The 72089-nt window shown below is 36.4% G+C and overlaps 3 non-coding genes across 3 annotated transcripts; 2 read left to right on the forward strand and 1 right to left on the reverse strand.

Moving 5' to 3' along the window:
• Window positions 1-35724: 35724 nt before the first annotated feature.
• Window positions 35725-35831, reverse strand: LOC141722956 (small nucleolar RNA R71). The gene has a single exon (XR_012575954.1). It is a non-coding gene; the product is annotated as a small nucleolar RNA R71 (small nucleolar RNA).
• Window positions 35832-50576: 14745 nt separating this feature from the next.
• Window positions 50577-50683, forward strand: LOC141722000 (small nucleolar RNA R71). The gene has a single exon (XR_012575038.1). It is a non-coding gene; the product is annotated as a small nucleolar RNA R71 (small nucleolar RNA).
• A 16798-nt stretch (window positions 50684-67481) lies between these two features.
• Window positions 67482-67589, forward strand: LOC141722652 (small nucleolar RNA R71). The gene has a single exon (XR_012575659.1). It is a non-coding gene; the product is annotated as a small nucleolar RNA R71 (small nucleolar RNA).
• Window positions 67590-72089: the final 4500 nt, after the last annotated feature.

Consider the following 72089-nt stretch of genomic DNA (forward strand, 5'->3'; position numbering starts at 1 on the left):
ATTTAGTACAACTTTAAAAGCTGAATACCAATATATGCAACTATTGTATGCTTGTGTGAATGAGAACTCTGCGTCTTAAATTTTCGTTATGTGGTATATGAATTTTCAAAGCAAAAGTTTATTTATTTCTTTCATTTTTGACTTATAAGGAATATTTTAAACCTTGAATAAATTTCTCTTTAAAAGTTATTTTGTTCACAAATTTCAAAAGTAGTTTTATAAAATTTCTAAAAATCCAAATTATTTTATGGTATAAATTTTATAATTTTTGAACTTGTGTTTTATTTTACAAAAATAAATCTTTATAAATGTTAATTGTTATAATTAGCAAATTACATAGTTGTCCTTGCATGCAAATCCTTTCTATTCAATCCAAAAGGGCTAAAGAGACAATTACCACCCCACTAACTCTTATTTTTCTAGCCAAATTCCTCATTTACCCTTGCATGCAAAATGATCCAAGTATAAGTGGAAGGGTAGTCATGTCAATTCCTATTCCCACTCATATTTGTCAAAACAAAAACCATTAAATAAGTAAAAGACATGATCATTTCACACATCACCCATACCACACTCTTTCTTCTCTCCCTCCTCTCTCTCACTCTCGGCTCCTACCCCTCACTCTCGGCTTTTCAGCCGAAACCACCCCCCTCCCCATTTTATTTCTATCTCAATCAAGTTCCCACCTCCTACACAAGTAAATGTTACTTCCCATACCATGATCACATATATTTCAAAGAGTTTTGAGTAGAAAGTTAAAGTTTTAAGGTTGCATGTTAAGATTTTAGTTGAAACTCAAAGTACAACCTTGATTCTTGTGAGTTTAAGGTTGTTTTTGAGAGGACTACAAGGAATGGTCAAGTGCCAAGTCTTGAGAAGGAAACTCTTGATGTTAAATGGCCATTCCCTTCCATTTCATTCGGCCATGACGATAGGGGAGCCGAATGAATGGTTCTTGAGACCATTCTTGTTGCTTTGTTCAATTTTTGCATGTTTATGTGATAATGGCTTGAATTTTGTAGTAAAAATTTGATGAAACTCCTTGCATGCTAAGTGATCATCTAGATATAGCTCATGCTAGGCTTGCATGTAAATTTCTTGGTAAAACATATTTAGAAAACTTGTTGTTTGGCTTGCAAAACTCGAAGACATGCATGCATGTGGATTTCACTTAAAATGTTATAAGATTTTGATCATTTGGAAAGATTTTATTAGTAAGCTTTAATTTCAGTAGGAATAATGTATGAATATTGATTAATTCTTCTTGATTCATGGTAATAAGTCGTGTATATCTTTTATAAAATGCATAACTTGTTGTTTCAAAAACTTGATGATTTGTGAGTTGAGAAATGTGGTTTCTTTTGTTTTGCCATGATTGCACCTTAGGTAAGGATGATCTCCACCAAGATTATTTTGAGTATAAGGGAGTTAGTTTAGTAGATCACCATGTTTAAGTCTTGTTTTGGGTAATGGGTTGTTGGTGGTTGAGTTTGTCAAGTCAAAACCTTGGAGAAAGGAGAGTTATAATTTCTGCAGAAAATCAGTTTAGTACCCTGAGGTTTAGAGTGAGTTTTGACCATGTCATTGATGTGCACTTTGAGGCCCAAGCCACCCGAAGTTAGTATTGGGAGTATATAAAAGGTTTTAGGTGTTGGTTGGAGGTTTGCATGTCATTTGGTTAGGTGCACAAGTAGAATAACAAAATATCTCCAGCAGGGGACAGTTTTGTTGCAACTTAGAAATAGGGAGATTTGACCATGTCATGGGTAGGCCCTCATTAGTCCCTGTTGGGCCTTAGTTAGAGGGAGTTTCAGAGAAGTTTTTCCAACCATAGTTCATAGGATATGAGTTATAAGCATGTGTCACAAGTTAATTCAAGTTAGGGTGTTTTCTGCCCAGGAAAACAGGGGAACCATGGACTTTGAGCTTAGGCCCAAGAAGGCCCAAGCCAGGCCCTTGAGCCAAATCAAGTTTGGGAGATGTCCTTATGTCAGGAGAGTCTTGTGTAAGAGTTTTGAAGGAAAACCTATAGTTTAAGGGTGTCAAATGCACTCAAGAAACCATAGATGTCATTCTGAAATTTGCACCCGTGAACACTTTCACTTAGCACATAGTTTTAGAACACTTAGGAGTGAGATTTAGGTTGACCACCATAGTTGTAAGATAGTATAAGGTCAGTAGAATAAAAGGCACAAGTGAGGGTCAATAGGTCTTGGATAGTTTAGTAAAAGCACATCGAGTTAGGAAGCCAAAAAGAAGACTTTGTCAAGTTTAGCGACCAAGTGACTTAAGTTGGGGGATCGAGATCATCCAAGCCTAGTGTTGCATTATGGTGTATATGGTGTTATTTGGTATTAATATATGATATTTGATTATGTGGCTATGTGTGTGCAACTATAAATTAAAGGTGAATATAAATTAAGTGCATATAGGCCTAAGTGCCACCCGTGTTTAAATTCGGGTTGTAAATAGGTTAAGTTGGTGAGAATATATTATAATGAGGATTATTATTATTATTTATGTAGGATCTCGAGACGAGGGAAAACTTGCCATAAAGGTCGAGTGAAGCTCCAGTTGCTCCTACCAGTCAGACCAGACCAGCCTTTCTCAAGGCAAGTGATTCAACTTGTCCTTCATATTTACTGCTAATAGTTCATACATTGCTGCAACTATCCTGTGTCATTTGATATATTAAATCAAGCGTATCTTATGTTTATCTTTGAATTATATAAAAATGTCATGAACCCTCGAGTACGTATTGCAAAGTGGTCTTATCATGATAGTATATTAAAGTAATTCGAATGCCGGGATAAAAGAAAGGGTAGTTATAACTCTTAATTGATTCTCTTGATTTACATGCTGATGATTCCTAAGTATTGATATCTCATCCTGATACTTGAACCCCTATAGAACATTACCTTGAACCCTAAAAGCCAGATACTTATCAAAGTGATTCCTCATTGATTGATACCCCTCTTTCTTATCATGAAGCTTGACAATTCTGATATATCCTGTGTTAAAGATCATTTCTGCATACCTTAACACCCTTAGTATTCATGAAGCTTATCTTCTTGATGATCCAACACTTGAACCTTGATGAGAAACCATTGTTTTAACCCCAATTTGGCATTACCCTTTATAATATCCAATAGCCTCACTAAATCCCCTTGTCCAATCTTTGATATATGAAAACCATTCAGTTATTTTAATAGAGTATAGTTTTGTGAATCATGGCCCTGAGATTTAGTACCATATTTCCCGTGTTTCGAGTTAATCTATAATCCCTTGATAAAAAAAATGTTTACTGTAAAAGAGATTTTGTTATAAATCGGCATCAGTTTTTGAAATAATTAAAATGTGGATTTTCAGTCCCAAAGGGGGATAAATGTTTTCTTTGAATAGTGGATCTAGACTGAGACGCGAGTCCTTTCCACACTTATATTAGGCTTAAAAGTTGCCTAGGGATTCCCATTAATGTTTTAGAACCCAGCGAGGTTCGGGATTACTTCGCGGCTGATCACCGGCTGTAATCCGTAGCGTCATAAAATAATTTTGATTAAGATATGATTTTTTTTTGATGCCAACAAAATGATGCCATCACCCAAAGTTTTATCTCTCATTATCATTGGTCATGTCCTTCCATTGACATTCTTTAACATATATCTCGATTTATGTTTTGTATCGTATTGTTTAGCACTTGTTGAGCATTTGGCTTACTCCTTGCTTTACCCTGATATTACAGCTAGCAGCTATGGTTAGATTCAAGCAGACTGCCCGTAAGACCTGTGATGCTGATGCCTATGTTCGAGATTAGGTAGAATAAGTGATAGTAGTTTGTGTGAGGACTCGATATTTAAAATCAGTTGTAATAGATGGTAGTGTTGGGTTGTTCCAAACCCTAAACTGTAAGATCTTGGATTTGGGTATGTTTATTTATTATTAAATATTGTAATACTTATATTTAATTTGCTGTTTAAGTTGGTGTGTGACAGGTTTTGGTATCAGAGCTACGGTTTAGAGTCCCTGGACAGCCCAAATAGGTTAAAGGGTATATGTGTAGGTTATAGATAATATGCGAGAGAGTAGGTTAAGTAAGTTTATTATTAATACTCCTCTTATTGGTTTGTCAGCAAAGGGCGCATTCCTCGTCATCCTCTGGTTTGGACGACACTATTGTTTTCACCGTGTATGCTGAGTTGAGGCGCGAGTTTGACATGCTTCAGAGAAAGTACGACCGACTGATAGAACGACTGAAGAACGTGTACCCGGACAGCCGAAACTATGAAGGGAAGCCCAAGGAGCAGATGACTGCGAGACTTGAGACCTTGGTTCAGTACGTCAATACTAAGCTTGAGGAGATGTCAGCGCACCGGGACCGCACCAGCCAGTATGTCATTCAGATGGTGGCGGATGAGCTCCAAAGCATTGTAAAGACGCTTCGAGAGGAAAAGACTACCAAGCCCCGTTCAGATGGAGTGGAGCCTTAGTTCTTTCCATTTACCTTTCATGTTGTTGTACTATCAGACTCCGTAGAATTCCCCAGTTGTTTCCGTTATTTCCTTTAAATAAGCCTGTTGATCCTAGAATCAGACTTTGTTCTAATCCCATGTATTGTGACCTTTAAATTTGAATAATCATGCTCTATTGTTCCAATTGCTCTCAACTGTTATTATACGCTTTTATATGCATCATCATATCTGCTTAATTTGAAACCCGACCTCACATGTAAATAAGAATGCCTTGTGATACCCTCGAATTGTTTTATTATTCATATCTGTTTTGACATAACTCTTATTTCAGGATCATGCCTCCCAAAAAGAAGAACCCAACAACCACATCCTCCACAGACCCAAATATTCTTCGACTACTGGAAACTTTGCAACAGCAAACCAATGTTATAGCCCAACAACAACTAACTTTTCAACAGCGAATTGAAAACCAAGATAATCGTGAACCACACCAACCACCTGAACCACCAGTATCACCTAGACAAATTGTCACTTTCAAGGCTTTTCAGAATGTGAATCCACCTGCATTTCATGATACCACTGATCCAGTAATAGCTAACACATGGATCAAGGAGATGGAAAGGGCTTTTGAGTTGGTACAGTTAGGAGACGATCAGAAGACGCCGTATGCTACTTACTTCTTGAAGGGCGAAGTCATCTATTGGTGGGAATCAGTAAAAGCTATGGAACCAACTCAACAGGTTTCTTGGGAGAGATTTAAAAAGTTATTTCTGGACAAGTATTACCCTATGTACATGCAGAATCAGATGGAGCTTAAATTTTTGGAGCTGAAGCAAGGGAACATGACTGTACAGGAGTATGAGAAGAAGTTCACTGAGTTGTCAAGGTTTGTGACAAAGTATACCAGCACCGAGGAGGAAAAAGCGAAGAAATTTCAGCAAGGATTGGAGCCTTGGATCAGAGATAGAGTGGCTATGTTTGAGCTTGAAACTTATGCGGGAGTAGTTCAGAAAGCTGCCCTGATTGAGAATAATGGGATGTAGTAAAGGAATGAGAGGGATAACAAGAAGAGGAAGGTTCCATTTTATGGAGAAAAGTCTAAAGCGGGAAGTTCACAAGATCGGAATATAAAGAGGATCGGATTCCAGAAGGGCGGAAATTTTCAAAAGAAGGGAAATTTGGGTAAAAGGCAAGAATCAAAGGGGAACAACCAGGCAAGCCAAGGACAAGTTAGAGAAAACAGATTCCAGAGACCCGAATGCAAGCACTGTGGAAGAAGGCACCCCGGAGTGTATAATAAGTTGAGCATGACATGTAATAGGTGTAATCAGAAGGGACATTTGGCGAATGAGTGCAAGATGCCGAAGCCAGGAGTTACGTGCTACAAGTGTGGGAAAACTGGACATATAGCTAGGGAGTGCAAGGCAACCGGACCAGTCAAAGCTCTGATAAATGTGGCAAACACCAGTGCGAGCATGCCAGTTGAGGTATTGGCATTACCTCCACCACCTACACCAACCCCGCAAGCAACAGCAAGGACATTTGATCTGAAGATGAAGGATGCTGTTCAGAATTCTGAGGTGATAGCAGGTACACTTTTACTCAATAATGTCAAAACTAAAGTATTGATTGATTCGGGAGCAACAAGATCTTTCATATCAGAAACTTTTGTTGATAAGCTTCAATGTGATAAAATGATTATGAGCGAGGTAGTAAATGTGGTAATTGCGAACCAAGAGAAGATTCATGTGAATCAATTCTGTCCGAAGTGTGAGATTGATATTTCGGGGTATAAGTTTTTAGCCGACTTGATACTCTTAAAGTTGGGAGAGTTTGATATAATTTTAGGCATGGATTGGTTAGAAGAAAATAACGCTCAGATTAATTGTAAGACCAAGAAAGTGTATTTAAAGGCGAAGAGTGGAGAGAAGGTAGTATTTAAGGGGCAGAGGCAAGAACAACTATTTCTCACAATCGTTTAGGCTAAGAAGCTACTTAGAAAAGGTTGTGAGTCGTTCCTAGCGTATGTAGTGGATTCCGAAAAGGGCAACCCCAACATAGAAGATATCCCTGTAGTTAACGAGTTTCCCGATGTATTTCCAGATGAACTACCAGGCTTACCACCAGATCGACAAATCGAGTTCGAGATCAACCTTGCTCCAGGCACGGAACCAGTTTCAAAGGCCCCATATAGGATTGCACCAGCAGAAATGAAAGAGTTGGCGAGCCAGCTACAAGAATTATTAGATAAAGGAGTGATACGGCCAAGTACGTCGCCATGGGGAGCACCTGTTCTGTTTGTCAAGAAGAAAGATGGGAGTATGCGACTATGCATAGATTATCGAGAGTTGAATAAGGTAACGATCAAGAACCACTACCCGCTACCATGAATAGATGACCTTTTTGATCAGCTGAAAGGAGCAAAGTGCTTTTCAAAGATTGACTTGAGATCGGGATACCATCAATTAAAGATCAAAGAAGAAGATATTCCCAAGATAGCATTTAGGACCAGATATGGGCATTATGAATTCCTATTAATGCCATTTGCATTGACCGATGCCCCGGCCGTATTTATGGATCTGATGAATCGAGTATTTAAGAAATATTTGGACAAGTTTGTCGTGGTATTCATTGATGACATCCTTATTTATTCTAAGTCGGAAGAAGAACATAAACAGCACCTATGGATAGCATTGGAAATACTTCGTCAAGAGAAGTTGTATGCCAAGTTTACCAAATGTGAGTTTTGGTTAAAGGAAGTTCAATTTTTGGGGCATGTCATTGGAAATGAAGGAGTTAAAGTGGATCCGACAAAGATTGAGGTAGTTATGAGTTGGGAGAGGCCAAAGACTCCTACGGAAGTGCGAAGTTTTCTAGGGTTGGCAGGATACTATAGAAGGTTCGTCAAGGATTTTTCAAAAATCGCCACGCCATTGACCAAGTTTGTAACACCCCCAGATTCGGGGTCGGGGATCCGGGTTGTCACGGTATTTCTTTCCACAATATCACTTCACTTAATTAATAATAATAACCTTATGCTGTGACCCCACACTAACACACACCACAACCCGTTATAGTCTCAGAGATGAAATTTAAATAAGTACAAGTCTTTGAATCCACAATTTAAAAGTTATTACAACCCAAAATGATTACTTGATAAATTTACAGTTAATTGCCATTATCTGCCACCAGTTATAATTATACATAATTGATTCTCAAAAGTAGATGGTCTGATCTACAATAGATCTACCTCTGCAGCTATAGCAGCTATAACATCCACGGGAAGACGCGGGACGCTTCCCACGCGCTTGCGCTGGGTCTGCTGGAGTCTGGCCATCTTTCCTAACTGTTGTTGTGTGATGAAGAAATAAAGCAAGGGTGAGCAGCAAGCCCACCAAAATAATATGTATAATGATTAATAGTATATGAGCCTACTCATAATACTCATGAAAGTCTTGGTCAAAAGAAATGAACCAAGTTTGATATCTTAATGCGATGAAGTCGCAAAATATTCAGTATATATACATATATACTTTTCAAAATATTGGAAGTCCTCTTCCATGCATAATATACACAAAGTCCCAGTGTATAACTGTATAAAAAAAATATCATTGCAAGGTGATCTCATATATCTAACCTTGTCTCAACGTTTTTCTGAAAATCTTTGTCATTCATAAGACAATTATTAATTAGATATAAGTTTAAAAGATGAAGTTACAAGATACCCCAATATACTTATATCTTTCCCAAATACTACTTGAACTACCACCGTTCAAGTTATAATTAGTTTCAAAAGTTCATCCCACTGATGAGACCACAAGATAAGACTTGAATAGATTCAATCTTTGAAATATTATTGAATGAAAAAGTTATGAGATACTTTATTTAGTCCCGATATATATATATCCACATATATATATTTCTAAAACATTTCCTGGAACCTCTGTTATGTAAAGTATGAACAGAGTTTGAAACATCCAATGAATTTTGGAAAGGAAAAGAATTTTGGCATAAACCAGATATCTTGCTGATCAGGCAAAGATACCCATTAGTAACCTTTTCTACTAGTAGATGGACGAATTCCCCACTGGTCATCACCCTGGCCGCATTAGGACCTATGCTGGACTGCCACTCAGCCACTTATGCATTTGATGGACTCCCACTGAGCCACTTACACTATCATGGACGCCCACTGAGCCCATGTTGCTTATGCCGACTCAATAGATGGACTTACTTCCCGAACGTTGGGTAAGTAATCAATTCATTTACCAAAACTGCAACCTTGTTGCGAATATAAAATACACCACAGAGCCGGATCCCTCAGGTTTTAAGCGAGTATTTAAATCCCCTTAAAAAGGAAGATCTTAAATATAAAAATGAGTTTTGGGATCCGCTCTAACTTTTAAAAATCATTTTGAAGACTCGAAAACACTTTATAGAGTGTTTGGAGTAAAGCTGATTTAATGAAGTAAATCAGTCCCCAGAATATTTAGAAAATGACTGAATATTATTAATTAAATAATATTCCCATAAAGAATAATCTTTATAAAAATAATTGAAGTAGAAGTATTAAAATTTACACTTGAAACGAGTATTAAATAACCAAAGATATACTTATATGAAAGTATTATCTTCATTTGAATAATCGAAAATAAGTTTGATTATCGAAACATTATTCTTTAATAAAATACAGAATATATCTCAGCAAATAATCGGAGTCATATATCCTCAAATGAATATTCAAATAATATTCATTAAATAATATAAACTGAGTCATAAGCCCTCGAATGAATATTCAAGTAATATTCAATAAATAATATAAAAGGAGTCATAAGTCCTCGAATAATATTCGAAATAATATTCATTAAATAAAATAAAGTTTAAAGTTATCGAATAAACCTTATTCAATTAATAGTTTTAAAAACTATATCCATATATATATATATAAATAAATATATATATATATAATATACTCGGGAACATCGACTCCCGGTTTAGAAATATGTTCACCTTTTATCCCCTATACTAAGGGTATACGCAACTACTTGCTTATTTCTAGCATAGGTATTATGCAACTATAAGCATTGAAATCCACAGATAGATAACCAGATTACGAAACAGACATGCATATATACCATATCACCATGCTCCAATATATCGCAAAATTTGCTAATAACAATCATGCACTATCACAAGATAATGCATATACATATATTTACATCACAACAACAGTATAACGGGTAGAAAACTTGCCTGAGCGACTGGGGTTACGAATGGCTCGGGACGAGTCTGGTAACCTATAAACAACAAGTAAGTTGGAATTAAACCAAAGTCACTTGTAAATCTATACTTTAACTAACTTAGACTCTAACGCTTGTTTTGCGCTCACTGATTTGCTTAAGTCACTCGGGTACCCTCGGCTCCACCATTTTTAATAATTTAACCTTTACGAGTTTTAAAGCGATTCCTTCGCGAGTGTCTTACCAACTGCCTAACACACTTACCATAAATGTTTCATACATTAATTAACCCTTTTCGGTCTTTAACCTATGTTTCAAAGTAAGGCGAGGGGAAAAGTTTCGTTCGCGAAACGCCGTTACTTGAAACGGTCGTTTCTCCTAAACCGTGCATCGGAATCGAACGAACTACATATCAAAACGAAGCTCGTAACATGAGCTATCTAAACATGGCAGTGGTCATATTCTAGCAGGGGGTTCTCGGGTCCTAATGCTATGCACAAAAACAGTCCAAAGAAAATCGGACGTTACGACGGCTATGTTTACGCGATTTCCCAATTTTATACCATTCAATTCCATCACCAAACAACCCCAATCCCTTCATACAATCAAAGTCCATCCATATCACATCCTAAAAGCCCCAAAACTCAATATTATGAACTTTATACTACCCTCAAACATGAACTAAAAGCTATACTTAAGTTCATTAACCAATAATCAAGATTTCCAACTTCAAACTCATTACAAATCCAACCACACTCTAAGTATACAAGGATCATGCTCCTCATGAATTATAACAATCAAAACCATTCCTAATACTCAAAAGTAAAGCTAGGGTTTGAAGTTTTATACCTTCTTGAAGCTTTTAATCAATGAAAGATCCTTGGAAAGCCCATGGAAGCCTTGATCTATGCTTAAGCTACCTTGTCCTTACAAATAAAATCAAGAATCAAAAATTTGTTCTTGAAAGTTACTATTCACCCTAAACTTTTAGGAATTGATTAACTAGGTAAACCTTGGATTCTTGGATCCAAACTTATAGCATAACTAAGTTATGAATTATGGAAGCTAAAGAAATAAACCTTATAATTTTTGAAGGTGTGTAGCTTGAGTTTTTGAAAAACTCCTCCTTGTTTTTCTTCAAAAGGCCGAGAGCAAGATGAAGAAGAAAGAGAGATTTTTGTGGTTTTGCTTTGATTTGATTTTTGGTTGGTTGTTTTTGTTGTTTGCTTTAGTGAATTACCTAGTTGCCCTTGGTTTTGTGTGGTTAAAAAGTCACCACATCTCCTTCCTTCCCATGTCATGCTTGTGTCATCCTCATGATGTCATCCTCCCTTCCTTGTCCTCTTTCTATTGGTTGGATGACATCATTCCCACTAATCCCTTTGATTAACTTCCTAATCGTTTGCCTAATGACCGCTGATCTGTTATACGGTTCGCTTAACTTTCATTTTCGTTTATCGTTTGAGGGATCATACTCGGGATCTTATTACTTAGGTTCCCTTAACCTTTCTCAATATATTATATTCCTTTTATGATCCTCTCTTATAATCCTTTAATTTAAATCCTTTTTATCCTGTTACCTTTTTCTCAAATCTTTCCGTATCTAGTGTATTTCCGGGAAAAATCAAAGTGTTCGGATTTGAATTCTGACGATCTTTACATACACTTATATCCCATATAAAGTACTAATAAAATCTCAGAATATCCATATCAGAACCCCTACATAGTGTGGCATGAAAAGTTTTCTCATTCAGCAAAAACACTATTCATAAGGGTTTCAAAAATTTCCCAAAAATTGGGGTTATTACAGTCTCCCCTCCTTAAAAGGATTCCGTCCCGGAATCAGATAGAAAACAAATGGGGATACTTTCTTAGCATTACACTTTCTAACTCTCGAGTCAATTTTCCCACATTGTGGTTCTACCACCAAACTCTGCCTAGTTTGATAATCCTTCTCCTAAGCACTTGTTCCTTTTCACTCTATAACCCTTCCTGGTTGCTCCATATAGGTTACGTCGGGTTGCATATCTATGCGCTCATATGCCTCTATTTATCTGGCATCTGAATTACACTTCCTTAACATTGATACGTGAAACACGTTACGACCTGCTACATGTTCGGGGTTAGGGCTAGCTCATATGCTAACTTCCCAAACATCTTAATATCTCCAAGGGTCCAACAAATTGTAGACTTAGCTTTCCTTTCTTTCCGAACCTCATCAATCCTTTCCAAGGGATACCTATATCATTACTAGGTCCCCTATTTCATACTCTTTATCCTTTCGTGTCAAATCAACATACTTATCATGTCCATCTTGGGCTACTACCAGCCGTCCTCTGATTAGATCTATCATATCCTTGGTCCTTTGGACTACTGCGGGTCCGAGCATCTTGCGCTCTACAACTTCATCCTAACATAAGGGAGATCGACATTGTCTTCCCTCAAGGATCTCATAAGGCGACATCTCGATAATGATATATGATCTATTGTCGTAAGATAACTCAATCCGAATTAAGTGATCATTCCAAATTCTTTCAAGTCTATTGCACAGACTCTCATTATTGCTTTTAGCATTAGAGCTTCTGCTTCTCAATACCCATTCTTTTCCAGTTCGTAATCGCTACTACCTCCCGTTCCTAATATTATACTGGTTATACTTTTGCTCGTTAGCGTTCTATAACCTTTTAATAACCACGTCAACCTTAGTATCACGAATGTGTTTCCATTCCGCATACTACCACCACTTTATTACTCCTTTTTCAGTTATTTCTATTCTCCAAAGTTTGATTAATCATATAGAAGTAAAGGAATTTGTTGAGAGATCACTATGATCATGAACACTTGTTATATCGCATAGTTAGTACAGAAGGTGGCCAGCCTTTAGTACTTGACAAGCAATTAAACAACATGTGGTATCCTACTAGGCTTCTATCACAAAGATAGATAGTCATTCGGCAATACCTCCCCTTCTGGAAGGGTTGTTCTTCTCAGCTTACATGAAATGAAAAGAAGAGAAAAGAACGAACTGAAGAGAATTGTATATATGAAAAAAATATACTGCCACAAAATATCTGGCTTGGAACCTACCTCTGAACTATAGAGGTTTGTCATAGGAGAACAAAACATATACGTATTTATATCAACATCAAGTATTATAGCATCGCATTTCACGTGCCTAAATATTTTCGCTATCCCGTCCATCATTCTATGGACCCATGCTCTTCCTCGAGCTTATACACAATTACCTTTGAAACTCCCTCGACATCGAAAATCGAATCTGGGATCTCATTCTAGACATCATCGTTACTTGAATTCTATGCTTGCACCGCAACCTTCCTCGTATAATAATACGACTCTCACGGTTATAATCAGCTCAATACTCGCAGAATCATTGCTGCCTTACTATGGTCCACCACTGACCTACTGTCGTCATTCATTTTCCATGAAGTCTTAATAGCTAACCATACGGAGTCCATACATGTCGTATCAAATCCTTCTAAGGAGGTAACATAATCACCATTCATGATTCATGGAGTACACTCCTGATCCTGACATACATACATGACATGAAGCAGATAAAATTTGCAGAAGAGTTTCGCTCAAAGCAACGATAGCAAGTTAATACCATTCTTAATCATATGCCTTCAATAGAAGACTTAACTCAAAGGTTTGTTTAGTCCTTTTTGAACTATGGTCCTGGCTTATCTCAAGATAGTATCTTCTGAGATAGATAGCCCGCTCATGGCGATTACACGAATTAAACCTTTACTAACTACTATTACGGTTGGGTATTGCACAGTCATCAGAAGGAATGTCAATCTTCCAAACCATAATACAACCTTCACAGTTTTAACCATCATCACTGTATTCCTTTGGCACAAGTGCCTATAATTATCCTCTTACCTTTAAAGTGTCGGCCACCTCTTTGGCCTTTCCTGATAGTACAATTTCCTTACAGTCAATGTCATTTTAACCACCTCCAAATAATTTTCTACCTCATTTCAATCACAGCTTATGTGAAGATGTTTTCCTTAAAATCTGATGAGAAAAAAAAAATCACCATTTTTCCATAAGTTATTGCCTCAGTCTTTAGAGGTTAATCACTGTCAAGACTGACTCTCGATCATACTTAGAACATCTTCTATCTTAAGTCCTAATTGCCCTGAACAATTTCGACCATTACTGGTTCGATCCATACCTTCTCGTGGTTTAACACGTGCCTCACTTGGCATCAATATAATTACGTCATATTTCCTTTATCAACATTTTTATTCTTGAGAATTTCGAATATTTCCTTTCTCCTTGTAAAACCTCTAAGGTTATCCTTCAATCGTTCCTCCTATATTCCCTATATACAGGGCATATCAAAATACCATTTACTGATACTAGAACCATTGTCTATTTACTTCTGAAAAATTTCTCCACTGATCCTTAAAGGTTATTATTACCTTAATCCTTTCCAATTCATACTGTCAAAACTCATACTATCCCTATTAAGGGTGAAATGCCAATCTTTATGCAGTTCCCTAGGATTCATTTTAAGTTACCAATGTTCTATCCTTAATTCCACCTTTAAAAGGTACCTGCATCCTTCCACGAATAAATCAAGTCATATTTCCTTGATAGATTATCATATTCATCATTCCCACCTCGGTAGTCTATACCTAACTTCATAATAGCATCCTTATTCAAATTGAGGTCAATTCATATGGCCTCCAAAAGATAACAACGGTTATCCGCTTGTCTTGCCTAATTTGGTAACGATAACAAAGATGTTCTGGAAGATATTGGTCGTGTTCAACGTGAACTTCTTCTTAATAATTTCTTATTTACTTTTGTTGTTTATCTCAACAGTTACCTCAATGTTGGGATATCTTTCATACCTGGCGTCTCCCTTTCTGGGTATCAAGCCACCGGTCTTACATTTCACCTTCTTGAAGGTCACTTCCTTCATCCAATTTTTTCATTATATATCCTTCGAATTACCTCAAGGTTTCCTCGAATCCTCCCAACTTAAAGGGGGTACAATATATGTATCTCTTATGCCTTCAACCATAAATTTTAACTCATGGTGGATCATCATCATCTTGACGATTACATACTTTCCTATTTCTATTTCTACGAGTCTTTAGGGTTTCCTCATACCCAACTCCCTTATCATTCCTCAAACTCTATTGCCGTTATATTCCTTTCCTCTTCAATTTCTTTTTTTTTCCTTTCTCTTATCATTATTTCATGAACCAACACCACATAAGCATTGATTTCAAACATCCCGTCATTCTGGATTCGTGTCCTCAGAACGAATCTTGATAACTTTTACAACTTAGATTCATAATTCATCATACTCGTCCGCCTTTGTTCTGGCTCTAAAGCTTTTACACTATCTCCATAACCTTGGGAATTACTTTCCCGATAACAATTGACTAAACTTTAATCAGTTTATTATAATCTCTGGCTCCATGCCTTTCTTGGTCTTTCACCAGCGGGTGGTCTCTCCCTTAGGAGGGTAAGTGACAAAAACAGTCTTTTGTGATTCGTCAATCATTTAGAATCTCCAATAATTCCTATATTTCCTTTAGCCAGGCTCTTGCCTCGGCTGGGTCAGCTTGTTCCATGGAACTCTGAGAGCTTAGCGACTTAAAGGTCCTGAAAGAATTTCTCACCGCACTGTCTCCTCAGGGTGGTGGTTGGGGATAATAGTCTAAGTTCTTTTTAGACAGGTCCATGAATTTCCGTATAGGAGTACCGTCTCGGGTCTCCTTTCCTTACTCGACTTTCTGTTTCCTTAGTATGAAATATTTCATCCTACTCCCCATAATTGGGGTCATCTTTTAATTTAAAATCCTTATTTTCCACTCCATTATATCATGGGTTCCTTCTATCTTGATGGTGACCTCCCTGACTATCACGTTCAGGGTTTACTCTAAATCTTATTCCTCAAACTATGGCTCTCATCTAAGTTCTCATCCTTACGCTCTTGAACTTTCGGAACCCAAATTCTATAGGAATACCTCATTATTCCCTTATCATCTTTCTCGATATTAATCTTTTATCTAATTGTTGGCTCCCTGCCTTCATTCATAACTTTTTCTGGCACAATATGATCTTTTCCAATAATTCGGGCTGTATTGCAATCTCAAACAGCTTTTCGGTACCGGCTCCGGTTACCTTCACTACTATTTCCATTTTCTCAAAATCTCTTATAAACTCTCCAAAAGACATCATCATCTTGAGTCTCTCCTTTTTACTAAGGGCATCAGCCACCATATTGGCTTTCCCCGCATGATAAAGAATCTCCCAATCATTATTCTTGATTAGCTCTAACTGCCTCCTCTGGCATATGTTGAGCTCTTTCTACGTGAAAATGTACTAGAGCACTTATGGCTTAGGTAATTCTCGCACTTCTCTCCATGCAAGTAGTGCCTCCAATCTTTAGGGTAAAACTATTGCCACGAGCCTAAGCTCATGGGCGGGGATATTGAATTTCATATTACCTTAATTGTAATGACGCAGACGCGATTATCTTGCTGTGCTAAGAAGCACCCTAATTCCTTATGCGAAGCGTCACTTACAAATCACAAAATCTCCTTTTTCCATCCGGCAATGCCAGCATAGGGGCCATCACCAACCTCTGCTTCAGTTCTTGAAAGCTGTTCTCGCATTTCTCTGTCCATTCGAACTTCTCAGTCTTACGAGTAAGCCGCGTTAAAGGGGCTACTATCTTTACAACTTGAACGAACCTCCGGTAGTGACCGGCCAATCCTACCTCTGGTAGTCGACCAAACCATGGTCATCAATTCATCAGTGGTCCTTTATCCAATCCTGTCAGGATCCTCCATGGGATCCTCCTCAATAACTATCCCTTCTAGGACAACATCCTCAACCGCTAAATCCTCAATATCAACATCATCCGGTCCTGCATTAGGACACTCTATCGGATCCAAAATCCGATCTCCAATTAGTAATAAAATATCCTCGCGATGTTGCTCCTCAACCTCAGGGTTCGGAGTCCCGCTACCATATACGATAACGAACTACGCTCCTATCACGATATTTATAAGGGTTCCCATAAGGGTTTTAACTGTCAGTGCTACGTTAGGTAGCCCGACTATGAACTTGGCAAGAGTTCTTATTATCTTAGTTAACTTATTATCTTAACGTCCCATCATCTCTGAGGTTTATAACGCTTAGCTCTGATACCATTTCTGTAACACCCCCAGATCCGGGGTCGGGGATCCGGGTTGTCACGGTATTTCTTTCCACAATATCACTTCACTTAATTAATAATAATAACCTTATGTTGTGACCCCACACTAACACACACCACAACCCGTTATAGTCTCAGAGATGAAATTTAAATAAGTACAAGTCTTTGAATCCACAATTTAAAAGTTATTACAACCCAAAATGATTACTTGATAAATTTACAGTTAATTGCCATTATCTGCCACCAGTTATAATTATACATAATTGATTCTCAAAAGTAGATGGTCTGATCTACAATAGATCTACCTCTGCAGCTATAGCAGCTATAACATCCACGGGAAGACGCGGGACGCTTCCCACGCGCTTGCGCTGGGTCTGCTGGAGTCTGGCCATCTTTCCTAACTGTTGTTGTGTGATGAAGAAATAAAGCAAGGGTGAGCAGCAAGCCCACCAAAATAATATGTATAATGATTAATAGTATATGAGCCTACTCATAATACTCATGAAAGTCTTGGTCAAAAGAAATGAACCAAGTTTGATATCTTAATGCGATGAAGTCGCAAAATATTCAGTATATATACATATATACTTTTCAAAATATTGGAAGTCCTCTTCCATGCATAATATACACAAAGTCCCAGTGTATAACTGTATAAAAAAAATATCATTGTAAGGTGATCTCATATATCTAACCTTGTCTCAACGTTTTTCTGAAAATCTTTGTCATTCATAAGACAATTATTAATTAGATATAAGTTTAAAAGATGAAGTTACAAGATACCCCAATATACTTATATCTTTCCCAAATACTACTTGAACTACCACCGTTCAAGTTATAATTAGTTTCAAAAGTTCATCCCACTGATGAGACCACAAGATAAGACTTGAATAGATTCAATCTTTGAAATATTATTGAATGAAAAAGTTATGAGATACTTTATTTAGTCCCGATATATATATATCCACATATATATATCTCTAAAACATTTCCTGGAACCTCTGTTATGTAAAGTATGAACAGAGTTTGAAACATCCAATGAATTTTGGAAAGGAAAAGAATTTTGGCATAAACCAGATATCTTGCTGATCAGGCAAAGATACCCATTAGTAACCTTTTCTACTAGTAGATGGACGAATTCCCCACTGGTCATCACCCTGGCCGCATTAGGACCTATGCTGGACTGCCACTCAGCCACTTATGCATTTGATGGACTCCCACTGAGCCACTTACACTATCATGGACGCCCACTGAGCCCATGTTGCTTATGCCGACTCAATAGATGGACTTACTTCCCGAACGTTGGGTAAGTAATCAATTCATTTACCAAAACTGCAACCTTGTTGCGAATATAAAATACACCACAGAGCCGGATCCCTCAGGTTTTAAGCGAGTATTTAAATCCCCTTAAAAAGGAAGATCTTAAATATAAAAATGAGTTTTGGGATCCGCTCTAACTTTTAAAAATCATTTTGAAGACTCGAAAACACTTTATAGAGTGTTTGGAGTAAAGCTGATTTAATGAAGTAAATCAGTCCCCAGAATATTTAGAAAATGACTGAATATTATTAATTAAATAATATTCCCATAAAGAATAATCTTTATAAAAATAATTGAAGTAGAAGTATTAAAATTTACACTTGAAACGAGTATTAAATAACCAAAGATATACTTATATGAAAGTATTATCTTCATTTGAATAATCGAAAATAAGTTTGATTATCGAAACATTATTCTTTAATAAAATACAGAATATATCTCAGCAAATAATCGGAGTCATAGATCCTCAAATGAATATTCAAATAATATTCATTAAATAATATAAACTGAGTCATAAGCCCTCGAATGAATATTCAAGTAATATTCAATAAATAATATAAAAGGAGTCATAAGTCCTCGAATAATATTCGAAATAATATTCATTAAATAAAATAAAGTTTAAAGTTATCGAATAAACCTTATTCGATTAATAGTTTTAAAAACTATATCCATATATATATATATATATAAATATATATATATATATATAATATACTCGGGAACATCGACTCCCGGTTTAGAAATATGTTCACCTTTTATCCCCTATACTAAGGGTATACGCAACTACTTGCTTATTTCTAGCATAGGTATTATGCAACTATAAGCATTGAAATCCACAGATAGATAACCAGATTACGAAACAGACATGCATATATACCATATCACCATGCTCCAATATATCGCAAAATTTGCTAATAACAATCATGCACTATCACAAGATAATGCATATACATATATTTACATCACAACAACAGTATAACGGGTAGAAAACTTGCCTGAGCGACTGGGGTTACGAATGGCTCGGGACGAGTCTGGTAACCTATAAACAACAAGTAAGTTGGAATTAAACCAAAGTCACTTGTAAATCTATACTTTAACTAACTTAGACTCTAACGCTTGTTTTGCGCTCACTGATTCGCTTAAGTCACTCGGGTACCCTCGGCTCCACCATTTTTAATAATTTAACCTTTACGAGTTTTAAAGCGATTCCTTCGCGAGTGTCTTACCAACTGCCTAACACACTTACCATAAATGTTTCATACATTAATTAACCCTTTTCGGTCTTTAACCTATGTTTCAAAGTAAGGCGAGGGGAAAAGTTTCGTTCGCGAAACGCCGTTACTTGAAACGGTCGTTTCTCCTAAACCGTGCATCGGAATCGAACGAACTACATATCAAAACGAAGCTCGTAACATGAGCTATCTAAACATGGCAGTGGTCATATTCTAGCAGGGGGTTCTCGGGTCCTAATGCTATGCACAAAAACAGTCCAAAGAAAATCGGACGTTACGACGGCTATGTTTACGCGATTTCCCAATTTTATACCATTCAATTCCATCACCAAACAACCCCAATCCCTTCATACAATCAAAGTCCATCCATATCACATCCTAAAAGCCCCAAAACTCAATATTATGAACTTTATACTACCCTCAAACATGAACTAAAAGCTATACTTAAGTTCATTAACCAATAATCAAGATTTCCAACTTCAAACTCATTACAAATCCAACCACACTCTAAGTATACAAGGATCATGCTCCTCATGAATTATAACAATCAAAACCATTCCTAATACTCAAAAGTAAAGCTAGGGTTTGAAGTTTTATACCTTCTTGAAGCTTTTAATCAATGAAAGATCCTTGGAAAGCCCATGGAAGCCTTGATCTATGCTTAAGCTACCTTGTCCTTACAAATAAAATCAAGAATCAAAAATTTGTTCTTGAAAGTTACTATTCACCCTAAACTTTTAGGAATTGATTAACTAGGTAAACCTTGGATTCTTGGATCCAAACTTATAGCATAACTAAGTTATGAATTATGGAAGCTAAAGAAACAAACCTTATAATTTTTGAAGGTGTGTAGCTTGAGTTTTTGAAAAACTCCTCCTTGTTTTTCTTCAAAAGGCCGAGAGCAAGATGAAGAAGAAAGAGAGATTTTTGTGGTTTTGCTTTGATTTGATTTTTGGTTGGTTGTTTTTGTTGTTTGCTTTAGTGAATTACCTAGTTGCCCTTGGTTTTGTGTGGTTAAAAAGTCACCACATCTCCTTCCTTCCCATGTCATGCTTGTGTCATCCTCATGATGTCATCCTCCCTTCCTTGTCCTCTTTCTATTGGTTGGATGACATCATTCCCACTAATCCCTTTTATTAACTTCCTAATCATTTGCCTAATGACCGCTGATCTGTTATACGGTTCGCTTAACTTTCATTTTCGTTTATCGTTTGAGGGATCATACCCGGGATCTTATTACTTAGGTTCCCTTAACCTTTCTCAATATATTATATTCCTTTTATGATCCTCTCTTATAATCCTTTAATTTAAATCCTTTTTATCCTGTTACCTTTTTCTCAAATCTTTCCGTATCTAGTGTATTTCCAGGAAAAATCAAAGTGTTCGGATTTGGATTCTGACGATCTTTACATACACTTATATCCCATATAAAGTACTAATAAAATCTCAGAATATCCATATCAGAACCCCTACATAGTGTGGCATGAAAAGTTTTCTCATTCAGCAAAAACACTATTCATAAGGGTTTCAAAAATTTCCCAAAAATTGGGGTTATTACAAAGTTAACCAGAAAGAATCAAAAGTTTGAATGGAGTGCAGAATGTGAGGATAGCTTTCAAGAATTGAAGCAGAGATTGGTAACAGCTCCGGTGTTAGTACTTCCAGATGACCAAGGAAACTTTGTGATATTCAGTGACGCTTCACATAAGGGATTGGGTTGTGTGTTAATTCAACACAGTAAGGTGATCGCGTATGCGTCAAGACAGTTGAAACCGCATGAGTTGAAGTACCCGACGCATGACTTGGAACTAGCCGCCATAGTGTTCGCACTTAAGATTTGGAGACATTACCTCTACGGAGAAAAGTGTGAAATCTACACGGATCACAAGAGTTTAAAGTACATTTTCACTCAGAAGGAGCTCAATATGAGGCAGAGGAGATGGCTGGAATTGATCAAGGACTATGACTGTTCGATAAATTACCATGGAAAGGCGAATGTTGTGGCCGATGCTCTAAGTAGGAAGGAGAGACTGAATATGATGACAACATCAAAAGAATTATCTGAAGAAATCAAGAGATTTGAACTGGAACTTTGTGATTGTGGAAAAGTTGAAGAAGTTTGTCGTGCAATGACTTTTCAGCCAACACTAGTGGAAAAGATAAAGAAATGTCAAGAAGAAGTAATGGAGAAAGAGAAGAATCAGTTATCTGGAGAGGAGATTAATACTCAAAGGGATGAGCAAGGGATACTAAGGTTTTCTTCCAGAATATGGATTCCTCATGTACCTGAAATAAAGAATGAGATCCTACACGAAGCCCACAATTCGAAATTTTCAATCCACCCGGGAAGTACCAAGATGTATCGGGACTTAAAGAAAAACTTTTGGTGGCCAAATATGAAGCGAGACGTAGCGGAATGGGTTGTGAAGTGTTATACTTGTCAGAAAGTGAAGGCAGAACATCAACGACCAAGCGGATTAATTCAGCCCCTAAAGATTCCAGAATAGAAATGGGAAAATATCGCTATGGACTTTATAGTAGGACTACCGCGAACAAAATCCGGGCATGACGCTATATGGGTTATAGTTGACCGTCTTACAAAGTCAGCGCATTTCCTTCCAATTAACGAGAAGTCGTCATTAGACAAATTGGTTCATCTGTATATGCGCGAAATCGTACTAAGGCATGGAGTACCTGTATCAATAGTTTCAGACAGAGATCCCAGATTTAACTCGAGATTTTGGAAGCAATTTCAAGAATGTCTTGGCACGAAATTGAATATGAGCACGGCATACCACCCGCAGACTAATGGACAAAGCGAAAGGACAATTCAAATAATCGAAGACATATTGCGCAGTTGTGCAATCGATTTTGCAGGAAGTTGGGACGACCACTTGCCGTTGATTGAATTCTCTTACAACAATAGCTATCATTCCAGTATCGGCATGCCACCATACGAAGCTTTGTACGGGCGAAAATGTAGATCACCAATAAGTTGGGATGAAGTAGGAGAAGGAAGGATTCTCGGCTCGGAATTGGTACAATAATTGCATGACTCAGTCAAGTTAATTTAGAAAAGGCTACTTGCTGCTCAAGATAGACAGAGGAAGTATGCGGATCCGGCACGTAAGGATGTTCAATTCCAAATTGGCGAAGCTGTTTTGTTGAAGGCGTCACCTAGAAAAGGGTTGTCTAGATTTGGCAAGAAAGGGAAGTTAGCACCTAGATACATAGGTCCTTTTGAAATTTTGAGTCAAGTAGGGAAGGTGGCCTACGAGTTGGCCTTACCACCTCAGTATCAGCACGTGCATAATGTGTTCCATGTGTCGTTGCTTAAGAAGTACAATCCTGACGCTAGCCATGTAATAAAATATGAACCAGTAGAAATTCAGGCAGACCTGTCATTTGTGGAGCAACCGTTCAAAATACTCGACTGGCAAGAGAAGAGTCTTAGAAATAAGTCAATAAAGTTAGTAAAAGTACTTTGGAGGAACCCTAAGGTCGAAGAATCGACTTGGGAGTTAGAGTCTGATATGCGTTCCCGGTATCCTCATATGTTCTCTTAGATTCTGGGGACAGAATCCCTTAAGGGGGAGAGGATGTTACAACCGGCATTTCTTTGTAATATTAATTGTAAATTTAGTACAACTTTAAAAGCCGAATGCCAATATATGCAACTATTGTATGCTTGTGTGAATGAGAACTCTACGTCTTAAATTTTCGTTATGTGGTATATGAATTTTCAAAGCAAAAGTTTATTTATTTCTTTCATTTTTGACTTATAAGGAATATTTTAAACCTTGAATAAATTTCTCTTTAAAAGTTATTTTGTTCACAAATTTCAAAAGTAGTTTTATAAAATTTCTAAAAATCCAAATTATTTTATGGTATAAATTTTATAATTTTTGAAGTTGTGTTTTATTTTACAAAAATAAATCTTTATAAATGTTAATTGTTATAATTAGCAAATTACATAGTTGTCCTTGCATGCAAATTCTTTCTATTCAATCCAAAAGGGCTAAAGAGACAATTACCACCCCACTAACTCTTATTTTTCTAGCCAAATTCCTCCTTTACCCTTGCATGCAAAATGATCCAAGTATAAGTGGAAAGGTAGTCATGTCAATTCCTATTCCCACTCACATTTGTCAAAACAAAAACCATAAAACAAGTAAAAGACATGATCATTTCACACATCACCCACACCATACTCTTTCTTCTCTCCCTCCTCTCCCTCACTCTCGGCTCCTACCCCCTCACTCTCGGCTTTTCAGCTGAAACCACCCCCCTCCCCATTTTATTTCTTTCTCAATCAAGTTCCCACCTCCTACACAAGTAAATGTTAATTCCCATACCATGATCACATATATTTCAAAGAGTTTTGAGTAGAAAGTTTAAGTTTTAAGGTTGCATGTTAAGGTTTTAGTTGAAACTCAAAGTACAACCTTGATTCTTGTGAGTTTAAGGTTGTTTTTTAGAGGACTACAAGGAATGGTGAAGTGCCAAGTCTTGAGAAGGAAACTCTTGATGTTAAATGGCCATTCCCTTCCATTTCATTCGGCCATGACCATAGGGGAGCCGAATGAATGGTTCTTGAGACCATTCTTGTTGCTTTGTTCAATTTTTGCATGTTTATGTGATAATGGCTTGAATTTTGTAGTAAAAATTTGATGAAACTCCTTGCATGCTAAGTGATCATCTAGATATAGCTCATGCTAGGCTTGCATGTAAATTTCTTGGTAAAACATATTTAGAAAACATGTTGTTTGGCTTGCAAAACTCGAAGACATGCATGCATGTGGATTTCACTTAGAATGTTATAAGATTTTGATCATTTGGAAAGATTTTATTAGTAAGCTTTAATTTCAGTAGGAATAATGTGTTAATATTGATTAATCCTTCTTGATGCATGGTAATAAGTCGTGTATATCTTTTATAAAATGCATAACTTGTAGTTTCAAAAACTTGATGATTTGTGAGTTGTAAAATGTGGTTTCTTTTGTTTTGCCATGATTGCACCTTAGGTAAGGATGATCTCCACCAAGATTATTTTGAGTATAAGGGAGTTAGTTTAGTAGATCACCATGTTTAAGTCTTGGTTTGGGTATTGGGTTGTTGGTGGTTGTGTTTGTCAAGTCAAAACCTTGGAGAAAGGAGAGTTATAATTTCTGCAGAAAATCAGTTTAGTACGCTGAGGTTTAGAGTGAGTTTTGACCATGTCATTGATGTGCACTTTGAGTCCCAAGCCACCTGAAGTTATTATTGGGAGTATATAAAAGGTTTTAGGTGTTGGTTGGAGGTTTGCATGTCATTTGGTTAGGTGCACAAGTAGAATAACAAAATCTGTCCAGCAGGGGACAGTTTTGTTGCAACTTAGAAATAGGGAGATTTGACCATGTCATGGGTAGGCCCTCATTAGGCCCTGTTGGGCCTTAGTTATAGGGAGTGTCAGAGAAATTTTTTCAACCATAGTTCATAGGATATGAGTTAGAACCATCTGTCACAAGTTAATTCAAGTTAGGGTGTTTTCTGCCCAGGAACACAGGGGAACCATGGACTTTGAGCTTAGGCCCAAGAAGGCCCAAGCCAGGCCCTTGAGCCACATCAAGTTTGGGAGATTCCCTTAGGTCAGGAGAGTCTTGTGTAAGAGTTTTGAAGGAAAACCTATAGTTTAAGGGTGTCAAATGCACTCAAGAAACCATAGATGTCATTCTGAAATTTGCACCAGTGAACACTTTCACTTAGCACATAGTTTTAGAACACTTAGGAGTGAGATTTAGGTTGACCACCATAGTTTTAAGATAGTATAAGGTCAGTAGAATAAAAGGCACAAGTGAGGGTCAATAGGTCTTCGATAGTTTAGTAAAGGCACATCGAGTTAGGAAGCCAAAATTAGAAGACTTTGTCTAATTTAGCGACCAAGTGACTTAAGTTGGGGGATCGAGATCATCCAAGCCTAGTGTTGCATTATGGTGTATATGGTGTTATTTGGTATTAATATATGATATGTGATTATGTGGCTATGTGTGTGCAACTATAAATTAAAGGTGAATATAAATTAAGTGCATATAGGCCTAAGTGTCACCCGTGTTAAAATTCGGGTTGTAAATAGGTTAAGTTGGTGAGAATATATTATAATGAGGATTATTATTATTATTTATGTAGGATCTCGAGACGAGGGAAAACTTGCCATAAAGGTCGAGTGAAGCTCCAGTTGCTCCTACCAGTCAGACCAGACCAGCCTTTCTCAAGGCAAGTGATTCAACTTGTCCTTCATATTTACTGCTAATAGTTCACACATTGCTGCAACTATCCTGTGTCATTTGATATATTAAATCAAGCGTATCTTATGTTTATCTTTGAATTATATAAAAATGCCATGAACCCTCGAGTACGTATTGCAAAGTGGTCTTATCATGATAGTATATTAAAGTAATTCGAATGCCAGGATAAAAGAAACGGTAGTTATAACTCTTGGTTGATTCTCTTGATTTACATGCTGATGATTCCTAAGTATTGATATCTCATCCTGATACTTGAACCCCTATAGAACATTACCTTGAACCCTAAAAGCCAGATACTTATCAAAGTGATTCCTCATTGATTGATACCCCTCTTTCTTATCCTGAAGCTTGACAATTCTGATATATCCTGTGTTAAAGATCATTTCTGCATACCTTAACACCCTTAGTATTCATGAAGCTTATCTTCTTGATGATCCAGCACTTGAACCTTGATGAGAAACCATTGCTTTAAGCCCAATTTGGCATTACCCTTTATAATATCCAATAGCCTCACTAAATCCCCTTGTCCAATCTTTGATATATGAAAACCATTCAGTTATTTTAATAGAGTATAGTTTTGTGAATCATGGCCCTGAGATTTAGTACCATATTTCCCGTGTTTCGAGTTAATCTATAATCCCTTGATAAAAAAAAATGTTTACTGTAAAAGAGATTTTGTTATAAATCGACATCAGTTTTTGAAATAAATAAAATGTGGATTTTCAGTCCCAAAGGGGGATAAATGTTTTCTTTGAATAGTGGATCTGGACTGAGACGCGAGTCCTTTCCACACTTATATTAGGCTTAAAAGTTGCCTATGGATTCCCATTAATGTTTTAGAACCCAGCGAGGTTCGGGATTACTTCGCGGCTGATCACCGGCTGTAATCCGTAGCGTCATAAAATAATTTTGATTAAGATATAATTTATTTTTTTTGATGCCAATAAAATGATGCCATCACCCAAAGTTTTATCTCTCATTATCATTGGTCATGTCCTTCCATTGACATTCTTTAACATATATCTCGATTTATGTTTTGTATCGTATTGTTTAGCACTTGTTAAGCATTTGGCTCACTCCTTGCTTTACCCTGATATTACAGCTAGCAACTATGGTTAGATTCAAGCAGACTGCCCGTAAGACCTGTGATGCTGATGCCTATGTTCGAGCTCAGGTAGAATAAGTGATAGTAGTTTGTGTGAGGACTCAATATTTAAAATCAGTTGTAATAGATGGTAGTGTTGGGCTGTTCCAAATCCTAAACTGTAAGATCTTTGATTTGGGTATGTTTATTTATTATTAAATGTTGTAATAGTTATATTTAATTTGTTGTTTAAGTTGGGGTGTGACAGACCGGGTAATGATAAAAGTGGACATTGGGTATATTATGAATTGTATAAGAAATATGAATGATCTAGTTGAGATTTAACCCTCCCATTTTAGGACTGATATTATTGGCCTCTTGTGTGAGCTAGACTATGAAAAGTGTGGCCACGCTCAAATATTGATTTAATATGATAGTCTACTCATTGATAAAGAAAACTTGGATTAAACTATGATGAGGATGACACATTACATGCTTCTAGTTTAATCTATAATATTTGGTTAAAGGGATTATATTACATTGTACATTATTCATGAAAGGTTTAATCGATCACTGATTTAATTATTATTACTTGGGTAGCAATGATGTATTACTAGATGCCACTCATTGTTTATAATTTAAATATGAGATATTTAAATTATTGCCAACATAATAATAACCAATAAGGTCGCACAAAGAAAGCATGGAGGAATATTTAATTCAAATTCCGATTTGAATTAAAAAAGAAATTTGAATTTATTATTAATTAAGTTGGACTTAATTAATGGGATAAATGAATTTCAAATTTTTATATTTTTAAATCCAAAATTTAGTTGTTATTTAGTAATTCAGTTAAACTTAATTATTAAATAAATAGAATTCGGATTTAAATAAACTCTAACTTGGATTAGGGTTAGGACTGTTTTTTGCCTCTCTATATAAACATCATTAAGGCTAAAATTAGGGTGATATTTTTATTAGATAAAAACATAAAACCTTAGCAGCTAAAGGTGAGAGAGTGAGAGAGGGGAAAATAGGTCCGTTCTTGGTGCTAGTACACGCCTCCTCCGTACCAGCTTTCATGTGGATACCTCTACGGCGTAGATCGTTAAGGCGGGATACGTGGTGTTTGGTTAAAGCTAGGATCTCCTTTTGACAACCATAATCGTAAAGCTTCTAAAGGTAAACAATCTGATCTATGAATTAAATATCTGTTTTTCGTATGGATACTGCGGTGGGTTTCAAAAACTCTGATTTCACGTTTTAATTACTATTTCCGTTCGAAACCCAACAGGACAGTGGATGCTCAGGACATATGACTGATTATAAATCCCTGCTATCAGAATTCGAGGAGAAAGCTGGCCCAAGTGTTTCTTATGGAGATGACAACTTAGGAAAAATCTTGGGATATGGCAATATCAAAGTTGGAAATGTCATCATTGAAAATGTAGCTCTAGTTGCAGGACTCAAGCATAATCTGATCAGTGTGAGTCAAATCTATGACAGAGGTTACTATGTGAACTTCTATGAGGAGCATTGTGAAATTGTCCATTAAGTCTGATGAAAAAATTGCAATGATTGGTGTGAGACATGGTAGTTTATATAAAGCTAGGGTCTCCACAAATATTGATAAATCAGAAGTTTATCTACATAGTAGAGCATCTATGGAAGACAGCTGGAACTGGCATAAAAGACTTTTCACCTCAATTTTAACAATATTAATGAACTTGTGAGGAAAGGTCTTGTAAGAGGATTTCCCAATGCAGTGTTTACTCCTGATGGCTTATGTGACTCATTCCAGAAAGCCAAGCAAAGGAAAACATCTTTCAAGAGTAAAACTGAATCCTCCATTCTTGAACCATATCATCTACTTCATATTGATCTCTTTGGTCCAGTAAATGTTATGTCAATTGCAAGAAGAGGTATGCATTAGTAATTGTTAATGAATATACAAGATACACATAGGTGTATTTTCTACACACCAAGGATGAGTCTCCATCCATTCTTCTTGATCATGTGAAGGAGCTGGAAAAAGGATCAACATACAAAGTGAAGATCATCAGAAGTGATAATGGAACTGAGTTCAAGAATAGCTATATGGAAGAGTTCTACAAACTCAAGGGGATAAAACAAGAGTTTTCTGCTCCTGGAAGTCCACATCAAAATGGGGTTGTTGAAAGGAAGAATAGAACTCTCATAGAAGCTGCAAGAACCATGGTGAAGGAAGCAAGATTGCCTACCTACTTCTGGGCAGAGGCTATGCAAACTGCTTGCTTCACATAAAATGCAACATTGATCAACAGGAATGGTAAAACACCATATGAAATGGTGAAGGGAAAGAAGCCAAATTTGAAATATTTTCACATATTTAGTTGCAAATATTTTGTTCTCAACACTCATTCGGAGCAGCTTATCAAATTTGATCTAAAAGCCGATGAAGGCATCTTTGTTGGATATCTAGTGTCCACAAAAGCCTTCAGAATCTACAACCTGAGAACAAGAACAGTCATGGAATCTATACATGTATCTTTTGATGACAAGAAGATAACAGGTTTAGAAGATGTAGATGACCATGACAAATTGAGATTTGAAAATAAAGTACCTTATGCTGAACTTTTAAATCCTGATCCTGATACAGTAAATCCTGATATCACTCAAAGCTCTGATGATCCATATGAAAGTGGAAATTCTTCTAACACTGAAGCATATGTTGAGGGGGCAACATGATTCAAATCCAGAGACTTCTACAAGTGATTCATCTCAAGAGACATCAATAGATAGATCATCAGGCTTAAATTCCTCAAACTCTGATGAGTCAAATGCTGATAACAATGGGAACACTGATTCAGGGGGAGCATCAGGACATGATAGAGGTACTAGTCAAAGAAATAATAGAGAGTTCATGGATCAAGGGGGAGGGTCTTCTTTAAGGAGTAAACTTCCATCTGCAAGAAAATGGTCTAAGTCACACACACCTAACTTAATTATTGGAAACCCTGACAGTGGTGTAAGAACTAGAAAAGCCACTCAAAATAAATGTATCTACCATTATTTTCTATCTCAAACTGAACTCAAGAAGGTGGAAGAAGCTCTTCAAGATACTGACTGGGTTACAGTAATGCAAGAGGAGCTTAATGAATTTGAAAGGAACAAAGTCTAGACTCTTGTGCCAAGACCAAAGAATAGATCTGTAGTTGGCATAAAGTGGGTGTTCAGAAACAAAATTGACAGTTAGGGCATTGTTACAAGAAATAAAGCAAGACTGGTTGTAAAAGGCTACTCACAATAAAAAGACATTGATTGTGATGAGACGTTTGCTCCAATTGCAAGGCTTGAGGCAATTAAAATCTTTCTAGCCTATGCTGCTCACAAGAAGTTTGACGTGTTCCAAATGGATGTAAAGAGTGCATTTCTAAGTGGAGAACTCAAAGAGGAAGTTTATATTAAACATCCTCCAGGTTTCATTGATCTAAAGTATCCAGATCATGTCTACTTACTAGATAAAGTACTCTATGGACTAAAGAAAGCTCCAAGGGGCTGGTTTGAAACACTTGCTCTAGTTCTGCTAGAGAGTGGTTTCACAAGAGGTACAACTAATAAAACTCTCTTTTATAAATACCATGCTAATGTAGTCCGGGTATCAAATGAGTATGATGGAAGAATTGAGTTACTTTCTAGGGTTACAAGTTAAACAGACTGATAAAGGGATCTTCATAAATCAATCCAAATACACCAGGAATTTGCTCAAAAGATTTGGAATGCAAGACCGCTCAACTGCATCAACTCCATGGCCACTGCAACCAAGTTAGATTTAAATACTGGTTCTTCAGTAGATATAACTAACTACAGAGGTATGATTGGCTCAATCCTATATTTAACTGCTAGTAGACCTAAAATCATGTTTGTTACCTGTTTATGTGCAAGGTTCCAAGCTGATCCAAGAGAACCTCATTTATTAGCTGTGAAAAGAATTTTTTAGTATCTCAAAGGCACCGTGGATCTAGGAGTATGGTATTCTATAGATTCATATTTTAAGCTAATTGGATATTGAGATGCTAATTTTGCAGGATGCAAAATAGACAGGAAAAGCACTTCTAGAAGCTTCCAATTTCTTGGTGGCATATTAGTTTCTTGGTATAGCAAGAAACAAAAGTCAATTTCCACATCAACTGCAGAAGCAGAATATATTGGTGCAGGAAGCTGTTGTACTCATATTCTATGGATGAAGAATCAGTTACTCGATTATGGGTTAGATTATTCTGCTATTCCTATATATTGACATAATCAAAGTGTTAGTGCAATGACAGGAAATCCACTGTAGCATTCAATGACTAAACACATCAGTATCATGTACCATTTCATAAGGAAACATGTGGAAGTAGGTATAGTGGAATTGGTCTTTATTCCAACAGGTCAGCAAGTAGCGGATATATTCACCAAACCTCTCTGTGAAGCTACTTTCACAAGATTGGTGAATGAATTGGGAATGATATCAGGACATTTCTCAAACTCTGATAATTAAGACATAATTGCTGATATTTGAAGCATGGTATCTTATGATGTGTCAGTACTTGTTAGATACTGATTATTTTGTTAAAATTTGATGCCATGATAAAATGCAATTAACATCTATGAATCCTAGTTGAAAGCTGCATGTTAGAACTACTGGTTATGCATATATGCTCTGTTATTAGTTAAACTTGCTTTGACTAATAGATCCTGACAGTACTTGTTAAATTCTTATATTGGTCAAATTAGAGTTGACTGATAAATCCTGATAGTCGTGATTAAATACTGATAATGGTCAAACTTTGATTGACTATTCTTTTCAAATATTGTTTTAGTCGGTATTGTAATTACGGGGTTAAAGTTAGCTGCAAATGGGTATTTTTCATGGTTACAGATGTTTACATGTTGACGTAAGGATATGAAACACGTTCGTTTAATGCACAACTTTATTCTCAGGAACTGCGCATGCAGTAACACATGTTTACATGATTACTTTTATAGTCAATCGTATATTACCACGTGTTTCATTAAACTGAATTGTGTCTAAATTAGCGGAGTGAAGGTGTTATATAAAATCAATTTTTGATTTCAGATAATACTTTACTTATCTTTATTATTTTCTCTCTGCTACTTTACCTTTCTCATGCCGTAAACTCTGTAACCCTAAATTCTTTTCATAAATCTTTCTTGAAAAATTATCAATGACTTCACCTGTTGCTTCTAAATCATTTGATTATGTTGGTGCAAAGTTTGTGACTAAAAACTATTCTGCTATCCTGAATAACAACAGTGTGAATGTTGATTGTCACATTTTTCAGGACTTTCTTTTATCCAGTGAGATTGGGTTTGCTCTCACGGCTCCACCCACAATCTCTGGTGACCAGGTGCTTTCTATCTGGAGGATTGGATTCTATGATGACGGAGGACCTAATGGATCTCCAAGCCTTGTATTTGAATTTGACAATAAGACAAGGATTGTGACTCCTGAAACTGTAAGGGATGCATTACAGTTTCCTACTCATACCTCCTATACTAGATTCATAGGGGATACTGAAATGAAGAGATTCTTCACTAAGATAGGCTATGACAAGGATTTGAAGAAATTCGTCAATTAAAAAGGAATGGGCTCAGAAAGGAATGATATTTCTTTTTCGATTGCATCACAAAGGCTTTTAACAAAAAATCTTGTAATTTTGATGCCTTGCCCATCATGACACAATATATAGGGTACTCTCTAATTCATGGTTCACATTATGATTATGGTAGATTAGTCTTGTCTTTTATTGGTGATAGGATAAATGCTGATAGGAATATAGTATATTATGCTAGATTCTTTCGGTTGATTTTCAATGTTTGTTTTCCCGATACCCCTATCCCCTCTAATCAAATTATGTCAGTGTTTAAATTGACAAAAGGGCTTTTTCTAACTTAACTTCACAAGATGAAAAGCGGTTGAATTTAGCTCCTTTGAGATTACCGTTGGTTGCTAGGAACTTGCTTTTAGCAAGGCTTCCTGAGACTTATGGTTTGCTTAACAGCCAAAGTGCTAAGCTACGGGAAATTACCATTAGAAACCCCCTTGTATCTCACCCCAGAACAACAACCCAAACACAAATCCAAACATAAACTCAACCACCACAACAATCTCAAGCAGAAGCTACCTCAGGTGTCTCCCAAAAGACACTTATTGTAAAAAGAAAGAAAGAATTGGCTAAGAGAGCTACAAATCCTATTGTAGCTAAGTCAAAACATAAAGCATCTCAAATTCCTCATTCTTCTAAACATTCATAAATTGTCAAAAGGAAACTTGTACTTGCTGTATTAGAATCAGATTCAGATGAGGACAATGCTACCTTATCTTCCAGATTTCCAAACATTTCATCTGATTCTTCTCCAAGACCAATTGTTCCACCAACTAAAAAGAGCACAGCTGCTGATGCTGGTACAAGCCCCAGGACAAAGAAAAGAAGACTGGTCAAAGCCTATTATAATCAGCACTTGCTCCAGATTAAACATGAAATTACTGAGGAGACACAGAGTGCATCAAATTCAAATTCTGAGTTCCAGACAACTACTGAGGCACCTGTAGAACTGTCTGATTCTCTAGTAAAGAAATATTACAAGAGAGCAATAGAAGTCCCTCATGAGAAAGTAGAAGCTAGTGTCAAGAGGCTGTAAGGAAAAGGTCTTTTCTCTGGATCAAGCACATAAGAACCTGTATCTCAAAGGGGTACATCAGCTACATCTCCTGATCCAGTCCCACAAGAACTTGCACCTCAAAGTTGTGTGTTGAGTGGCATTAATGACACTTTATAATGCTCTATTAAGCTTTGAATTGATGCGTTTTTACTTAAGTTGTTAAGTTTCTTAACGTGTTTTCTAGTGTTTTTGCATTTTAGGCATTATCTAGGTAATCAGGTGAATTAGCATTATTTTGGTGCTAATTTGGTTTCAAGGTGGTGTTGGAATAAAAGCTTGTGGAAAGCCAACTCGAAGCAGCAAAGAAAATCATAAATCTGAAGTTTTTTCCAGAGGTACGGCGCGCCCGCGCTGGTGAAGGGCGCGGCCACGCCAGGATATCAGAAAGGCAGTGCGTCCGCGCTGTGATAGCGCGCGGCCACGCCGGTGCGAATTCAAAGAATCCTGATTCTGTTATAATTAAAATTGGAGGACTTCTGGATTGCATGGGGCTGCTATATATATTCAAATAAAGGACGTTTTCAAGAGAGAGACGTACCAGAGCGCAAGGACAGCCGTAAGAAGACCATTTTAGCACGGATTCAATGAAGACGAAGAAGATCTTGTTTTTACTTCTGAATCTTTGTTCTAAGTTGTAACTTGGATGCTAGTTTTATTATTTCGTACTTGGTTTTGTTTATTCGTTATAAAGACTATGTTTGTTATACCATTCTTTCATCGAAACCCACGTTGATGATGAGTACGATTATGGGCTAATCGTTATCGTGGGGTTCTAACGGATTTATTTATGGATTTTTTTAGTTAATTTGTTTCGATGCCTTAGTGTGTGGTGATTTTATGATAACCTAGTATTGGTTGTGCGTATTCGTCTTATGAGCGTCGCGAACTTATAAGATAGCACGTGAATCTTTAATGAAGAGACAGTGAATTTAAGGAATTAAAACTTGCCATGCTAGCATAGGTTCATGTGTTATTGTTATACATGATTCGTAGGTAATTTTAACCATCTTACTTGCCCTATGTAATCAAGATAGAAAACTTGTGCTTAAACCTTTATATTGTCAAATTCTATAGACATATAGGGTCTCAATATAATTGGTGTTTATTCAGCTTCTATCTCTTTTGTGGATGTCTGATAGTATGTTATTCGTGCAACGAAAGTCGACATTTAGCAGTTCTGTGTCATTTGATTAGTGTCATCACCATTGCATGCTAAGGTTAAGAACAATAAGGCTATTGAATGAAGTATTTACTGAAGTTAGAATCCCATCTTTGTCTCATATAATATACAACCCTCTTTATTCTCTTAGTTATAATTGTTAGTTTAATTCTTAGTTATAAACAACCTCAATTTGTTATCATCTTAGCATTGAATTATAACCATTAATTATTGTTTAAGTGCATAAATTAATTAGTTAACCAAAGCTAGTCTCTGTGGGAACAAATCTGATTTATATCTTATACTACTTGTGAACTCGTATACTTGCGTATAATTTAGCGTATGTTTAACGACTAACAAGTTTATGGCACCGCTGCCGGGGACTGCAGTGTTAATTTTTAGTTTATGTATTTTCCATCAGTGGTTGTTAAAGTTCATTGACTCGGACATTGTTCCTTATCGGTGTCCTTGTCTTATTTTAGGTACTCCAGCGAGGGTGTATGCATACGCGTTCGTGTACTCGTAAGAGAACTCTGGATAAAGCCGGGGAAGAAGTTGTGGTGGTTCGAAAGGAAGTTTTCGAAGAAGAAAAGATGGTAGAAGAAGAAGAGAAAGTCAAAGAACCAGTTTTAGTAGTGATGGGAGATTAAGCAGAAAATCTAAGGAATTGATGGACTATTCTCAGCCTAAGATTGACATTCAGTCAAGCATCATCAGGCCAGCCATCAGGGCTAACACTTTTGAGATCAAGTCAAGCACGATTCAGATGATACAAAACTCAGTTCAGTTTGGGGGTTCTCCAACTGAAGACCCCAACATGCACATCAAGGATTTCATCGAGATCTGTGACACTTTCAAGTTCAATGATGTGACTGAAGATGCTATCAAATTGCGACTCTTCCCATTCTCTCTAAGGGACAAAGCTAACTGCTGGTTACATTCTCTACTAGCAGGGTCTATCACCACTTGGGAAGATCTTGCTCAGAAGTTTCTCACTATATTCTTCCCTATGACGAAGACTGCTGCAATCAGGAATGCTCTTACTCAGTTTGCTCAGCAAACTGGAGAATCTCTGTGTGAGGCTTGGGATCGATATAAGAAGATGCTAAGGAAGTGCCCACACCATGGCATGCCTGATTGGATGATTATTAATTATTTCTATAATGGATTGGGTGCTACTTCTAGACCCATGCTCGATGTAGTATCAGGAAAAGCCTTATGGGCTAAGAGCTACGATGAAGCTTATGAATTGATTGAAGTGATGGATGCTAATGAGTACCAGAATCCTTCCCAGAGACTGACTCGGAGAAAAATAGAAGGAATTCTAGAATTGGATGCAGCAACTGCTATAACTTCCCAACTTAAGGCTTTGACGATGAAGGTGGACACTCTGGATAATTATGGAGTTAATCAAATCGCTAGTGTATGTGAGCTTTGTGTTGGTGCCCATGAGACTGATCAGTGCGTAATTTCTAGTGAATCAGCTCAATTCATGAGCAACTTTCAGCGTTCACAGCAACCTGTGCCATTTACTTATCATCCCAACAATCGCAATCATCCTAATTTCAGTTGGAATAACGCTCAGAATGCGGTTCAACAGCCTTATCAGCAGTATCCAGCTAAGCAGTACAACCTCCCTGGTTTTCAGCAACCGTAATATTCACCTAGAAAGCTACTTCAGTGGCAACAAGCTAATGAAAAATCTGAATTAGAGGAGTTAAAGCTTATGTGCAAGAGTCAAGATGTTTCTATCAAGACCTTGGAAAATCAAATTGGGCAAATTGCCAATGCCTTGCTAAATCGTCAGCCTGGTACACTGCCTAGTGACACTGAAGTTCCAGGAAGGAAGGAAGCTAAGGAGCAGGTAAAGGCAATCACTTTGAGGTCTGGAAAGGTTGCGAATCCTGAACAAACTCAAGTGTTGACTGAAGAAGCTGGGGATGAGAAAGAAGTACAGCAGCAGGAAGTAGAAGTGGAACCAAGGAAGACTACTATTGAGCATACTCCTCATGAGGGTAATACAGGGGAGAAACAGATCTATCCTCCACCGCCTTTTCCTAAGCGGCTGGAGAAGAAAAAGCTAGACAAGCAATTTGAGAAGTTTCTGAAGGTATTCAAGAAACTTCATATCAACATACTTTTCGCTGAGGCTCTTGAGCAGATGTCTAGTTACGCAAAGTTTATGAAAGGTATTCTCTCTCGGAAAGTGAAACTAGAAGATTTAGAGATAGTCGCTCTCACGGAGGAATGTAGTGCTGTGCTGTAACAGAAGTTGCCTCCGAAGCTTAAAGATTTAGGAAGCTTCACTATTCCGTGTACTATTGGAAAAGTGTCTTTTGACATATGCTTATGTGACTTGGGAGCTAGCATCAATCTGATGCCTTTGTCAATCTTCAAGCAGTTGGACTTACCTGATCCAAAACCAACTTATATGACTTTGTAATTGGCCAACCGTTCTATTATATATCCGCGAAGTATTGTGGAGGATGTCTTGGTCAAGGTTGATAAACTCATCTTCCTTGCTGATTTCGTCATTCTTGATTTCGAGGAGGATAAGAAGATTCCCATAATCTTGGGAAGACCTTTCCTGGAAATCGGCCGAACCTTGATAGATGTGCAGAAGGGTGAGCTCACAATGTGAGTGCTGGATTAGGATGTAACTTTTAATTTGTTCATTAATATAAAATTTCCTATGAAAAATGAGGAGTGCTTAAAGGTGGAGTTGGTCGATTCTGTGGTTACTTCAGAACTTAATCAATTGCTAAGGTCCGATGTCTTAGAAAAAGCCTTATTGGGAAATTCAGATAGTGAATATGGCGAAGGTGAAGAACAATTACAATATTTGAATGCTTCTTCCTGGAAGAGGAAGATTGATATGACTTTTGAATCTCTTGGAATGGAGGAATTAAACGAAGCTCTTAAACGTCTCAAGCCATCTATTGAGAAAGCTTTCACTCTTGAGCTTAAGCCTTTACATAAGCATTTGAGGTATGCGTTTTTAGGTGATGCATCTACTTTGCCTTTTATTATTGCATCTGATCTTTCAGGTAGTGATGAGGAAAAGCTCCCGAGGCTTCTAAGAGAGTTCAAATCGTTAATTGGTTGGACTATAGCAGATATCAAGAGAATCAGCCCTTCTTATTGCATACATAAAATTCTGCTAGAGGAATGTAGCAAGCCTACGGTTGAGCAGCAAAGAAGACTTAATCTGATCATGAAGGAAGTAGTGAAGAAAGAAATTCTTAAGTGGCTAGATGCAGGGATCATCTATCATATTTCTGACAGTTCATGGGTAATCCCGGTTCAATGTGTGCCAAAGAAAGGTGGAATTATTGTGGTAGTAAATGAGAATAATGAGCTTATTCCTACAAGAACAGTCACGGGGTGGAGAGTTTGCATGGACTACAGGAAGATGAACAAGGCCACTAGGAAGGATCACTTCCCTTTGCCTTTCATTGACCAGATGCTTGATAGATTGGCTGGTCATGAGCACTACTATCTTCTTGATGGCTATTCGGGTTATAACACTACTAGAATTAGTGCCTATGACATCACCTCTTAGACATCGGTGAGAAATGTCACCGATGTTAAAAGCTTTTTTAACATCGGTTGCTTCAAAATCGATGTTAAAGGTGTTGTAAAACATGAATATCTTAACCAACCGATGTCTATAATCATTTTTAAAAAAAAATTAAAAAACGTCCACTTCTTTCTTTCCCCCGTTAATAGACCAAAAAAATTCCCCCTTAACCAAAAATTTTGTTTCCCCCTTCCTTAGGCAAACAAATTCCCCTTTTCCCGCTACCTTTTTCATCGACTACTCTCTCTCTCCCTCTACTCTCTCATTTTTCATTCTCTTCATCTCCATCACTCTCTCTCTCTCTTCTCATCTCTCACTTACCTCGCGCCTCTAAAACTATTACAAACCCTAATTTCTAGAACCCATCCCAAACTTTAATCCCTAATTTTTTAAATCGAGCTTGTAATTGTTCTAATTTTTTCTAAGCCCAGATCTTCTCAATAACTATGTATTAATATATGTGTGAAATAACTATAGCTCATTGTCCCATTTTCCCTAAAAATCAAAAACCCCCATCATCTCGTCGCGCTTTGAAATTTGTTAAGCTCAAGTAATGTTCTATTTTTCTTTGTTTGTTTCTTGTTAATTCTGTTACTTGCATTTATGTATATCATGTGTATGTATCTTCATTATTACACTCACTCGAATTTATGGGTCGATTGAGATTGAACTTTGCCTTGTGATTTATTTCGCTTGTTTGATGATGGTATTTTCAATCTTATTATACCATTTTTAACTTTTCATTATTTATTGGATTTTAGTTGGGCATTTGTTTAGTGACTGTTATGTGTTTGACAGAAGTCCCCTGATAAATGTTTCGTAAGTATGTCATGTACATTTAGGTATTTTTTTATAATTATACATAAATATAACGTGGAATGCAAAACTATTCACTTTTAGTTTATGTGTGTACTAATTTTCATTTGTTTCATCTTTGTTGACAGATCTTGAAATCCAATTTTTTCAATTATGTTTGATTCTGACTCTTCGATTTGTTGAACTTCGCTTCGTTCGTTTTATATTAATCCGGGTAAGTGAGCTTTTACCTTAAATTATATGTGTTTACAACTTATTTATATGTATTTATGTGATTGTTAATCCGATATGTTTATACAGCAACCAAGTCCAAGGATGTTAAGTCACCTATCCCTGTTTCTGCTACTTCTCAGAGGTTTTCTCTCTTCCATTACTACTTTTTTTTATTCTGTTTTTGTGTCTGGACTTAATTTAAAAAATGAAATAGTCAGAGCTTATGCTCAAGATCATTTCTTTGATGTAATCACCAACTCGGTGGGATTAGTGACTGCTGTTCTCGCCATCCAATTTCACTGGTGGATTGATCCCACTGGGGTTATAATTGTAAGTTGATAAGTTGGCCTAGTTACCATGACCATCACTTTAATTTACTGTTTAACGGTCTCCATTTAAGTGTAATAATGTGCATCTTATAATTAACTAATATTGATTACTAACTGAAGAATAATCATTTTTCTTATTGAATTTTATTGCAGATAGCATTATATACAATAAGTACGTGGGAAAAGACAGTAATAGAGAATGTATGGTCACAAATTATTCCCTCTAGTGCAACTGTATAATAATATATTTGAAAATGATTGTATATCTGGCACCAAGAAGATAGTTTACTTTTTTAATATTATTTTAAAATATATGCTTGTTTATGCAAATTGTCAAATAGTCATGTTTTTTTGTTAGTTGATTTAAATATATACCATATATATTTATAATTGAAAAGTACTGGTTAGTTTGAAAATCCAGTATACAATTTTATGTTGTATACTCCCAGGTTTTGCATTTAGTCCAATATATTTTTTGAATTTTGATTTGAGCCTGGTATTTTCTAGACATTAGTTTCTCAGGTAATTATCGCTGATATAGCTTCTTTTTCACTTATTATCAAAATAAAAGATGAATTGCAAGCTTACTCAGATTTGTCTCGACAATATATAGCTTGCTATGTCCAAAAAGATGACAATTCCCTTGTTTCGCTTAGTATCGTAGAGCCTCAAGTGAAAAGTTGCATAGAATTCTTGTCATAATACAAAAATTATTACAAGAGCACAACTATAATACTCACAAAAAGGACAGAACTGACACTATAACTGTGTTTTCACCTTATTTTACACTACCTCATCACATTTAAGAATTGGTTTCAGCACCAATGTCTTTAAGGTTCATTCCTGAATATTTTAATGATGAATATGAGAATTCATTCATTCACCTTGTCAAGAAATTTCTCATTGATGAAATGGGATCCTTCAGGTATGTATTCAATTTTCAACTTTGGAACATACAATTTAACCGCTCCGCTCCTTATGTAGTTCTCCATATTAGGAAATTTGAATACATACCCGGTTATAAATAAAATAGGGGCATTAAAAACTGGATCTGGTGCATTTATCTGCTCTGTGTTTTTAATAGACTTCCTGGACCTTTGTACAACTGCTCCTCAAAAGGTAATCACAGAATACATTAGCATGGATATTACATGATGTCTTAGAAGGAAAATAGTATATGCATATTATATAGAAATCTAACATAAATTCTCAAAAAAAAATCATTTGTTCTAATTCTATTTAGCTTCATCTGCAGACACATTCAAGTTAAAGGTGAAGCCAGGAAAAACATATCTCCTCCGATTTATCACTGTTGCACTCAATGATGAACTCTTTTTTGGCATCCCAAACCATAGTCTTACGGTAGTCGAAGCAGATGCGATTTCTGTGATTTTAGAATGAATTTTCGTATGTATGTAAATGCTTCTTTGTTAACAGTAATTATATTACTAGCATTATTAATGACAGTATCATTTTTTGATTATTTTTGTTTTAAATGTTTCTTTTATCTATGATTTATATCACTTTCCACTCATAAATCTATGGAATGAAAACAATGTCTAAAATATTAAAACACATCGACTTGTGCAAGTGAAATCGATGTCAAAAGTAAAAGTTTATATTAAAATAATTGAAATAAACCGATGTCTTTCACTATAATGCATAACGGTTCCATTGAAAAACGATGTTAAATAAGAACTTTGACATCGCTACATGAAGGAAAACTTATGTGATATATAACATATACCATCGTATCTTGGAAGAGAACTGATGTCTAAGGTCCTCTTTAACATCGCTTCCATGGACCAACCGATGTACTATAGAATTTAAGACATCATGTTTTTTAAGAATCTGATATCTATCAGTTAAAAGTTCTTCCCTGTTATGTATTTACAATGCTTTTTAACCTCCTAAATACCATTTTTCACAATCTAGTTTTAACATGTTATTAAAAAAGGGCTAATTATACATCAGTTTGCTTAGAAAACTGATGTCTATGTTAATCTTTGACATCGGCTAAAAACTGATGTTAAAGACCCCTATCTTTCTCTACACATGCGAAGACATCGGTTTGAAAAAAAAAGATATCGGTTTATAACCGATATCTAAGGGCATTTTTTTAGTAGTGTAATCGGATTTATTTCACTCCAGAAGATCAGAGAAGACAACCTTCACTTGTCCATTTAGTACTTTCACCTTCTGACGAGTTTCTTTTGGTCTGTGTGGTGCCCCAGCCACATTTCAGAGATGTATGATGGCCATTTTTTCTGATATGATTGGCCAGAATGTGGACGTGTTCATGGATGACTTCTCGATATTTGGCGATTCTTTTGATGAATGCTTACAAAATCTTGGACACGTTCTCAAGAGGTATATTGAGACCAATTTGGTTCTCAATTGGGAGAAATGTCACTTTATGGTATGATAGGGCATTATTCTTGGGCACAAGGTTTCTAGTAAGGGTCTTGAGGTGGACAAAGCCAAGGTGGGGGTCATTGAAAATCTTCCTCCTCCTATTTCTGTTAAGGGAATTCGCAGTTTTCTTGGTCATTCGGGTTTCTATAGGCGTTTCATCAAAGATTTCTCTAATATTTCAAAGCCATTGTGCAGTTTGCTAGAGAAAGACGTCCCTTTCAAGTTTGATGACGAGTGCCTTGCATCTTTTGAAACATTGAAGAAGAGTTTAATCACGGCACCTATCATAACTGCACCTGATTGGTCTGAACCTTTTGAGATGATGTGCAATGCAAGTGACTATGCAGTTGGAGCAGTTCTGGGGCAGAGGAAGAACAACATATTGCATGTGGTCTACTACGCTAGCAAGACCCTAAATGGTCTCAACTGAATTATACTACTGCGGAGAAAGAACTTTTGGCTATTGTCTATGGTTTTGAGAAATTTCGATCTAATCTACTTGGGACTAAGGTGACAGTTTTCACTGATCACGCTGCAATTCGTTATCTCGTCTCAAAGAAGGACTCGAAGCCTAGATTGATTAGATGGGTTCTTTTGCTTCAAGAATTTGAACTAGAGATCAAGGACAGAAAGGGGACTGAAAATCAAGTCGCTGATCATCTCTCACGTTTAGAGAACCCTAATGCTACTTCATTGGATAAGACATTGATAAATGAGTCTTTTCCTGACGAGCAGCTATTTGGAGTGCAAGAAGAAGAACCGTGGTTTGCAGACATTGTGAACTACCTTGTGAGTAATATCATGCCTCCTGACTTATCTTATGCTCAAAGGAAGAAGTTTCTACATGAAGTGAAGTGGTATATGTGGGATGAGGTGTTTATTTTTCGACAAGGAGCTGACCAAATCATCAGGAGATGTATTCCTTACATCGAAACGAGGGGGATCTTGCGAGATTGCCACTCAACGGCTTATGAAGGACATTATGGTGGAGAAAAGACAGCAGCTCGTAGTCTGCAAGCAGGTTTCTTTTGGCCAACCTTGTTTAAAGATGTTCACCAGTTCGTTTTGAAATGTAATTGATGTCAATGTGTGGGTAATATGTCTAAGTGGGATGAGATGCCTCTTAATGTGCTTCTCGAGGTTGAGGTCTTCGATGTTTGGGGAATTGACTTCATGGGGCCATTTATCTCATCCTGTAACAATCAGTATATCTTGTTGGCGGTTGATTATGTGTCGAAATGGGTTGAAGTTAAGGAGTTTCCAACGAACGATGCGAAAGTGGTGCTTAATTTTTTTCATAAGCAGATATTCACAAGATTTGGAACTCCAAGAGTCATAATCAGTGATGAGAGGTCGCATTTCTGTAACCGCAAGTTCACTACTATGATGCAAAGGTATAATGTGAATCATTGCATTGCTACGGCTTATCATCCTCAAACTAATGGTCAAGCCGAGGTATCTAACAGGGAGATCAAGCACATTTTAGAGAAAGTTATGTGTCCATCGAGGAAGGATTGGTCTTTGAAGCTTGAAGAAGCTGTTTGGGCGTATCGAACAACATACAAGACTCCTCTAGGGATGTCACCGTATCAGTTGGTTTATGGTAAGGGGTGTCAATTGTCAGTGGAGCTGGAGCATAAAGCGTATTGAGCTTTGAAGAAATTGAATCTTGACTAGGATGCATCTGGAAAGAAGAGGATGCTTCAACTGAATGAATTCGACGAGTTTCGACTTCAAGCTTATGAGAACAATAAAATGTAAGGAGAAAGTTAAGAGGTGGCATGATCGGGGTCTAGTGCTCAAATCATTTTTGCCAGGGAAACAAGTTCTTTTGTTCAACTCTCGTCTCCATTTTTTTCCTGGAAAATTGAAGTCAAGGTGGTCAGGACCCTTCATAATCAAAACTGTGTTTCCACATGGAGCGGTGGAAATTTTTTAGAATGCTCCGGGCCAAGCATTCAAGGTAAATGGTCAGAGGTTGAAGCATTATTATGGTGACACGGCAAACCGCGAGGTGGTTAATACCGTTTTATTGTCCATTTTAGCTCAAGGTTCTACGTCAAGCTAACCACGTAAAGCAAGCGCTTCTTGGGAGGCAACCCAAGTTTGTTGTACATTAGTAAGTAGAAGAAGTAAGAAGAAAAGAGAAAATCACAAAAAATCAAAAAAATGAAAAAATGAAAAAATTCAGGACGGACTATAGAAGCCTGGCGCGCCCGCGCTGACCTAGCACGCGGCCGCACTGAAAACACAGAAACACGGCATGCCCGGGCTGTTCCAGCGCATGGCCGCGTCGGTTTGGCAGAAGTAGCGCGCGCCCGTGCTATCTTAGCGCGCGGCCGCGCCGAGGTCCCGACTCAGAAAAAAATATAAGGCAGTTTTAAGGGGGGAAATCGGGATTTTTGCTACAAAATCAATTCCCAACCGAATTTTACTCCCCCACATCCCAAATTTCCCTCTCCAAATCAAACCCATTACTCCCATTATTCCCATAATCAAATCCCACTTCTATTACGGATTCGAACTTCTCCTAGAAAAGTTTCCAGTGTTTTCTTCATCCTCTCCATCGGCAACAACATCAGCAATAACGGGGTATATATAATTCTCTTTTCACCACCTACATATACATACACCTCATACACAAACTTCTTCACCACTTCACAAATTCTCAACATAAATTCTCTCTCAAACACAACTCTTATTCTCTCTACTCAATTCCAATGGCACCCAAGAGGCAAAGAACACAAGTAAGTAGCAGCACCACCGATTCTTCAAGTGTGGGTGGTGTAAGGCCGAGGTTCTCTACTCCCGAGGCTGAAGCAGAGTATACGAGGCTTCTCTCGAAGCCGATCATCAAGGAGCGAGGTTTTCTGCCATCAGGGAAGGATGGTAAGCTATTGGAGATAATTCAAGAGATGGGTTGGGTTTCTTTTTGTGAAGAGCCTGTTGTTGTACCCATGAGTGTTGTTCGGGAGTTCTATGTGAATGCAAAGATGGAGAAAAATGGTTTCATGGTGGTTAGGGGGATGAAGGTGGAGTATAGTGCAGGAGTGATAAGGAGGGTAATTAATCAACCCGCGAAAAATCTCGGTCAGGACATTTGGAATGATAAGACTCCGGAGGATTTTGACTTGGATAAGATTGTTGCTACTCCATGTGTACCTAAGACTCATTGGACATTCAAGAGGGGCACAATTGATTATGCCACATTCCCTGCTTCTTGTATGAACAAATTTGCCCGTGCTTGGAATGCCTTTATTTGTGCTAATATCATGCCATCGTCTCATATGCATGAGGATACTGTGGAACGAGCACGCTTATTGTGGGGTATTCTGAAGGGTGATTATGTGGACATTAGTAGGATTATTCACCATGGTATTTTGAGATTTTTGAGAGGGAGTACTATGGGTTCTATACCCTATGCGTCCATAGTTACGAGGTTGTGTACGGAAATTCATGTCCGTTGGGCCGCACATGAGCAGCTTCAGCTCCCTAGTTCTGCCATTGATAGTTCAATTATATTGCACATGGTGGAGTGGTATGGTGGTAAGCCCAATCCTAAGGGGCTTGGTTATTCATTTGATATGCTTCCGGGCAAGCGTCTAGCTGATCAGTAGTATGCTGGTGGTTCAAAGAAAGCCCGTGAAGTGGGTTGGAGAGCTCAGCTAGGAGATGAGGCAGGGCCATCACAGCAGGCACATGAGGAGGAGGAAGGAGTTGATATAGGAGTTGGTGTTAGGGCGAAAACACGCGCTAAAATACACGCAAGTATACGCGTTCGCAAGTAGTATAAGATATAAATCAGATTCATTCCCACAGAGACTGGTTTAGGTTAAGTTCAATTTATGCACCTATACAACAATGTATGGTTATCGCTCAATGCTAAGACAAATAACAAATTGGGTTTTTATTAAACTAAGAGATTATACTAAATAACATTAACCAAGAGAATTGAGGTTGAATTACTATATATGATAAACATGGGATTCTAACTTCATTAAATACTTCATTCAATAGCCTTATTGTTCTTAACCTTAGCATGTGATGGTGATAACACTAATCAGATAACACGAAACTGATAAACGCCAACTTTCGTTGCACGAGTACCATTCTACCAGACATCCACAAAAGAGATAGAAGATGAATAGGCACCAATTATATTGAGACCTTATATGTCTATAAAATTTGATAACATAACGGTTTAAGCATAAGTTATCCATAATGATTACATAGGGCAAGTAAAACGGTTAGAGTTACCTACTAATCATGCATACAATACATGAACCTATGCTAGCAAGGCAAGTTCTAAACCTCTATATTCACTGTCGCTTCAATAGAGATTAACACGCTATCTTATATGTTAGCTACGCACATAAGACGAATAAGCACAACCAATACTAGGATATCATACAATCACCACACACCAAGATATCGAAACAATTAATTATTGAAATCCATAAGTAAATCCGCTAAAATCCCATGACAACGATTAGCCCATAATTGAACTCATCGTCACCATGGGTTCCAATGAAAGCATGGTATAAAACAAGGTCTTAATAAATTGAATAATAATTAAAGTATAAATAAACGAGATATAAGTTCAACAAGAATGAAAACGAGCATCCAAAGTTACAACTAATTTAAAGAATCACAAGTTGAAAACAAGATATTCTTTTTCGGAGTTGTTTTGTGCTTCTAGGTCTTCTCCTTGGTATTCCAATCTTCACGGATGATGAAAACCTTTTTTTAAAGTATATATACGCCCCCAGTGGACCTGGACCCTTAAAATCGTCAAATTCCACTCAAAAAAGGCTTTTTCAGTGAAATCAGCGACCAGCCGCTCAGCTCTCCTGGGCGGGCGCTCAGCTCCTGTCTGGAAAAATTTCTGATGAATCTTGTTTTGGCCATAACTTAAGTTCTACTCGTCAGAATTAGGCGATTTAACTGCCCACGCGAAGCAATTGAGATTCTCTACAACTTGACAATGGCCTTGGATTCCAAATCTGATCATTTTTTTATCATATTTCCTTTAAAAGCTCTTTTCTTCATTTAACTGATACCTGAAATACAATAACATAAAAACACATCAAAATACCAATAACTTGAGTCCAAAACACCAATTTAAGCTTGTAATAAAGCATTCCAAGTGGATATAAATCCACTTATCACACCCCCAAACTTAAATCGATGCTTGTCTTCAAGCATAAACAGACTCAAAACTACAAAACAAACCTAATGCGTGAATGCAACTTCGTGAATGCAACTAAATGATAATACAATCGATCCCCTCAGAATAAACATAACCAAATGAATAAGCCAATGCCTCTAAGAATGCAATGACTTTAAACAAAGCTCGAATAAATCCCACAAACCAACTCACAAACCAGAAACGTGCGTGTGTGGAATACTTAACAGATATCTCTCGATACTAGATCAATAACCATAACTTATCTATCATCGAAACAATCAAAAGTTTATAAACAGAATAGACAATAAACGCATTATGACTTACAACACCTCATTTCTACTAGAGTTATACAAGGATTCACACTATTATTGAACATATAGCAAAGATGTTTGTTTGACCGTGTAATGAATGAGGTCCCAAAAGACTTATGCAATAATACCCATGTAGCGAGCGTTAGGTTAGCGGATCCCAGACTATAAAAGCCTTAGGTCACTAGGCACAAAGTCCCTTAGAAATTAATAACTCGAGTATTAAAAAGCTCACTCTTGATCAATTATGCATAAACACATACTTTTTTTTCTTTCTTTTTTTTTCTCTTTTCGTTCTTTTTTTTCTTTTTTTCAACAATATATGAATGAGTGTGTTTCGCTCCATCTCATTCAACCCTAGACTACTCATAAAAATATGAGCCGGCTACTAGCCATTTGACGCCTAGCCTTACAATAACTAGCAATGAAATCCAAGTTTTTCTCCAGATAAAATAAATCAGTGTTTTTACGTCATTACGAGAATATCAAAAATTCTAAATATAACCAAGTGATTAAATCTCAACAACAAGTATGATCATGATCTAGATCAAAAGCAACCCTATAAGACTTTATGAAAGTATTTATTTCTGACATGCAAATCAATTCATTAGGACTTAAACATCCCTCTATTCTTCATCACCACACTGAAATCAACATCAACTTATCAAATATCATAGTTCATCTTAAGGGATCATGCTACATATGCATGCAAATGCAACTATATGAAATCACATAAAAACAAACAAATATGTCCTAAATGAATAATCATGCAAAAATATGAATGAACTAAAACTAAACATGCAATATGAATCTATATGAATCTATATGGACACACACAATACTAATCCTTACATTATCACCCCCAAACTTAAAATTTTCAATGTCCTCATTGAAGGTAATAATAAGGATTTTAGGCATACCTAGTTAGCGGAAGAGTCACCCTCATCGGGTGGAGGATCAGGTGGCCAATCAACCTCGCCACCAGTGGCTCGCACAAGAGTACCGAAAGTGTGTGTCAAATCTTCAGCAAAATATCGGGGGATGACATGCATGGCCTCCATACACCTAGTTACTCTCCTGTACTGCTCATCACCAACACCAATCCTATCAACTACCTGTGGCGCATGAGAAGAACCCTCTATAGGCACTAGAAGATCCGTTCGGCTTCCCTCTACATCATTAAAGATATATCCCAAGCCCTTATCATGTGGTACACATAAGAATGCATAACTCAAGTGATCTGGTAGTGGGTTGAGCTCAAGTGTGGGAGCATCTTCAATAGACGGCTCTAGACGCTCCTGAGAAATTTTCAGCTCTGCTAACCCAAGAGAATCGAATGGCAAATCCAACTTCCTCTTCCACGGAGGTGCATTCAAAACCTGAATTTGCTCTATTTTAAAGCACTCCTCTTTAGATGTGGGTAACTTTATTTCCTTGAACAATTTAAAAGTGACCTTTTGATCGTAAACCTTCATCGAAAGCTCTCATTTTGGCACATCGATCATAGTTCGGCCTTTAGCCAAGAATGGTCTTCCCAAGATGATGGGAATCTTCTTATCTTCCTCGAAATCAAGAATTACAAAGTCAGCAGGGAAGAAGAGTTTATCCACCTTGACCAAGACATCCTCCACTATACCTCGTGGATAAGTGATGGAACGGTCAGCTAGTTGCAATAACATGTATATTGTTTTCAGATCAGGCAGACCAAGCTTCTTGAAGATAGATAAGGGCATCAGATTGATGCAAGATCCTAAATCACATAAACACTTGTCGAACGATAAGTTTCCGATGGTGCAAGGAATAGTGAAGCTTCCAGGATCTTTAAGCTTCGGAGGCAACTTCTGTTGCAGCACCGCACTGCATTCCTCCGTTAGAGTAACGGTCTCTAAGTCATCGAGCTTCACTTTCCGAGAGAGAATACCTTTCATAAAACTCGCATAGCTAGGCATCTGTGCAAGAGCTTCAGCGAAAGGTATGTTGATATGAAGTTTCTTGAACACCTCCAAAAACTTTTCAAACTGCTTATCCGGATTTTTCTTCTACAGCCTCTTAGGAAAAGGAGGTGGAGGATAGATCTGTTTCTCCCCTGTATTACCCTCAGGAGGAGAGTGTTCCACAGTAGTCTTCTTTGGTTCCACCTCTACTTCCTTCTACAAATCTTCTTCAGCCATAACTTCAGATTCTGGAACTTGAGACTTTTCAGGCTCTTCGTCTTGCTGAATTTGGGGGCTTGCAACCTTTCGAGACCTTAAGGCGATGGCGTTCACCTGTTCATCAACTTCCCTCTTGCCTGGATTTGTTTCTGTATCACTAGGAAGCGTTCCTGGTGGTCAATTCAATAAGGCATTAGCAATTTGCTCTATTTGGTTCTCCAGATTCTGGATAGAAACAGCATGGCTTTGGCATATAAGAGCCTGGTTTTTGCACATAAGCCGCAACTCCTCCAATTCAGATTTTTCATTCGAAGATAGATATGCACCATGAGTTTGTTGTTTTGGTGTAATTTGTTGCTAAAAACCAGGAGGGTTGAATAGCTTATTTCCAAACTGCTAGAATGGCTGTTGCATCGCATTCTGATTGTTGCTCATGCTGAAGTTAGGATGATTCCAGTTGTTAGGATGATAACTGTCTAGAACCGGTTGTTGCGATCTCTAAAAGTTGCTCACAAACTGAGCTGATTCACTAGATATAGCGCATTGCTCTATCACATGTGAACCTGCACATAGCTCATAAATAATGGTTATCTGATTAACGCCCAAGTTAGCCAGAGAATCGATCTTCATAGACAACTCCTTTAGTTGAGCAGTGATAGCCATAGTTGTATCCACCTCAAGAACTCCTTCTACCTTGCTCTGTGGCAATCTCTGGGCTGGATACTGATATTCATTAGCAGCCATCAGTTCAATTAGATCATAAGCTTCCTCATAGCTCTTCGCCCATAATGCTCCGCCTGCTGCTGCATCGAGCATAGGTCTGGACTGTGCTCCCAATCCATTGTAAAAATAAGTGATGATTATCCAATCAGGCATTCCATGATGAGGACACTTCCTAAGCATCTCCTTGTAGCGCTCCCAAGCTTCATATAAAGATTCTCCTGATTGCTGCACAAATTGAGTAATAGCGTTTCTGAATGCAGCTATCTTCGCCATAGGGAAGAATTTAATGAGAAACTTTTGATCAAGATCTTCCCAAGTAGCAATCGAACCAGCTGGTAGAGAGTGTAACCAGCTCTTAGCCTTGTCCCTCAGAGAGAATGGGAACAGTCTCAGCTTCACAACATCTTCAGAAACACCGTTGAACTTGAAGGTGTCGCAGATCTCAATAAAGTCCCTAATGTGCATATTGGGATCTTCAGTTGGAGAACCCCCAAACTGGATTGAATTTTGCACCCATTGAATTATGCCAGGCTTGATCTCAAAGGTATTAGCTGTGATAGCTGGCCGGACAATGCTAAATTGAATGTCATTGATCTTGGGTTGAGAAAAATCCATCAAGGCTTTCGTTCGTGCTGCTGGATCTCCCATTGTATTGATTACCGGAAACACAAAAAAATAAACCGTGAGAGTAAAAGAGTATGAGTCAGTGAACTATAACGACCATTGATGACAAGCACATAAACTAAAAATTAACACCGAGTCCCCGGAAGCGGCGCCAAAAACTTGTTAGGGCGAAAACACGCGCTAAAATACACGCAAGTATACGCGTTCGCAAGTAGTATAAGATATAAATCAAATTCGTTCCCACAGAGACTGGTTTAGTTTAAGTTTAATTTATGCACCTATGCAACAATGTATGGTTATCGCTCAATGCTAAGATAAATAACAACTTGGGTTTTATAAAACTAAGAGATTATACTAAATAACAATAACTAAGAGAATTAAGGTTGAATTACTATATATGACAAACATGAGATTCTACCTTCATTAAATACTTCATTCAATAGCCTTATTATTCTTAACCTTAGCATGTGATGGTAATGATACTAATCAGATAACACGAAACTGATAAACGCCAACTTTCGTTGCACGAGTACCATTCAACCAGACATCCACAAAAGAGATAGAAGCTGAATAGGCACCAATTATATTGAGACCCTATATGTCTATAGAATTTGACAACATAACAGTTTAAGCATAAGTTATCCATAATGATTACATAGGGCAAGTAAAACGGTTAGAGTTACCTACTAATCATGCATACAATACATGAACCTATGCTAGCATGGCAAGTTCTAAACTTCTATATTCACTGTCACTTTAATAGAGATTAACACGTTATCTTATATGTTAGCTACGCACATAAGACGAATAAGCACAACCAATACTAGGAAATCATACAATCACCACACACCAAGATATCGAAACAATTAATTATTGAAATCCGTAAGTAAATCCGCTAGAATCCCATGACAACGATTAGCCCATAATTGAAACTCATCGTCACCATGGGTTCCAATGAAAGCATGGTATAAAAAAAGGTCTTAATAAACTGAATAATAATTAAAGTACGAATAAACGAGATCTATGTTAAACAAGAACGAAAACGAGCATCCAAAGTTACAACTAATTCAAAGAATCACAAGTTGAAAACAAGATCTTCTTTTTCAGAGTTGTTATGTGCTTCTAGGTCTTCTCCTTGGTATCCCAATCTTCTCGGATGATAAAAACCCTTTTTTTAAGTATATATACGCCCCTGGTGGACCTGGACCCTTAAAATCGTCAAATTCCACTCAAAAAAGGCTTTTTCAGCGAAATCAGCGACCAGCCGCGCCTTGGGCGGCCGCTCAGCTCTCCTATGTGGGTGCTCAGCTCCTGTCTGGAAAAATTTCTGATGAATCTTGTTTTGGCCATAACTTGAGTTCTACTCGTCAGAATTAGGCGATTCAACTGCCCACGCGAAGCTATTGAGATTTTCTACAACTAAACAATGGCCTTGGCTTCCAAATCTGATCACTTTTTATCATATTTCCTTTAAAAGCTCTTTTCTTCATTTAACTGATACCTGAAATTCAATAACATAAAAACACATCAAAATATCGACAACTTGAGTCCAAAATACCAATTTAAGCTTGTAATAAAGCGTTCCAAGTGGATATAAATCCACTTATCAGCTGGCATGAGCATGACACAGTATAGGCGTTTGGCTTGGAGGATGGATGCGATGCAAGACATCCACAGCAGGTTTGCACGTGATCTCACCCAGGCATTGGGGACAGATTTTCGAGCCACCGGTGTTGACATCCAGTTGCCAGTTTTTGGTGAGGATTCCGTGTATCCACCTCCGGACACACCTGACACTCCACCCGTTGAGGGTGAGGAGCCTGATTCTGATTAGATATGCATGAATTCCTTACTATTACCTTCACTGAGAACAGTGAATATTTTAAGTTTGGGGGTAGTAGTTGAAGGCATATATTTTGTGTGAGTCATATATAGTTTGCATATTCATGATAATTTAGTTCATATAGTGCATATTTTGCCATGTAGTTTTTTTTATTATTTTTTTGGTAGTTTTTATGTTAGTTTGTTCATATAGTTCATGCATTTGCATTATAATATGATCCCTTAGATGATTTTTCTGATTAATTTGTGATATTGATGCAAGTGTAGTGATGTCGTATTTAGTGATGTTAAGTCTTATCGGATTAATTTGCATGCTAGAGACACTTGTATTTCACTAAGTCTTATAGGTTGCTTAAGTGCTAGATCATGATCATTGTTATTTATTTGTCGAGGTTTAATCCCTTGTTTATATTTAAAATTAAGATATTTTCTTAATAATAAAATAACATGGATTTTTAGAAATTAGAAAAAAATTGGATTTCATTGTTAGTTGTTGTGGCTAGGTGTCAAATGGCTAGTAGCCGGCTCATATTTATATGAGTAGTCTAGGGTTGAATGAGATGGAGCGAAACGCACTCATTCAGAAAAAAAAAGAAAAAAAAAGAAAAAAAAAATAAGTGTTATGTATAAATGATCACGAGTGAGCTCTTTAGTACTCGAGTTATTAAGTTCTTAGGGGACTTTGTGCCTAGTGACCTAAGGCTTTTATAGTCTGGGATCCGCTAACCTAACGCTCGCTACATGGGTACTATTGTTCTTTTGTGGACCTCACTCATTGCACGATCAAATAAATATATGTGTTTGTTTTATTTGAATAAAAGCATGAATCCATATAAAACTCCAATATAAGAATTGAAGTGTTATAAGTTATTTTGAGTCTAACTTTTTATTTTATTTATAACGTTGCGATTGCCTTGTTGAGTAGTAAGTCATGATTATTGATCTAGTTGCGAAAGTATATCTATAAGCATTTGCACACACGCACGTCTCTATTTTGTAAATTTATTTGTATGGTTTGATTGATCTTTATGTGAGTAACTGCATTTGTTGAGATGTTGCTCGTTGATTGGTTTAGTTATTCTATTGGGATCGTTGCATTCATATTAGTTGCATTCATGCATTTTTGTTTCTTATTCTTTGAGTCAGTTTATGCTTGATGACAAGCATCGATTCAAGTTTTGGGGTATGTTGAGTGGCATTTATGACACTTTATAATGCTCTATTAAGCTTTGAATTGATACGTTTGTACTCAAGTTGTTAAGTGTTTTAACGTGTTTTCTAGTGTTTTTGCATTTCAGGCATTATCTAGGTAATCAGGTGAATTAGCATTGTTTTGGTGCTAATTTGGTGTCAAGGTGGTGTTGGAATAAAAGCTCGTGGAAAGCCGACTCGAAGCAGCAAAGAAAATCAGATCTGAAGTTTTTTCAGAGGTACGGCGTGCCCGCGCTAGTCAAGCGCGCGCCCGCGCCAGGATGTCAAAAAGGCAGCACGCTCGCACTGTGATAGCGAGCAGCCGCGTCGGTGTGAATTCAAAGAATCTTGATTCTATTATAATTACAATTGGAAGACTTCTGGATTGCATGGGGCTGCTATATATATTCAAATAAAGGACGTTTTCAAGAGAGAGACGTACCAGAGCGCAAGGAGAGTCGTAAGAAGACCGTTTTAGCACGGATTCAACGAAGACGAAGAAGATCTTGTTTTTACTTGTGAATATTTGTTCTAAGTTGTAACTTGGATGCTAGTTTTCTTATTTGTGAACCTTGCTCTTGTTTCGTACTTGGTTTTGTTTATTGGTTATAAAGACTACATTTGTTATACCATGCTTTCTTCGGATCCCACGTTGATGATGAGTCCGATTATGGGCTAATCGTTATCGTGGGGTTCTAACGGATTTATTTATGGATTTCTTTAGTTAATTTGTTTCGATGCCTTAATGTGTGGTGATTGTATGATAACCTAGTATTGGTTGTGCGTATTCGTCTTATGAGCATCGCCAACTTATAAGATAGCGTGTTAATCTTTAATGAAGTGATAGTGAATTTAAGGATTTAGAACTTGTCATGCTTGCATAGGTTCATTTGTTATTATTATGCATGATTCGCAGGTAATTTTACCATCTTACTTGCCCTATGTAATCAAGATAGATAACTTGTGCTTAAACCTTTATGTTGTCAAATTCTATAGACATATAGGGTCTCAATATAATTGGTGTCTATCCAGCTTCAATCTCTTTTGGGGATGTATGATAGTATGTTATTCATGCAACAAAAGTTGGCATTTAGCAGTTCCGTGTTATCTAATTAGTGTCATCACCATTACATGTTAAGGTTAAGAACAATAAGGCTATTGAATGAAGTATTTACTGAAGTTAGAATCTCATGTTTGTCTCATATAATATACAACCCTCTTTATTCTCTTAGTTATAATTGTTAGTTTAATTCTTAGTTATAAACAACCTCAATTTGAATAATAACCATACATTGTTGTTTAAGTGCATAAATTAATTAGTTAACCTAAGCCAGTCTCTGTGGGAATGAATCTGATTTATATCTTATACTACTTGCGAACTCGTATACTTGCGTGTAATTTAGCGTGCGTTTAGCGACTAACATTGTGCAGCAGATATTGAAGAACAAGAGCCTTTGATTGAAACTACTCAAGAGTCTATCACTATAATTATGGAGAAGAGTACACAAGAACCTAGTTGTCAAATTCATCCAGCAACTCCTGATTCTCCAGCTACACAAGAACCATTGCATAAAGTTGAAATGAAGGCCTTACTCCTGCTGTAGTAACTCTTATTATAGATGTTGAAGGCAAAATTCATCCGTCTCAATTGTCTACTGATGTTTTATCAATACCACCACTGAATATCTGCACAGAAGCTGCATCTTCAGATTCACAAGGTATAAATATTGTTATTACTTTATCAACATTTATTTTAAATACTGGTTTGGTATTTTCAGCATTTATTATTTATGTTTTTCAAATCCTGTTGGTATGATTATTTCTAGAACTTATTTAAAGACTGCCTCTAGTTGTATGACCACATATCACCCTTCTTTAGCCACCTCTTATTTCTGTATGACAATCTTTCTGAGCTTTTCTGTGGGTTGTGTGAAAAGATTTAGAGAAAAACTGAATTAAAGAGAGGCAGGATCCTTCCTGGAAAAAGGAGAGGTAGATGAGAGATAGGATTTTGTAATCCTTGTGAGGAAGCTCTGACTATTAAAAGTCATGAGATGTGTGGTGTGAGGAGTAGTGAGACTACTTTAAAAGAATAGAGAGGTTAAGTTTTACTTGTTATATGTTTGTAGGTGCACAGAGTACTAAAGAAATAGATGATGAACAACAGTCTGTTGAACTTCAAATAAACTCTCATGTACCAAGTGTTGTTAATCTCCCTGCAAGTCTAAGTACTGATACTTTCTTGCAGCCTATTCACTCTACTATTCCACCACCTGAAGTAATCCCTGTTGTTGTTGAAGATGAAGTAGCACAACAGTCCATTCATAAAATTTTATCCATTCAGGGTCACCATAGCACTCTACAGGAACTGAGGTTCTGGAACTAAATTTAGAAGCTCCAGTTCATTTATCTACAATTCTTGAAGATGTGGAGTTAACTGCTGATGGTATGGAAGCTTCTGAACCTGCTGGATCACATACTACACCAATTTCTTATTCTATCTTATATGCTGAAGCAGGTGATAAAGTTCAGCAGATAGTGCAAAATCCAGTTGCAAATGAAGAATCTAATGATGGTGAAGAAGCTAATATTGCTAATGTTCTTATAAATCCTAAAGATGATCTTTTCTTCTCTGAAGATATGTCTACACATGTAAAGCAACAGAAACTGAAGGAGTTAGATGACAGAAAGAAGCAGGATTATCTCGATGATATCTGGAATTAGAGTTGGAAAGATGTTAATTATCCAATTTCCAGATGCAATGTTGTTGATCATCGGGAAACAGCTGAATGGTAAATTCAAAATCCTGATATGTTGACTCATCTAAAAGCATCTACTTTGATTATCAGATCCTTACATACAACTCAAGAAGCAACTACTTCTCAAATGAATCAGATCAAAGAATCATTGATTGCTTTAAAGCTGACTACTTCTCAGGAAATTCAGAAACAAATTGCACCAATAGTTGTCAGACAAACTGCAATTGAAGCCAATCAAGCTAGATTGGAAGCTAAACAAGTTCAAATGTCTGATCAACTTATTGAGGTACAGAATTCAATGGATCTGATTCTTTCTCTACTTCTTGGTGATGATACCAAAAAGGGGGAGAAATTGTTAAATCCAAATGCAGACAGCTGACTTCGACACATACTGATGATGAAAATCCTGATGGAGGTAATAAGGAGGAATAGAAAGATACTGAAAGGAGAAGAGGTGAAGAGCTAGTTGGAGTTAGTGGTTCAATAAAAGCAATCACTAGATCTCAATCTAGAAAAGGTGGAGAGAGTAAGAGAAATGAAAGAAGAGTTAGAGAATTGACTGTGACAATAACAATGCAACAATCTTTACAAGTCACAACTGTTGATGAAGACCAAGGTATTCTGGTGATAAGAGCTGGTGCTAAAGCAAGTCAATATCTTCAAAGTATGAAAGTAAAAGGAAGAAATACAACTCTATTTTACAAGGATCCAAAGATTCAAGCATTTGACTCTGAGGTGAGTAAAAGAATCTTTGAAAGAGAAAATCCTGGAGTTGATCTAGAACAACCAAGGCAAAAAGAGGAAGACTTCAAGAATTCAATAAAGACAGCAAATGTTGATATTGATGTTTTCTCTCAAGAACTTTATGAAGATGATCCTTATAATAAACCAATCAAAGGTGTAGTTATAAAGGAGGTAAGCCAGGCAGAGGATGAAAGATAATTCAGATCTCAAGCTATTTTAATTGTTGACAGGAAGCATAAAGGAAATGAGAAGATAGGAGAGAAGTCAAAGATTTCAAAGACTAAATCCAAAGCTGTTGTAAAGAAGAAATCAGTATCTAAAGCAACTAAATCACAAATACAGATAGATCAAATCTATGCAGTTGCTAAATCTTTAGATATTGATGAAATTACTGAAGAATAAGAAATTAGCCAAGCTCACCAAAGAATGAAGTTTTATGGAGCTGACTGGGTTGATAAATTGAAATTAACCTCTGACATTGCTCAAGTTAAAGAAGAAGCTATTATTCAACCAATCACAACCTCTGATTCTACTCATTTTATTAATTTCTCAAATCAAATTCAAGCAGATTTATCAAATCCTGATTTTGAAGACATAGTCTCTGATAATCCAGAACTTACTTTTGAAGAAAAGAAAAAGCTACTATGGGCAAGCAAGAAACCAGCACCTAGAAGAGATTCTTCTAAAATATTAAAGAAGATTTATAGTGGAAGTTCTCAATCTAGAAAACCTGGAATCACAAGTGGTCTTGGAAGATTAAATGTTGATGATCCATTTGTAGGAGATGCTTTGACTTTAAGAAAGCATTCTAACTTGACAGAAATTAGAGACAATGTGATGCTTGAAGACTTATAGAAGATCATATCAGTGCAAATTATTATTGATCATGCTGAAGAGAAAATAATATATTTTCTGGAGTCTGGGAGAAGCTTAAGGTTAAATCAAGAACAGTTAAGAGACAAACCATGGCAGGAATTGGAACTTATTGCTACAATTCTCAAGGTAACTAATTCTGTAACTGCCAGATGGTCTGCATTCATAAAAAACCTGATATAGTTAAAGTAGATAAGATTGCCTTTCAAATCAAACTACATTCCAAAGTACATTGATCAAACTGAATATGATGTTGATATGCATATTGGAGGAGCCAAGATAGAAATGAATCTAGGGACTAAAGTTTTAACCTTTAATCCTGATGGAAAGAAAATTGGGTTTTTGGAGCTTCATGATCTATCTCTCGGAAATTCAAAGTTACATAATCTCAGGGTTGCCATCTATTAGAATGATGAATCAACAGATGAACTAAAGGAACATAAACAGACTGTGTTAGAGTTTAGAATGAAGAATAAAGTCTGATATTCACTGAAGTAAGAAAGAGTATGCTTACTTGATTTCTGCATTTAAATAGTTTTGACATCATCAAATTGGAACTTGTACATATTATCATAATGCATAAGTTGGGGGAGATTGTTAGATATAATTGATGATATCAGCAGAAACTATTAGAAGTTCATATCAGGACTTATATCAGCATTTATTGAAGAGTGACATAATCAATACGTATATCAGTACTTGATGATCAACAGATGATGTCATCAGGATTTGTCACTTCAGTAGATATTCAATATGGAAAAGGAAAGCAGGAATTCAAGACGGTGAAGGACTTTATCTCAGAAGCAGTCATACATGGATAGGTTTCCTTATTGTAATTGAATAGGATTCCTTATTTAATTGTGTAGTTGTGCTGTATATAAAGTAATGTGCCAAAAATATACATTTGAAATTGCAAGAGCACAATTTTCGTTTTAATATTTTGAGATTTGTTCCGCAGAGACTATGTAATTTTTCGCTCAAACTTAATTTTTAATTTAGGTGAACTAGACGAATTGAATTTTGAGAGAAGGTTTAATTATTTCTTTAAAAGAAACCTACACAATTACTTAATTAAAACACTAAAATCGAAACAAGAAAAAGAAAAATAAAACCTACTAGTTCAGAGAAAAAAATAATAAATATTTGTTAACTACTGTTGCTGACCGCTGCTAACAGAAACTAGAAACTAGTACATGTTTTGTTATTTAAATGAATAGTAAAAAGAACAAAGAAAGAAAGCATGCATTGGGCCAGCAATAGAAAATATGGAAAATGGGTCGAATAAATTAAACTAAAACTAGAAGGAAGTTGGGCCAAGTATTTGAAATGGGCTAGGGATGGACTAAATGCATTGGGCTATAACTTGAACTAAACTAAGACAAAATAAATACTAAAAATGGGCCAGAAGAGGAAACATGGGCCACCCAATCAAAATCAAAACTCAACTACAACACTCAACTACGTAATAACATCTACAAATTGACCTTTTAATTAACTTTAATTAGTACTGCTTAAGTACCAAGCTAACATTAATGACAGGTTTAATTAACACTAATTAATACTAGTATTACGTTAATAACAGGTAGGCTAACAAGAGTTTTAAAAGAAAATAAATAAACTTGATGCAAAATTAATATTTTGGTAAAAGAAGATACTAATGGACCTACAATGAAAATTAAATGAACTATTATTATTTTTCTAAATTAAAAGCACAAGTAAAACTAAAAACAAATAAAAAAATGATCATAGAACTAAGCCTTACAAAAAACAAAATCATTCAAGAAAGAGAAAAAGTGAAGAACTATAATAAGAGATTGATTGCGAGAAAAAAAATTAAAATAAAAAAAAAACAAAACCAAAATAAAAACAAAGAATCAGATGAATAAATTAAGGCTAGCTAATAAAAGGTAATAACATGGACCAAGCTTAAAATAAAGCAGTGATAACAACTCCCAAACTTATTTAATCTAATGAAACGGGATAGGAAAAAAAAGAAAGGAAATGAAGTAGTAATTAATCATAAAAATGAACCAAGAAAAGAGCTAGTAACATGACTACAAAACTCTAAGCACTGAGATTTAATATTAAAAGATCAATAATATTAAAAGATCAATGAGTCTTGTGGCGAAACAAGCAGCAGATACAGTGACTAATGGAAAAGAAACAAGACCCCAAACCCAAAACAAGTTTGAGCTGGAATAATGGTTTCGTCAGAAAAGTAGGAGACGCCGGAAAATAAACCACATCTTTTGAACACAATATGCATTAGAACTAGAAAATTAGATTTAATATTAAAATTTACTCTAAAGGGCTCCCTTCAAATCTCCAAATTTATAAATTATGAGATTTTAAAAGATATCATAACCCACGATTAATATATATGTGAAAAGACTCTAAACATAAAATGGAGAAGAAGATGCAATTGAACAAAAGAGCATAAATATATTAATTCAAAGAGTGTTTACAATAATTGGAAGCTAATAGAATGGAAAGTAAACTAGATCTAGAAATTGAAAAGAGAGGCTACTACTAAATTTAGGGTAAACTAAAACTAAGGTGATGAATACAAGGGGGAGGGGGTATATATAGCTAAAAAGTAGGGTTTAGGGTAGAGTTGGGAGAATCTTGACCATCCAAGTGAGAGGTGTGTTGTGTTGATCTTGACCCTTGATTTCCACCAACTCTTTCCTTTGGCTTTTTCTTCAAGTTCCTTGGTGACATTATATTTTTTCCATTTTTGCCCTTTTGTCCTTTTTTCTTCACATTTCTCATTTTTCCAAATATCCACAAAATGATGAGAATGCAACAAATTAATTTATTTAAAATATGAAAGCAAGCAATAAATAGTTATGAAATTATGCAAAAATATGTGATTATCAAATGCCCCCATACCTATCTTTTGCTCGTCCTTGAGTAAAATCAAAAATAAAAATGCTAAGAGAGATCCTATGCTCCTTTTCGTAGGCGTGACCGAAAATTTTAGGTTTACCAACCCGTTAAATCCATAGACGATCTCCATAGGAGGACTGTTATCTCCTAAGGGTTTACAGAAGATATACCCATAAAATCTTTGAGACAATATAACAAGAATCTACCTCAATTTTACTCTAATGTTCACTGATGTTAACAAGAAGATTTTATAAATAAAATGCATGCCTTAAAGACTCTTCTAATAATAGCCAAGATGTAGGTGACTCAAATCTGCTTATGTCGACTTAGAATTTTTAAAAAAGATCCCAAGGTGTGTAGTGAATTTAAGGCCTTTGATGGATTAACTGTCTAAGAACATTTTCTCTTTTTTAACTAATATTGAACTGACCCATTCTCTATCAAAACAAGTATCTAGCCAAAGTTCACAAAATTATTCTTTTCTTTTTTTTTCTTTTTTTTTCAATTGACTTTATGATGTCTGTTTTCTTAGGCTTTCTATGTTACCTATGTAGCGAGCTTTAGGTCAGTGACTCCCAAACCAGATGGTTTTAGGGCACTAGGTTTGGAAATCCCCCGACGAACTTAATAACTAAAGTAACAAAGCCCACAAAATAAGACTAGTCAATTCTACTTGTGCCCACTATCTAAAGATTTTTGTTTATAAGAACAATGGGTTTTGAAGTAGTTTATTCATCTTTTTTTCTACCTTTTTTTTTCTTTTCACGAAGGCTTGATTCGACATTGTTTCAACATGTAGGTTCACTCTCAAGTATCGAATAACATCCATAAACAATCTCTCCAAAAAAGGTCTTGTGCAAAAGTGTCGTCTTGGAATCTAGAGTGAAAATCGTTCAACACAAGTTTCAAAAAGACACCTTACTTAACTACGTTTAAATAATCTAAAAGGCACTATATATATAAGTTTTTGAAAACATGTTAACACCAACTACCATTAAAGTTCAAGAGAGAGTAAGACAACTTAGCTAAAAATGTCTCTAATTTTTTGAATTTTTTTATTTTTTCAATTTTTTTTTTAGATTTTTTGTTTTTTAAAAATTACTCTAAAACCCTCTCCCGTACCTAAATCATGCATTGTCCTCAATGTATGCAAAAGGGAGAAATAAGCAAGGAAAATGATGAGAATATACTTGATAAGGGATGAAGAGAGTTAAAACTACCTACTGAAGGAGACTTACTTGATCATGGGTCAATAAGGTGGATGACATCTTCCTCGAAATCGACTGGCAACTCTAAAAATGGTTTGAGACGTTGTCCATTAACTTTGAATATTTCACCATTTTTAAGATTTTCAATTTCAATAACACCATAAGGAAAAACTACTTTAACAATGTAAGGTCCCTCCCATCTAGATCTCAATTTTCCGGGAAATAAATGAAGCCGAGAATTGTACAAAAGAACCTTTTGACCGGGAGAAAAGAATTTTCTCAAAATTGATTTATCATGAAAAACTTTGGTTCTTTATTTATAGAATTTAGCATTTTCAAAAGCATCATTTCTCATTTCCTCTAACTCAGACAATTGCAACTTCCTATGACTACCGGCAGTGGGTAAATCATAATTCAACTCCTTAATAGCCCACAAGGCTTGATATTCAAGTTAAACCGGCAAATGACAAGCTTTACCAAACACAAGCCGATAATGGGACATACCCAAGATAGTCTTATACGCGGTCATATATGCCCATAAAGCATCTATCAACTTAGTTGACCAATCCTTCCTATTCGAGTTGACAATCTTTTCTAAAATCTGTTTGATTTTCCTATTTGAGACTTCAACTTGACCACTAGTTTGAGGATGATAAGGGGTGGCTAATTTATGAGTGATCGAGTACTTTTTTAAGAGAGACTCAAATTGATGGTTCTTGAAATGTTTACCTTGATCACTAATGATAGCTCTAGGCGTACCAAATCGAGAAAAGATATTCTCTTTTAAGAATTTAAGAACGGCCTTATTGTCATTAGACTTAGTTGGAATGGCATCGACCCATTTAGACACATAATCGACCGCTAAGAGAATGTAGAGGTTGCCAAATGAGCAAGGAAATGGGCCCATTATATCTATCCCCCAAACATCAAAAATTTCGATAATTAAGATCGGATTCATTGGCATCATATTACGTCTTGTGATCTTTCCTAAATGTTGACACCTACTACAAGCGGCACAGAATTCCGTGGAATCCTTAAACAAACTAGGCCAATAGAAACCACTTTGGAGTATCTTACCCGCCGTCTTTTTGGCACTAAAATGACCTCCACAAGCTTGATCATGACAAAAGAAAAGGACACTTCTAAACTTGTGATTTGGAATGCACCTTCTAATGATTTGATCCGGGCAATTCTTGAAGAGATAAGGGTCATCCCAAAAGAAGTATTTGACTTGTGAAAAGAATTTGGATTTATCTTGCTTGGACCAATAAGTCGGAATGTTGCCGGTGACAAGGTAATTAACAATATCGGCAAACCAAGGGAGGGTAGAGATAGAAAGAAGGCGTTCATCCGGAAAAGATTCATTCAAAGGCAAGTCAACGATTGACTCTACTACAAATCGAGAGAGATGATCGGCAACGACATTTTCAGACCCCTTTTTATCCCTAATTTCTAGGTCAAATTCTTGGAGCAACAATATCCACCTAATCAAACGAGCTTTTGAGTCCTTTTTCGAGAAAAGATATCGAAGGGCGGCATGATCGGTGTAAACAATGATTTTCGAACCAATAAGATAAGACCTAAACTTCTCGAGGGCAAATACTACGGCTAGAAGCTCTTTTTCGGTGGTTGAGTAATTAAGTTGGGCATCATTTAAGGTCTTTCTAGAGTACTATATGACATGAGGTATCTTATTGATTCGTTGCCCTAAAACTGCCCCAACTGCATAGTCGGAGGCATCACACATCAACTCAAAAGACTTATTCCAATCGGGAGATTTAATTATCGGGGATGAAGTCAATTCTTTCTTAAGGTGTTCAAAAGATTGTAAACAATCACTATTAAACTCGAATTTGACATCTTTGGAAAGAAGATTGGTCAAGGGTCTTGCCTTTTTACTAAAAACCTTAATGAAACGCCTATAAAAACCAGCATGTCCTAAAAATAAGCGAATTGCTTTGACCAATTTTGGTGGAGGGAGACTAGCAATGAGATCAATTTTAGCTTTATCAACTTCAAATCCCTTTTCCGAGATTTTATGACCAAGGACAATTCCTTCTTTAATCATGAAATGACATTTTTCCCAATTAAGATCGAGGTTCATTTTTTTACACCTTTTCAAAACTAGGTCAAGGTGGTTTAGACACTGATGAAAAGAAGAACCAAAGATGGAAAAGTCATCTATGAAAATTTCTAGGAATTCACCTACCATCGGAAAAAATATTCATCATGCATCATTGAAATGTAGCAAGGGTCGTGGGAAAACCAAAAGCTAGACGACGATAAACGAACATTTCGAAAGGACATGTGAACATGGTCTTTTCTTGATCTTCGGGAGCAATTGGGATTTGAAAATAGCCGAAAAAACCATCTAGGAAACAATAATAGGAATGACCCGATAACCTTTCTAACATTTGATCGATGAATGGTAAAGGAAAGTGATCTTTTCTAGTGGCAGAATTGAGTTTTCTATAATCTATACACACTCTCCAACCAGATTGAACACGAGTGGGAACTTGCTCGTCATTCTCGTTGGTCACTACAATAATACTCGATTTCTTAGCTACTACTTGAATCAGACTCACCCACAAGCTATCAGAAATGGGAAAGATGATCCCATTATCTAGGCACTTAAGAATTTCCTTCCTAACAACTTCCATAAAAGTTGGGTTCAACCTCCTTTGTGGCTCCCTAACTGGTTTAGTATCATCAACCAAGTGAATCCTATGTTGGACAATTGCCGGACTAATTCCTTTAATATCATAAATACTCCAACCTATGGCTTCCTTATTTTCTTTAAGCACACTTAAAAGTTCCTCTTCTTAAGATGGGGTCAAATTAGAAGCAATTATGACGGGAAAAGATTTATTAGGACCAAGAAACTTGTACTTAAGAGTGTTAGGATGAGGTTTGAGTTCTAATTCTGGTGGACTTGGCTCAACTGGTTCACTAGCTTGATAAAGAGACAAAGGGAGTGGTTCAAGCTCTTAGTTATAGGAATGGTGGACTCTAACATCTCATTGACCTCATTAGTGTAATCGAAATCAACCCAATTTTGGCCAAAATGATTTAAGCAAAAGTCAAGAGCATCATCGACACTCATGGTTTCATGATCAAGTATTTTATCAATTAAATTAATTTCCATGTGTTGGTTAAAATAGTCATTGGGTTGGTTTTCGACATGAAAAATATTGAGATCAATAGTCATATTTCCAAATGTTAGTTTCATTAAACTGTTCCTACAATTAATCAAGGCATTGGATGTGGCTAGAAAAGGTCTTCCTAGAATGATCGGAATTTGATTTTTAGGATTTTTGACCGGTTCAGTTTCTAGGACCACAAAATCAACGGGAAAAACAAAATCACCAACCTTAATCAACACGTCTTCCATTATTCCCTTAGGAATTTTGATAGAATGGTCAGCTAATTGAAGTGTGACATTGGTCTTTTACAGTTCACCTAGACCTAATTCTTGGTAGACAGAATACGGAAGAAGATTCACACTAGCACCTAAGTCAAGTAAAGCTTTGTCAACAAAAGTGTTGCCTATGACACAAGAAATATTAGGATAACCGGGGTCCTTATATTTCATGGGAAATTCATTCGAGAGAATCGAACTAACTTGAGATGTCAAAAAGACTTTATTAGGAACACGAGTGGTTCGTTTATGAGTACACAACTCTTTTAGAAACTTAGCATACGAAGGAATTTGTTGAATGGAATATAAAAGAGGAATGTTGACCTTAACTTGCTTGAAAACTTCTAAGATCTTGTCTACTTGAGCCGATTATTTGTTCGAAATAAGTCATTGAGGATACGGAGCTTTCGGCGCAGAGACTCTTTTGTTAGACAAATCGGGGCTAGGTTTCGAAGGTGGTGCAATCGAATGAGGTGTTTCGCTAGACTCGAAATTCTCGGGTTGCTTCGAGTGATCTAGACTCGAACTCAAAGGTGAAGGATTAGGTTCCGAACTCGAATTCTCTTCTTCGTTAGCATCAACACCAACTCGATTTCTCACTTAATTTCCCGAGCGTAGAGAGATGACGGCGTTCACATCATGAGGTCTTTGATTAAGCGGAAATTTAGGATTCACCTCGGGTTGACTTGGAAACTTATTCTTCTCACGCTCATAAATCGTGTTAGCTAATTGACCCATTTGAACCTCTAACTTAGATATGGCTTGGGCATTGGAATTCAATAATTGCCTATCTTGGGTCATGGTTTGCATGAAGGCTTGTTGAGATTGAGTCAAATTAGTTTGAGATTTTAGCAAAGCCTCCATACTCTTTTCTAAGGAATTAAGTCTCTGATCCGAATCATTAAACCCAGGAGGATTCAAGGGTGCTTGAATTGGGTTTGGATAAGGATTTTGACTAGAAGTGGGGTAAGAGTTTGGATTAGGATTTTTAAAAGTGGGTTGAGGAGATTGGTAGTTTTTGGCCTTGGGTCCATGAAAAATTCGGGTGGTTCTTCCACCAGGGATTGTATATGGGTGCAAAAGAGTCATTCGTAGGTCTAGGTTGAAACATATCATTCACTTGCTCAAACTCTTAAAAGTTTTGAGGTCCATGACTATGAGGGTTATAGTTCGCATATATAGACGCGTGGAAAGGAGCATTAGTGGTTTCTAAAGCTTCTAATCTTCTAGTAAGAGTAGCTAACTTCGCTTCGGTTGCTATAGAATTAACCACTAAATGCAAGCCTTTGTTAGCAAATAAACCGAGTGTTTCATTGTGCTTACTAGGCTCCCTATTCGGCTCCCTAGTAAACTCCCACAACATGGTCTTTTCCGCTAGTTCCTTGAAAAACTCCGAACCCTGATCCTCGTCTTTTTCCATGAATTTGCCTTGACACATAGACTCTAACAACGCAGTTGTAGAACTATCTCAGGCCTCATAAACAATCTTACAAAGTCTCCACTTTTCTATTCCGTGATGGGGACATTGGGACAAAAGATTTTTAAATCTATCAAAATATTTCCAAAAAAGACTCGTTTTCCTTTTGATGAAATTGATTAATCTCATTTGTAAGTCTCGTAGTCTTATGGTTTGGAAAATATTTTTTTAGAAAAATGACTACGAATCCCTCCCAAGTTGAAATAGAATTAATCGGTAGGCTATATAACCATTTTTTAGCATTTTCTTTAAGAGCGAAATTGATTAGTCTAAGCCTAATGGAATCCTCGGTCAATTGCTGGAGTTTTTGTAAGGCACAAACCTCCTCAAATTCATGAATAAAAACATATGGATCCTCACCTTCACTCCCGGTAAATTTAGGTAACATGCTAATATGATGACCTTTAATTTCAAAATTATTATCATTAACCGATGGAAGAGTAATACAAGAAGGTTGGGCCGAACGGGCAGGGTAACAACGATCCTTAAGAGAAACTGCCATGTTTACTACGGGTTCAAGAATTTCTACGGGTTCGGATTCTGATGAGGAAGTACGCTCAATTGGTCTCACTAACCTAGATGAATTATCTTTAATCCACATAGTACGCATAAACAGGATTGGAATCAAGTAGCAAATAAGTGCAAGAATTTAAAACACGTAAAAGAAAGGGTGAAAATCGAAAGAAAAATTCTAAATCTATGGTTCCCTAAAAAACTCTAGACTTGCTTCTAAGAAAAAGATATTACTAAAATTCACAAAACTAAAAGTATTCTTTCTGATCGGCTAGGTAGGTGCAAGCATTTCCAAGAGGCTAAACACCAGCCTAGTCACCAATCTAAATGGTCAGGTAAGCTTTCGCTAGCTAGACACCAAAGAATGAATACTTAGAGATTTGATCGTTTCAGGTTTTCTTCCTAGTTGAGCGTGAAGTCCTAGGGGCTAATGTCTACTTAATTTTATTAAAAAGGCTATGGTATGCAAAATGATGGACTTAATGGTTGTGGGCCAAGAAAAGAGTGATGAAATCCCTCCCCTTATCTTGTGGTGTGGTTTTGCCCTTAAAGTTTATTTAAATGATGCAATACACAACGAGATATAAAAGCGATAAACAATTACGGATGCTCTAAACTACGTGTCCTAACTAAAGAAAAGAAGAAATTTAACGTACATTGGTTCCTCCAGCAATCACCACAATTTATAAGGTACGAAAAATTAGAAACAAGAAAATAAAATCTAAGATGATGTGCTCCTAGGTGAACAAATGCATGATGCAACAATTATGTATTTAACTAACTAATTTTTTTATATTTTTTAAAATTTTCAAAATTTTTTATGTGATTTTTTTTAACTAGTGAAAAATACGAAAAGAGAGAGATACGGGTTACCCAAGCAAGCTTCGAAAAATTCCTTCGAGCCTCGGCAATTTTCAAATTTCCAACGAGCTTTCCAAATCTTCAATTTTCTAAAAAAAACAAAGAGAGCAAGTAAAACTAATTCAAAAAATTAAAAATTAGGCGCGAAAAATAATTATAGTCCCCGGCAGCGGCGCCAAAAACTTGATGTGCCAAAAATATACATTTGAAATTGCAAGCGCACAATTTTCGTTTTAATATTTTGAGATTCGTTCCGCAGAGACTATGTAATTTTTCGCTCAAACTTAATTTTTAATTTAGGTGAACTAGACGAATTGAATTTTGAAAGAAGGTTTAATTATTACTTTAAAAGAAACCTACATAATTACTTAATTAAAACACTAAAATTGAAACAAGAAAAAGAAAAATAAAACCTACTAGTTCAAAGAAAAAAAATAATAAATATTTGTTAACTACTGTTTCTGACTGCTGCTAACAGAAACTAGAAACTAGTACATGTTTTGTTATTTAAATGAATACTAAGAAGAACAAAGAAAGAAAGCATTCATTGGGCCAGCAATAGGAAATATGGAAAATGGGCTGAATAAATTAAACTAAAACTAGAAGGAAGTTGGGCCAAGTATTTGAAATGGGCTAGGGATGGACTAAATGCATTGGGCTATAACTTGAACTAAACTAAGAGAAAATAAATACTAAAAATGGGCCAGAAGAGGAAACATGGGCCAGCAAATTAAAATCAAAACTCAACTACAACACTCAACTACGTAATAACATCTACAAATTGACATTTTAATTAACTTTAATTATTACTACTTAAGTACCAAGCTAACATTAATGACAGGTTTAATTAACACTAATTAATACTAGTACTATGTTAATAACTGATAAGAGTTATAAAAGAAAACAAACAAACTTGATGCAAAATTAATATTATGGTAAAAGAAGACACTAATGGACCTACAATGAAAATTAAATGAACCATTATTATTTTTCTAAATTAAAAGAACAAGTAAAAACAAAAAGAAATAAAAAAATAATCATAGAACTAAGCCTTACAAAAAAACAAAATCATTCAAGAAAGTGAAAAAGTGAAGAACTATAATAAGAGGTTGATTGCGAGAGAGAAAAAATATAAAAAAAATATAAAAAAAAAACAAAACCAAAATAAAAACTAAGAATCAGGCGAATAAATTAAGGCTAGCTAATAACAGGTAATAACATGGAGCAAGCATAAAATATAGCAGTGATAACTACTCCCAAACTTATTTAACGCCTTGCTCCCGAGTTTTAAAAAGGAAGTAAAGCAAGTGGAGGGTAAGTAAAGTTGTTTCATTTCCCTCCGTAATCGTGCTCCCGAGTTTTTAAAAGGAGCGAAAGCATGTGTTATTGAATGCAAATTTAACAATCTTTCACTCCAAAACTTTCACTCCAAAAATGGGATGAAAGTACTTTACCTCCTAATCACTTACTTCCTTCCCATTAAAAAACTCGGGAGCAAGCCGTAATCTAATGAAACGGGATAGGAAAAAAAGAAAGGAAATGAAGTAGTAACTAATCATAAAAATGAACCAAGAAAAGAGCTAGTAACATGACTACAAAACTATAAGCACTGAGATTTAATATTAAAAGGTCAATGAGTCTTGTGGCGAAACAAGCAGCATATACAGTGACTAATGGAAAAGAAACAAGACCCCAAACCCAAAACAAGTTTGAGCTGGAATAATGGTTTCGTCAGAAAAGTAGGAGACGCCGGAAAATAAACCACATCTTTTGAACACAATATGCATTAGAACTTGAAAATTAGATTTAATATCAAAATTTACTCTAAAGGCTCCCTTCAAATCTCCAAATTTATAAATTGTGAGATTTTAAAAGATATCATAACCCAAGATTAATATATATGTGAAAAGACTCTAAACATATAATGGAGAAGAAGATGCAATTGTACAAAAGAGCTTAAATATATTAATTGAAAGAGTGTTTACAATAACTGGAATCTACTAGAATGGAAAGTAAACTAATCTAGAAATTGAAAAGAGAGGCTACTACTAAATTTAGGGTAAACTAAAACTAAAACTAAGGTGATGAATACAAGGGGGAAGGGGGTATTTATAGCTAAAAGGTAGGGTTTAGGGTAGAGTTGGGTGAATCTTGGGTCATCCAAGTGGGAGGTGTGTTGTGTTGATCTTGACCCTTGATTTCTACCAACTGTTTCCTTTGGCTTTTTCTTCAAGTTGCTTGGTGACATTATATTTCTTCCATTTTTACCCTTTTCTCCTTTTTTCTTCACATTTCTCATTTTTCCAAATATCTACAAAATGATGAGAATGCAACAAATTAATTTATTTAAAATATGAAAGCAAGCAATAAATAGGTAAGAAATTATGCAAAAATATGTGATTATCATAAATCACGGATTAGGTTCATGTTAGATGCACTGTGAACATTGTTATATCATTCGCATAACCTAAAAGCTCTCAAGGATATTTGTTCATCCTTTTGAGAGGGTACGTTTCTAAACAGTTTTTATCAGTTAATATAAAAACTATTTGATTATGTTGAAGCTTTGTCGAATTGATTGCATAAACTGTATTCACTCCCCCTCTACAGTTGATTACGGGCCTAACAGTATCTCGGAATTCTCTTTACAGCAATCTAATGAGGTTCTCTGGGTTTGGCCTGAAATCTTGCACACAAGCAAGTTGCATACATAAATATCTGGTCTACTAGCAGTTAGATAAAATAATGAACCAATCATACCTCTGTAAGAAGTGACATCAATTTCTTTACCTTGGTTTGGATCTAACTTTGTAGCAGTGGCCATTGAAATTGCAGCAGTTGTACTTTCTTGCATATCGAACGTAGTCAATAGATTCTTTGTATACTTTGACTAATTAATCAAAATTCCCTCATCAGTTTGTGTAACTTGTAGCCCAAGAAAGTAACTCAACTCTCCTATCATACTCATTTGGTACCTTGACTTCATAAGATCAGAAAATTTCTTGCACAGCTTGTTGTTAGTAGACCCAAAGATAATATCATTAACATAAATTTACACCAAAAGCAGATCACTACCTTTATTTATGTAAAACAAGGTTTTGTCAATAGTACCTCTTTTGAAGCCACTTTTAATTAGAAATTTAGCAAGTGTTTTATACCAGGCCCTTGGTGCTTGTTTGAGTCCATATAAAGCTTTTTCAAGTATGTACATATCAGGAAATTTGGGATTAATGAAGCCAGGTGGTGGCTCAATATATACTTCTTC

The sequence above is a fragment of the Apium graveolens genome, chromosome 4 (assembly GCF_009905375.1).
Source record: "Apium graveolens cultivar Ventura chromosome 4, ASM990537v1, whole genome shotgun sequence".
In the NCBI taxonomy this organism is placed as follows: domain Eukaryota; kingdom Viridiplantae; phylum Streptophyta; class Magnoliopsida; order Apiales; family Apiaceae; genus Apium; species Apium graveolens.